We start from the raw sequence: 72,089 nt of genomic DNA, 5'->3' as shown, positions 1-72,089 counted from the left end.
ATCCTGGTTAGCAGATTCCAGAGAGAGAATCTTTTTCTGTAAGCCTTCATTGCTATCTTTTAAAGCCTGTATCAGTCCCAATAATGATTCATCTTTGTTCTTAAAACAGTGTTTCAACACTGTGTGAATTATTATGATGAATGTCAAAATGGTATAGCACAGATATGCTTTAGGAATGTCATATATTTCCAGGAAGATGTCATTCATCATACAGGCAAAAAGGTTTTTAAATTCTTGTGAGGTAATGTTGTCGGCCATATTACATGAATTACTCAAAATTTGTTAGTCAATTTTAAGGTGTAAAATTATCAAGTACCTTTACTTGAAACAATATGCTTACCTTTCATGGGTTTTGGGGCGTGTAGTAGCACTTTTCAGCCATTAGGTGGCATTGGTACAGCTCCAAAACAGGGCCTGCTGGGGATCTTGGCTGGAGTCGGAGAAGGTGGAAATGGCAATGGCAGAGATGGCGGAAATCGAAGCTAGCACTCCCCTGCCTCTTTCGCTGGTCTGGGGCTAAGCTAGGGAATTGAGATCAGACAAGCTGCCCCCTTTTTTGGGAATGGAACCGTGTAGGTGTTCCCTGATTATATGGAACTTTGCAGGCAGGTTTAGGTACCCGCCAGCTAGGGAGCAGAGGACGGGAGCCGCCCAGGCCTTTGGAGTTTGCCCCACATTGGGCGCCAGATATTGGAGAAATTATTTTGGCCACTCTACGTAGTTAAAAGGATATTTATTTAATGGCGTAACTCACAAATTAAGTAATAGGTAGGTCGCAGGGTCTGGGGAAGGTGTATCGCAATTCAGCGGTGTTCTCTGGAGCTCTGCACAGTCCACCTTCACCGTTCAGCATCCAGGCACAGAGAGAGTGCACAGAGAGAGCGCTGGCCATCCAGGTCTCCAGGCACCTCCCCTCGCCCCACCTCATAGGCATGACAGTTGCCAGAGTCTCAACGAAGGTTGGAACTTCCAGATCCAAGCTGGAATGGCTACCCACTACAGCTGGGACTGACCTACTCTGGTGATGGAATAGCCAAACACCCTAATAGTTGTGCCAGAAACCCCATCCAAGGACTGAAGAATCTGGATGCCGAGATCTACGGCTAGGCCCCAGGTGGAGCGCTGGGAGTCTAATTAGTGAGAAAGAGGAGGGTTTATATGAGCAAGAATTGTTGAAACCAAGGTTGGATAAAGCACAGGGACAAATAGTCAAACGAATGGAAACACATGAACTATGAACCAAAGGCTGAGGAGCCCCCAACTGGATCAGGCCCTCTGAATAGATGAGACAGTTGATTGGCTTGATCTGTTTGGGAGGCATCTAGGCAGTGGTACCAGGTCCTGGGCTCATTGCATGAGTTAGCTGTTTGAAACCTGGGACTTAGGCAGGGATGCTTGGCTCAATCTGGGAGGAGGGGACTGGACTTGCCTGGACTGAGTCTACCAGGCTGTTCTGCATCCTCGGGGGAGGCTTTTCCCTGGAGGAGGTGGGAATGAGGGGTGGGCTGGGCAGAAGGGGAAGCAGGCAGGAAGGGGGAGAACAAGGGAATCTGTGGCTGTTATGCAGAACTGAAAGGTATTGTAAAATAAAATAAAAGGAAAAAAAGACAAAAAAAGAAGTAGTTGTAGCTGAAACTCATGAATTTTCCCTGGCTTTTAAGCCATCTTGCTTAAAAGATATAAACCTTCCTCTTTTTCACTAATTAGACTCCCAGCGCTCCACCTGGGGCCTAGCCGTAGATCTCGGCATCCAGATTCCTCAGTCCTTGGATGGGGTTTCTGGCACAACTATTAGGGTGTTTGGCTATCCCATCACCAGAGTAGTGATTAATCATGATACACACACAAACACACACACACACACACACACACACACACACACACACACATATATATATACATATATATATATATATCGCTTTCTGCTTTCCTCAATTTTCTGACATTTGCTCCAATTTAAGGATTATGAGAACATAAAATTTCCAGGATTACATGCATCTGCTTAAATATCTATTAGAGGTTTTGAATTTCTGGGCAAACCTTTATTGATATTGATTCTTGATTCTTAAAGTGTGGCTCCTGGACTAGTATCAGCATACCCAGGAGTGAAGCCTAAAATCCCATCAAAGAACTACTGTATTTGAATGTAAATTTTAGCAGAAACACCAGGTTATTGCTATGGAATTAAAGTTGCTGTAGAGCAATTAAGAGATGTAGGAGATTTTATGAAGCAGAACTAATACTGTTTGTGTGTGTGTGTGTGTGTGTGTGTGTGTGTGTGTGTATCTGTGTGTGTTTATATGTGTATGCATACCCAACATTAGCTGTTTGCACAATGAATAAGCAGAAAATTCGAGAGCTGCTCAGCCGAGAGAACTTGATGTCCCAGCAGTTCCAATGTGGCATTGAAATCCTGGAAGCTTTCTGGAGAGTTGCTGCTATCAATTCCACACTGAAGAACTAAAGAAATTGAGTGTCATATAAGCAGAGGATCACAGCAACAAATCTAACCTAAGGAGCTCTCATTCAAAAGGAATGAAAAGTAGGTGATACATTTTGATTTTTATTTAGAACTCCTTATTTTTACCTTTTAATTATTGTTTGAGAATTACATACATTGGGTTTTGATCAAACCTATGCCCCACTCCCTCTGCCCCAACTCACTCCTTTCATACTCTTTTCTGTCCCATCCCTACCTTAGCCCATCCTGCCATATCACTTTTCCCAATTTCATGTGCTCTCTTTTTGTCCTTATATAATTTATGTTTCTTATACTACAATAATAATTAAATTAAAGAGGGATCTGGATTTGAGAGTGAGAGGAGGAAAGGAGGGGAAATGTAATATAGTACACATATATGAAATTAAAATAATAAATATGAAAAATGAACATGTTTTTTCAAATAATTTTATCTACAGAGTTTAAGTATAACATTTTCTATATGTAATCGTCTTATAGAGTTATTAAGTAGTTTTAAAAACAACGTGTAAGATTAAGTTCATATTTAGTATTCAAAAACTGCCTAAGAAATTTGCATGTATGACATATGCAAATTATGCACAATATGTGTGCATCCATGTGATATAGATGTCTCATTGTATTGACTTGTAGAAATAATGTAGAAACTCCATAGAAAATAAAACATAGCAATACTTTTTACAAATATTTAGAAATGAAACTGATGTAGATGAATTGTTAGAAGGCCTTATTAATAAAAACAAACCCGGAGCCAGGTATTGGGGTAAATGCTGAACTGATCAGAGAAACAGAACAGGCCACAGGCCTTGCCAATTCCTCAGCTGAACTTGTTTCCTCAAACTGGAAGCCTCTGTGTCCTCATCTGAATGAATCTCAGCTGAACTGCTGTTCAAAAGCCTAAAAGCTTAACAAAAGCCTAAAAGCTTCCTGGTTTTCATGCCTTATATACCTTTCTCCTTCTTGCTATCACTTCCTGGGATTAAAGGCATGTGTCACGATGCCTGGCTGTTTCCAGTGTGACTTTGAATTCACAGGGATCCAGATAGATCTCTGCCTCCAGAATGCTAGGATTAAAGGTATGTGTGCCACCATTTTCTGGCCTCTATACCTAGTGGCTGTTCTGTTCTCTGACCCCAGATAAGTTTATTAGGGTGCACAATATATTGGGCAACACAATATCACCACAGTAGTTCAAATAAGTCATCCTATCTTATACAATATGATAATTAACTTATGCAATATTATCATTCCTAACTTTCAGTTGATTTAAAAAATAATTATACAAAACATATATTAATGTCATATTTATTTTTGATATATATTGTTTGCATCCAAAAAAACTAGTTTCCTAAAATATATTCTTCATTTCTACTTTTTCTATTTTCTTTAATTGAAATAAATTTTTTCATGTAATATATTTAGATTAATGTTTCTGCTCCCCCAACTCTGCAATCCCCCCACCTCTCCTTCCATTCAAATTCATACCTTTTCTGTCTCTCCTTAAAAAACATGCATCTAAGAGATAATAATAAAACAAAATAATGTAAAACAAAAGCGAACAAATCAGAACAGGACAAAACAAACAAAAGAATCAAAGAAAAAGCACAAGAAACACATATAGAAGCTGAGACACCCACATTTACACACACAGGATTTCCATAAAAACACAAAATTGGAAGCCATAATGTATACACAAAGATGCCATTGAGTTTGTTTTGTGTTGGCCATCTACTGCTGGGCATGGGGCATGCCCTTAAGAGGCTTAGGGGATTTGTATACCCATTAAGACTTCCTTGAAGAAAACTAATTGTTATTTGTGGACTGTTATCAATTGGAGACTGCTTCTGGGTTAGGTATGGGGTTTTGTGTCCACTTTGTTCAACACCAGTACCCTGTATGTCACAGACTCCTGTATGCCCTACGCATGCTGCCACAGTCTCTGTGAGATCACTTGAGCAACAGTCCTGCAGTGTTTAGTCCTTGTTTCCTTGATGTTTTCCAGATCCACTTGCTCTTATAATCTTTGTACCTGAACCCAGAGAGGAGAGATTTGATGGAGACATCCCATTTAGGGCTGAGTGCTGTGAGGTCACTCATTCTCTGTCCAGCAGGGGATCTCTGCATTTGCTCCCATTTACTGCTTGCTCTTTTTTTAAACACACTGAGTTCATTTAGTGCTGCCAGTGATACATGGGTGTAGGACTATCTGTTGGAGCATGGGCAGGGTGTCAAGGATGACATCCAAAGAAAACTAATTCTCACCCACACCCAGCAGCCATCTGTTAAAAGTAGCTCCTCAGCTAGAGATAAAACTGCTTGTGCCCCTCTTTTGGCTGGCTTATGCAGATCTTGTACTTGAAGTCAGATGTACAATGAATTGGACCTTTTATTTATCTGAGCCAATTGTTGGAAGGTGCAGCCCAAATTAAGGGTGACCTTTTCCTTCCCATCCACTGCCGAACAGCTCAGTCTTCTCTAAAAATGCCTCCTCAGTTACAATACAAGTAGTTTTCTCTTGGCCAAGACACCTCTTATTCAGTCAAACTTCCAAGCAAGACCAACATCACAGAAGTTATTTTTTGTATTTGATGTTTAATAGCTGGGTAAGGGAAATAAAAAAAGATAATGGAATCTATAAATAGATAACACTGTTTTGAATGGTTATCCAAAAAGTAAAAAATGACCAGTCTTTAAAATAATCTCTCTTCCCTCCATTGTGTGTGATAGTGAAAGATCCACACCATAGTGGCTATTTTATGAGTGCTATTTTCTAAAATAACTGTTCTTCCCATATCTCATCATCAGTGGCTATTATGCACTTGAAATTTATTTAGTCCAGATAGAAATCTAGTATAGGCACAATGATAGACACAATGGTCATTATATCTATATCTATATCTATCTATCTATATCTATCTATCTATATCTCTATCTCTATATCATATCTATATCTATATCTATATATATATCTGTATATCTATATATCTATCTATCTATCTATCTATCTATCTATATATATATATATATATATCCAGAGTTTTCCTGGCTGGCCCATGGTCAGGACAAATCTCTCTCACCCACCAGTCCCACAGCTGCTAAGTCCCAACCAAGTAAACACACAGAGACTTATATTACTTATGAACTGTATGGCCATGGCAGGCTTCTTGATAACTATTCTTATATCTTAAATCAACCCATTTCTATTAATCTATAAGTTGCCACATGGCTCATGGCTTATCAGTATCTTAACATCTTCTCATGGTGGCGGTTGACAGCTTCTTGCTTGCACAGCCTTCCTGTTCCCAGAATTCTCTTTTCTGCTTGTCCTGCCTATACATCCTGCCTGGCTACTGGCCAATCAGCATTTTATTTATACAGAGCAATATCCACAGCATTTGTTTCTATTTATGACATGTTTTAATATGATAACATGCTTGATATATTGGTCTAAATAAACCATATTTTTATAAACCCTACCTACTACTTTTATATTTTGTAATGTGGCTATTAGAAACTTTAAAATTGGACTTTATATTGTATCCAGAAGTACTGTTCTATGTAACCAAGAGTATAACTCATATCTGAATTTCCAGTAGTATGCACATTGCCTGGCATATAACATGGACATTGCTAAATACTGCATTATTAAATGGAGGCTATCAAAACTTTCTAAGTGTGGACCAGAGAACTGATTAGTCATTAAGAGCATTTGCTGCTCTTTCAGAGGACCTGAGTTCAGTTCCAAGAATCTGCATGGTAGTACACAATCCTCTTTAAGCTTAATTACAGGAGATCCAATACTTTCTTCTGGCCTCTATGGACAGCCACATACACTGGTCATGCATGCAGGTAAATATTTATATGCACACAAAATAAAATAAATAAATTTAAAACAATGTCTTCTAAGTGAACCAAGCTCATTTCTACTATTTTCTCTAAATGATTAGAGTGTTTAATATTTGTATAACCTTGCATGTGACTAAACACAATTTTAGACATCTTAGAAATAGTTTTATATTGTTCTTTATGTCATGCCTGTATATATGACCACAACTTTTGTGAATCATATTGTGTTCAATGTGAGATTAAGGTCCTTTCAAATTCAATTATTTGTTTTTATCCATTTGTATTTTGGTGAGCTTTGTCACTTAGTTTTATTATTTTTTAAAATTACTGTTAAGGTAAGTAAAATTGAGGCTAGAGAAATGATTCAGTCATTAACAGCACTGTTTGCTCATTCAGATAACCAAGTTTCAGTTCCCAGAAAACACATGGCAGCTCACTGTCAACTCTACCTTGTTTCAAGAGATACCACAGCTTTTTCTTGTCTCCATGGGTACCAGACATGCATGTGGTACACAGACATATATAAGGGCAAAATGCCTATACACATAAAACAAAAATAAGTATTTTAAAAAATTAGAAAAATCCTGATGATTTGAACCAACACCTTTTGTTTTTGAGTTGTTCTTTTTTCCTAAAATATATGCTTCTATGTTTCTTATATTCTGAGTTATCTCTTGCCAAGTTATTATTTTGGTTTTAGTTTTCATTGTATTGCTTTGCTTCCCAGTTACATAGATTAGTTCAAAAGTAAAAGATGAAATGGGTTCAGTAATGGCTATACAATGCTAAATTCTTCCCATAACCCTTCTTGCAGGTAAGTCAGAGCTGTAGTCAGAGCTTGGTAGAAAGTATTTAAATAGACTTGATGATCAATACATAGGTCTCAAGGTTTCCTCATTTCTCATTCTCTTCCTAAAATGTGAAAGAGCTACAGTTTGATTTCCACATTTGACATATAGTAATTTAAACATCAAAGAGGTTTTCAGCAATGGGTTTCACACTTCTTAAGAAAAAAAATGGTTTCCCATGGAATTGCTAGCAACAAGTAAAAGGACTGAATCAAAATAATCCAGATCAACTTGAAGATCAGGGTTTTTAAGATTTTATTTATATCAATATATTTCTTCAGAAAACAGTGATTCAATTTATTTGCACGGTTCAGAGACTAGAATTCTATAACCTGTTTTTAAATCTTTTCCAAAATTCTAACAATAGTGGAAGCCATATCTACTTATTCACACTGGATCACCATGCCAAACTGATCTTTGGAATAGAAAGAATAAACTTTTTTTCTCATGCACTGTGTTCAACTGTCAGGTGGAGGCCTCATCAAAGATTTTATTGGTTACCTAATTTCAGGGTGGAGGCAGTTACTTTTGTCAGTTGGCTTGACAACACAATGCATAAGTCTTTATATTTAGATTCATTCTTTCCCTTTGTAACATTTATACAATCAAAGATGCATATACATACATCTAGTGCATGTCTATAACATGCAGACGATCCCAAAGAGCACAATTGAATATAGTTTAAAGTAGACATTAATTCCTGGTAGAAGCACCATCTTCACTGTGAGTACTTTGATTGCAGCCAATGTTGTTTTCACTCAGATTACTACAAATGCCTCTTAACTAAAGTTCCTGTTTCAGTGCTTGCTATCCAATAGTGTATTCTTCCTCAGAGTAGAAATCAAAGTTCTATCTTTCATCAATCATTAGTTGCTTGTAATTCTTTGCCTGGGGTTGAGACCCCATAAGACTCCCCCCTTCTACATTAACATGTCTATTGGTGTTACCATTGTCCAGGTCTTGTTTAGACTGTCATCTTGTTCAGGTATCATGTTTGTATGTTCCCCATCATTTCATATTTTCACAGAAAAATTCATATGATTTTTTACAGTCTTTTTCCCCTCTTACAAGATATTCCCTGAGTCTTAGATACAGAAGTTGTGTTATAGCTGTAACCATTGTGGTTGAGGTTCAGTCTCTGATCTCTGCGTTTTGACCATTTGTGGTTTGCTTTAATGGTCTCTATTTGCACAGGGATGAGCCCTCTAACTCCAATTATCCAATGCCAAGAGACCAGTCATGAAATAATATACACATAAGCAACAATAGTTGAAATAAGCAGGTTGAATTTATATATTTAAACACATGTGTATATATATATATATATATGTGTTCATCTCTCTGTGTGTGTCTATATGTGCAACAATAATAGTCAGAGAAGAATTTGAGAGAGAATGGAGGACATGGGAGGGGTTAGAAGGAGAGAAGGAAGGTTGGAAATAATGTAATTAGATTTTAATCAAAATTTCTTTTGAGAAAGAAAACAAGTGACCTGCATAACCTGCTCTGGAACCTCAGTTTTCAATGTTCTTTATCATTCATTTTTTAAGGGCTTTGAATCTTTCTTTCCTTTCTAAAATGCCATCATAATCATGTTATAGTTCTTGCACTAAACTATTACTTCTGTTTACATTTGTCCTCCATATGTCTCTGTCATTTAATTCCTTAGTTACTTTAGGTTTCCAGTCAATCGCCATTTTATTATTTAGTCATTTTCTAAATATCCTATACAAAATAGAAACACTGATTCAGTAGCCCCTAACCCCCTCTGAGTTATATTAGTTTTTCTAACAATTTATAATTATTTTCCATACTGTATAATTTATTTATTAATTATTACATTCATTTCTAGTAGAATTTAAAATCAATGGACACTGGTATTCTTGACTGCTATGCCTCAGACCTCTAAAAATAGGTACTCAACAAATATTTAATCACTGTATCCATAATGGATGAATGCATATATTTAAAAACTTAATTTAATGCATTATATTATCATTGAAGAACCAGTGAAACTAAATCAAGATGAAAAATAACAATAGCAGGACCAATGGCATTTAGAAGACCTCAGAATCAGGAACAAGCTTGAAGACGTTTTACCTATAGAGTTCTTCTTTCAATTGATATAGGACATACTGAGAACCAGAAATCAAGGCAAAAATCACAGGGTAAAAAAGAGAGAGACCTGATAATCTGAGTGATGAGGAGTTATAAAAGGAAGTTTGTGGTGGTATTGTGTTCCCCAAAATATTGTGTACCCTAATAAACTTATCTGGGCTCAGAGAACAGAAAAGCCATTAGATACTTAGCATAGGCAGTGGTAGAACACGCCTATAATCCTAGCATTCCAGAGGCAGAACTCCATCTGTTCAAAGATAGAGCCAAGCATAGTGACTCACACCTTTAATCCCAGAAAGAGAGCCTTTAATCCCTCAGAGTGGTGGTAGAAAGCAGAAAGGTATATAAGACATGAGAACCAGAAACTAGAGGCATTTGGCTGGTTAAGCTTCCAGGCTTTCTAGCAGCAGTTCAGCTAAGATCCATTTGGAAGAGGACTCAGAAGCTTCCAGTCTGAGGAAACAAGATCAGCTGAGAAGTTGGCCAAGTGAGGAAGCTGTGGCTCGTTCTGCTTCTCTGATCTTCCAGTGTTCACCCCAATAACTGGCCTCAGGTTTGATTTTATTAATAAGACCTTCTAAGTTTCATACTACAGAAGTTACTATACCAAACCTGAAGAGGGTGTCATGAGGGGCTAGAAACTGAGTTAATCACCGCAAATGGCTTAGTAATTCTGAAATGAGGGGCCAGAGAGAATGTCTGGATCTTTAGGGAATAATGTTTCAATGCACAAACTACTGGCATTTGGGATTCAAAATCTAATTTTTAATATGATATCTAAGTGAATAAATCTTTCTAAGCCAGTAAGTATCTTAAGAATCCCATTCTTCCCATCCTACCCCTGACTTCACTTCTGGACCAGAGGTGAGTATCCGGGTCCAACCCGGACCCCATCCCTGGGCACCAGCCACTCCGGGAAGACCCGCCCAACTCGACCCCAGGTTCTGGCCACCGGGCAGGTCCCCTTCTAGCCCCACCGGGAGGGATCCCCTTTTCCAAGCCCCCCAGAAGCCACTGCAATCTCTGCGCCCTGCCCCCACGCCCATCTGCCCAAGACCCCAACCACTTCCTGCGACTTAGAGACCGGCCCCCAGCTCCCATCCTGCCCCTGACTTCCCCTCTGGACCAGAGTTGGACAAGAGAACTCCCTTTTGGACAAGAGAGAGAGTCTTCCTGAATCTGTCAGCTCTTTCTGAAACAAGTACACTGATAAGACCAAGAAGGAACCACAAGGAGATGGGCAGACATAAAGGCAGAAGTACATACAACAAAATGAAGAGCAATAAAGCATCACCAGAACCTAGTCCGCTCCAACATCTAGACCTGAACACCAAAAATTGGAAGAAGCAGAAGAAAGTAGCCTCATGAGTAACTTCATGAAGAAGGTAGAGGCTTGTGTAGAGGAAAAGACAAGAAAATTGGAAGAATGCTGTAAACAACTAGAGGAAAGGGCAGACATATTAGAAGAAAACAATGAAGCCCTGCAAGAAAACAATAAAGTCCTGGAAGAAAACAATAAAGCACTGAAAGAAAATCATGAAAAAGCAATGAAACAAACAAAAGATACAGTCCAAGAACTGAAAAGGGAAATTGAAAAAATAAAGAAGACACAAACAGAGGGAATGCTGGAAATAGAAAACCTGAGTAAAAGATCAGGAACTTCAGATGCAAGTATAACCAACAGAATGCAAGAGATGGAAGAGAGGATTTCTGACATTGAAGATACAGTAGAAGAAATAGTTTCATCAGTCGAAGGAAACACTAAAGTCAACAAAGTCATGAACCAAAATGTCCAAGAAATTTGGGACACCATGAAAAGACCAAACCTACGAATTATAGGGATAGAAGAAGGTGAAGAATACCAACTCAAAGGCACAGAAAATATATTAAACAAAATTATAGAAAAAAACTTTCCCAACTTAAAGAAGGAAATGCCTATGAAGATATAAGAAGCCTATAGAACACCAAACAGACTAGACCCCCAAAAAAGTCCCCTTGACACATAATAATTAAACAACTAAATGTACAGAATAAAGAAAGAATATTAAGAGCAGCAAAGGAAAAAGGCCAAGTGACCTATAAAGGTAAACCCATCAGAATAACACCCGATTTCTCAATGGAGACTTTGAAAGCCAGAAGGACCTGGACAGATGTAATGCAGACACTAAGAGACCATGGATGTCAGCCCAGACTAATATACCCAGCAAAATTTTCAATTATCATAGACGGAAGGAACAAGACATTCGAAGACAAAGCCAGATTTAAACAATACCTATCCACAAAAACTGCCCTACAGAAAGCACTAGAAGGAAAATTCCAACCGAAGGAAGTCAGATACACACTCGAAAACACAGGCAATAGATAAAGCCACAACAGTAAACACCAAAGAAGGGAAGTACACACACACTACGACCAAAAATAACAGGGATGAAGAATCACTGGTCATTAATATCCCTTAATATCAACGGAGTTAATTCACCTATAAAAAGACATAGACTTACAGAATGGATACGAAAGCAGGACCCATCTTTCTGCTGCATACAAGAAACACATCTCAAATTCAAAGACAGACACTACCTAAGAATAAAAGGCTGGGAAAAGACTTTCCAATCAAATGGTCTTAAGAAAGAAGCAGGGGTAGCCATCCTGATATCCAACAAAATAGACTTCAAACTAAAATCAATCAAAAGAGATCAAGAAGGACATTACATACTCATCACAGGAAAGATTCACCAAGATGAAGTTTCAATTCTGAACATTTATGCCCAAACACAAGGGCACCCACATATGTAAAAGAAACATTACGAAAGCTTAAACCACATATAAAACCCCACACATTAATAATGGGAGATCTCAACACCCCACTTTCACCACTGGACAGATATCCCAAATCGAAACTTAACAGAGAAATAAAGGACTTAACTGATGTCATGACCCAATTGGACCTAATAGATATCTACAGAACATTCCATCCTAACAAGAAAGAATATACCTTCTTCTCAGCACCCCATGGAACTTTCTCTAAAATCGACCACATACTTGGCCACAAAGCAAATCTCAACAGATACAAAACAATTGGAATAACCTCCTGTGTTCTATCAAACCACCATGGTTTAAAGTTGGATTTCAACAACAACAAAAACTACAGAAAACCTACAATCTCATGGAAACTGAATAATGCTCAACTGAATCACCAATGTGTTAAGAAGTAATAAAGAAAGAAATTAAAGACTTCCTAGAGATCAATGAAAATGAAGACACCACATACCCAAACTTATGGGACACTATAAAAGCAGTGTTAAGAGGGAAATTCATAGCACTAAATGCCCACATAAAGAAGTTGGAGAAATCCCACACTAGTGACTTAACAGCACACCTGAAAGCTCTAGAACAAGAAGAAACAAAGTCTCCCAGGAAGAATAGACGCCAGGAAATTATCAAAGTGAGAGGTGAAATTAATAAATTAGAAACTAAGAGAATAATACAAAAAATTAATGAAACAAAGAGTTGGTTCTTTGAGAAAATCAACAAAATAGACAAGCTCTTATCCAAACTAACCAAAAGACAGAGAGAATCCAAATCAACAAAATCAGAAATAAAAAGGGGGACATAACAACAGATATTGAGGAAATCCAGAGAATTATAAGGTCATATTTCAAAAACCTCTACTCCACAAAACTGGAAAACCTAAAAGAAATGGACATTTTTCTGGATAGGTAACACATACCTAAGTTAAATCAAGACCAGATAAACTATTTAAATAGCCCAATAACCCCTAAGGAAATAGAAACAGTCATTAAAAGTCTCCTAACAAAAAAAAGCCAGGACCAGATTGTTTCAGCACAGAATTCTACCAGATCTTCAAAGAAGAGTTAATACCAATACTCTCTAAATTGTTCCACATAATAGAAACAGAAGGAACATTACCAAACTCCTTCTATGAGGCTACAATTACCCTGATTCCTAAACTAAACAAGGATGCAACAAAGAAAGAGATCTACAGACCGGTCTCCCTCATGAACATTGATGCAAAAATACTCAATAAAATACTGGCAAACAGACTCCAAGAACACATCAGAACAATTATCCACCATGATCAAGTAGGCTTCATCCCAGGGATGCAAGGGTGGTTCAACATAGGAAAGTCCATCAATGAAATACACCATATAAAGAAACTCAAAGAAAAAAAAAACACATGATCATCTCACTAGATGCAGAAAAGGCATTTGACAAAATCCAACACCCCTTCATGATAAAAGTCGTGGAGCGATCAGGAATACAGGGAACATACCTAAACATAATAAAGGCAATATATAGCAAGCCAACAGCCAACATCAAATTAAATGGAGAGAAACTCAAAGCAATTCCACTAAAATCAGGAACGAGGCAAGGCTGTCCACTCTCCCCATACTTATTCAATATAGTACTTGAAGTTCTAGCCAGAGCAATAAGACAACATAAGGAGATTAAGGGGATACAAATTGGAAAGGAAGAAGTCAAGCTTTCCCTATTTGCAGATGACATGATAGTATACTTGAGTGACCCCAAAGATTCCACCCAGGAATTGATAAAGCTTATAAACACCTTCAGCAACATAGCAGGATACAAGATCAACTCAAAAAAATCAGTAGCCCTCCTATATACAATGGACAAAGAAGCTGAGAAGGCAATTAGAGACACATCACCCTTTACAATAGCCAAAAATGACATAAAATACCTTGGGGTAACACTAACCAAGCAAGTGAAGGACCTATATGACAAGAACTTTAAGTCCCTGAAAAAAGAAATTGAAGAAGATGTCAGAAAATGGAAAGCTCTCCCATGCTCATGGATAGGCAGGGTTAACATAGTAAAAATGGCAATCTTACCAAAAGCAATTTACAGATTCAATGCAATCCCCATCAAAATACCAACACAATTCTTCACAGACCTGGAAAGAATAATACTCAACTTCATATGGAAAAACAAAAAACCCAGGATAGCTAAAAGAAACCTGTACAATAAAACAACTTCTGGAGGCATCACAATCCCTGACTTCAAGCTCTACTATAGAGCTACGGTAATAAAAACAGCTTGGTATTGGCATAAAAACCGACATGTGGACCAATGGAATCAAATTGACAACCCTGACATTAACCCACACACCTATGGACATATAATTTTTGACAAAGAAGCCAAAAGTGTACAATGGAAAAAAGAAAGCATCTTCAACAAATGGTGCTGGCATAACTGGATATCAACATGTAGAAGGCTTCAAATAGATCCATATCTGTCACCATGCACAAAACTTAAGTCCAAGTAGATCAAGGACCTCAACATAAATCCAGCTACTCTGAACCTGCTAGAAGAGAAAGTAGGAAGTAGTCTTGAGCGCATTGGCATAGGAGATCACTTCCTAAATATAACACCAGTAGCGCAGACACTGAGACAAACAATCAATCAATGGGACCTCTTGAAACTGAGAAGCTTGTGTAGAGCAAAGGATATGGTCAATCAGGCAAAGCGACACCCTACAGAATGGGAAAAGATCTTCACCAACCCCACATGTGACAGAGGACTGGTATCCAGAATATATAAGGAACTCAAGAAATTAGACGCCGGGCGTTGGTGGCACACGCCTTTAATCCCAGCACTTGGGAGGCAGAGCCAGAGAATTCTCAACAGAGGAAACCCAAATGGCTGAAAGACATTTAAGGAATTGCTCAACATCCCTAATCATCAGGGAAATGCAAATCAAAACAACTCTGAGATACCACCTTACACCTGTCAGAATGGCTAAGATCAAAAACACTGAAGACACTTTATGCTGGAGAGGATGTGGAGCTAGAGGAACTCTCCTCCACTGCTGGTGGGAATGCAAGCTTGTACAACCACTTTGGAAATCAATATGGCGCTTTCTTAGAAAATTGGGAATCAATCTCCCCCAAGATCCAGCTATACCACTTTTGGGCATATACCCAAGAAATGCTCAATCATACCACAAGAGCACTTGCTCAGCTATGTTCATATCAGCATTGTTTGTAATAGCCAAATCCTGGAAACAACCTAGATGCCCTTCAACTGAAGAATGGATAAATAAATTGTGGCACATATACACAATGGAATACTACTCAGCAGAGAAAAACAATGACATCATACGGTTTGCAGACAAATGGATCGATCTAGAAAAAAATCATCCTGAGTGAGGTGACCCAGACTCAGAAAGACAAATATGGTATGTACTCACTCATAGGAAGATGCTAGATGTGGAACAAGGATGACTGGACTGCTACTCACATCACCAGTGAGGCTACCTGGAAAACGGGACCCCAAAAAAAGACACGGAGAAATGGATGAGATCTACACGAACAGCCTGGTCATGAGAGGGAACAATGAAGAGCGACGATCGAGGGAAAGGGAGTGGGAGATCCTAGCTGGATCAAGAAAAGAGAGGGAGAACAACAAATAGGAGACCATGGTAAATGAAGACCACATGAGAAGGGGAGGAAGCAGAGAGCTAGGGAGGCCCACGGAGATCCACAAAGATACTCCCACAAAAGACTGCTGGCAATGGTCGAGAGACGGCAGGAACTGACCTACTGTGGTGATGGGATGGCCAGACACCCTGTTAGTTGTGCCATAAACCCCATCCAAGGAAGGTCTGAGGAATCTGGATGCAGACATCCATGGCTGGGCCCCGGGTGGAGCACTGGGAGTCTAATTAGTGAGAAAGAAGAGGGTTTATATGAGCGAGAATTGTTGAAGCCAAGGTTGGATAAAGCACAGGGACAAATAACCAAATGAATGGAAGCACAGGATCTATGAACCAAAGGCTGAGGGGCCCCCAACTGGATCAGGCCCCTGAACGGGTGAGACAGTCATCTGGCTTGATCTGTTTGGGAGGCAGCTGTGCGTTGGTGCCGGGTCCTGGGCTCGTTGCATGAGTTGGCTGTTTGAATCCTGGGACTTATGCAGGGACGCTTGCCTCAGTCTGGGAGGGGGGGACTGCTACTGGCTGGACTGAGTCTACCAGGTCGACCCCGGTCCTTGGGGGAGACCTTGATCTGGAGGAGGTGGGAATGGGGGGTGAGCTGAGGGGAGGGGGAGGGGGGCGAGAGGGGGAAGAACAGGGGAATCTGTGGCTATTATGTTGAGCTGAATAGTGTTGTAAAATAAATTTAAAAAAAAAAGAAAAGAAAAGAAATCTGAAACTAGACCAAAAAAAAAAAAAAAAAAGAATCCCATTCTTAGGTTGTTTTTTTTATATATTTAGGAATAGCTACACACACACACACACACACACACACACAAAGAGAGAGAGCGAGAGGGAAGAGAGAGAGAGAGAGAGAGAGAGAGAGAGAGAGAGAGAGAGAGAGAGAGAGAGAGAGAGATGATTGAAGAGAAATAAGCTATGAATTTGAAAGAGTGTGAAGGTTTGGAGAGAAGGGATGTGAAAAGGGAAGAGGAAAATTATGCAACTGTGTGATGATCTCAAAAATAGAAATAAAAGAAGATAATAAAGTTAATATTTCCTTGTTTATTAAAAACAGATTATGTTATCATGCAATATATTCTGATTACAGTTTCTCCTCCCTCTGCTTCTCCCAATTCCTTCTCACAACCCCTCCCATAAGGATACATTCCCTTTATATCTATCATTAGAAAGGAATCAGCTTCTAAGAACTTCTTACCTCTTCTATACCTTTTAGAAGTGGCTACACAAATTTACACTTCTACCAGCAATGGAGGGGTGGTCTCCTTGCTCCACATCATTGCCAACATGAGCTGTCACTTCTGTTTTTGATCTTAACTATTCTGACAGATGTAATATGGAATCTCAAATTAGTTTTGATTTGCATTTCTCTAATGGCTAAGGATGATGAATATTTAAGTGTTCCTCAGCCATTTGAGAATCCTCTTTGAGAACTCCCTGTTTAGGTCTGTATCTCATTTTTTAACTGGATAAGGTTCAGTGTATCCAGTTTTATGTAGAGATTGTTGATACATTTGTACTTGGGTTTTATGCACTGTGATGAATGTGGATCTATTTTTACTCCTCTACATGCAGTCAACCAATTTGGCCAGCACCATTTGTTGATCATCATGTCTGTTTTTATGCCAATATCATTCTGTTTTTATTACTATATATCAGTAATGTGGCTTGAAATCAGGCTGTCGAACCTCTAGTGGTTCTTTTATTTTTCATGATTATTTTACTACTTATCCTTGTTTTTTTTCCATATGAAGCTGAGAGCTGTTCTTTAGTGATTTGTGAAGAATAGTGTCAAAATTTTGATGGAATTACATTGAATCTGTAGACTGCTTTTGGTTGGATGCCCATTTGTACTATGATGATTATGCCTATCCATGAGCATGGGACATCTTTTTATCTCCTGGTATATTTTTCAATTTCTTTCTTCAGATACATCAAGTTTTAGCACACAAATATTTCACTTGCTTGGTTAGAGTTACCTCAATATATTTTATATTATTTGAGGCTATTGTGAAATTTGTTTACCTGATTTCTTTCACAGTCTGTCATTTGTATATAGGAGGGCTTCTGCATTTTGTGAGGTAAATGTGTATCCAACTATTTTGCTCAACATGTTTATCAGTTGTGGGAGTTCCTGGTGGAATATTTAGGGTCACTTGTGAATACTGTCAGATCATCTGCAAATAAAGACACTTTGATTTCTTCCTTTCTAATTTTTACCCTCTTGATGACATTTTGTTGTCTTATTGCTTTATCTAAAGGCTACTATATTAAATGTAGAACAATATGTTTAACCATACTACCTGGTGTATTGGAAAGCAAATATTCATTGTCATTATGAATTTAGTTTACCTTGAGTAGGTTTAAAAATTTTGCTAGAATTAAAAGTCCTCAAAGACATGTTTTTAGAGCCAGCAATATTTTTATGCTCTGAGCTTTGTTATTTAATTATGTGTATCTTTTGAGCCTCTGCAATGTGGTTAGTCTAAACCAGTAAATCTCAACATTCCTAATGCTGTGATCCTTTAATACAGTTCGTCATGCTGTAGTGACTCTCAACCATAAAATATTTTTGTTTTTACTTAAACGATAACTTTGCTACTGTTATGAATTCATAATGTAAATATTTTTGGGGCAGAGTTTTCCCACAGGGGTTGTGCCTACAGGTTGAGAATTGCTGGTCTAAACTGAGGAGGTGGTATAAATATAAGATACACAAAAGACCTCAATAAATTTATTTCATCCTTCTTCCAGTTTCTAGCAACACCTTCCTCAATTTCTTCTGAGTCTTTTCTTCAACATTCCCAATGGCCAGAATTCTACTATAATACACACTAAAGATAGTTTAAACTTTCCTTTAATTTCAGTCTACATTGTTCCTAACAATTTATATTGTTTAGTTAAAAAGCTATCCCCACAGTTTGTGCATGTATTATAAGCAAACACAATAGTGTACCCTATTTCTAAATAACAAAATCTGTGTTAGTTTTCTGTTGATAACCAACATGAATCACAAAAAGCACGGCAGAGAAAAAAGCACAAATATGTTTACAGAGTCTGTAGTTCATATGTGAAAATATGCATTTGGTGTGTTCTCTGATCCTGGTTTGAACAAGTTCAAATAAAGTATTTACCTGGGATTATAATTCCTCTTCTTTCAAGCTCTCTGTGGTTACTGGAAGATTCCACTTCTGAACAGTTGTAGGACACAGGAGCCTAGTTTTGTTGGCTGTCAGCTGGTGATAACTCAGCTTCTACAAGCCACTTTCACATACTAGCTTCTGTACTTTGCTCAACAAAGTTATCTACACCCTCAAAATCAATGAGGGTATTCAGTTCTATTCTGCTATAGTGGAATATACATTTTACATGATAATCTCAGAAGTGACTGTCCCATAGCTACTGTATATATCCTCAGGTCTTACCCACTTAATTGATGAGAATTCTATAGGATTTGTGGAACAGAAGTGAAGCAATCTAATTTTCAGGACTGTCTTACAAATCTAGAACCCCAAATAAAGTGAACAATTTCTTGTAAAGAACAAATATATACAATAGGATTGACTTTATATCCTAATAAAATTCATTCTTGACACCAATTCTCCATCTCCTGACCTCATGTTTCAGCTATCTTCTTGAAATAATTATATGAAAAATATCCACAATATTATTTGTAAATAAAATAATTACACTACATAATTCCTAGGTTGCAATGATAGTAAAAACATACACAAGTGCACTTATTCCTAAGAAATGCTGCTTGGAATATCCAATCATCATATTTTATAGTTTCATTGCATGTGTTTTACAAGAAAAATATCTGCCTTGAAATGTATGTATATTTTCAGAGAAAGGTAATTATGAGAAGTGGCTCAGATTTGGTTTCTTATTTTCTTTATCCTGTTAACATGTGGTTCTTTTGCTGTTTTGTTGTCATTTTTATTGAAAATAGATTTTCCCTCATACAATACATCCCAACCACAGTTTCCCCTCCCTCCACTCCCTTAATTCCCCCTGCCCTTTCCTCTTCCCCAGATCTACTTCCAACATATGGTGTCTATTACAAATAAACATAAAAGATTTTCTTTGCCAATTGTGTAAAGGCATAATAAACATAATTTTTTTTTTGTAAATAAAAATGCTCATTTTTTTCTACTGCAAAAAGCTGCTTCTCTGATCAGGGTTGGTCCATGCTCTGAACTATGGTTATAACACTAGTCATATTGTTATGGAGCGCTCAAACCTAAATGAAATGTCTTCATCAAACCCCTTCCCTCAAGGATCAGGGATCTTTTCTGTAAAGGAGGTAGAAAGATTGTAAGAGCCAGAAATGATGAATATTTCAAGGAAAGAGCATCTTCCAGAGACAATAGGAATGATACACATTCAAACTCACAGTAACTGTGAGCAAGCACACAATACTTGCACAGGTGCAAACCAGACAAAATTCAGCTCTGAAAAGTGAATGTGAACATAAATTCCTATCCCTAATCAAGAAGCTATTTGCAATTTATATCTGCTGGAATGGAAAAATCAGTTTTCCCCAGTGGAGTATTATGGTGATATTTTATTTGTGCTGAAATGTAGTGATATTCTATTTGTATGTTAATAAATAAAGTTTGCCTGGAGATCAGAGGAAACAGCAAGCCATTAACACAAGTCAGGCAGTGGTAGCACATGCCCTTAATCAGATCACTTGGCAGGCAGGTTCTCTGTGTGTTCAAGGACTCACTAGGGAACAAACAAGCATGGTGACACATGCCTGTAATCCCAGCACCAACCATAGAGATCTGGAGGTTTGTACAGACAGGCAGTGACAAGGAAGTGAGATAGCTGGTCTAAGAGACAATTTGTTGTCAGAACAGTAAACGAATAATGGCACAGGTAGACAGGAAGTAGCTCACTTTTGGTAGCTGCAGAGCTGGAGAGGTACAGTTGGTGTCTATCACCATTTCCCTGATCTCTAAGGCTTTCACCCCTATATTTGGCTCCATGTTTTTTTTTTTATTTTATAAGACCATTTAGAAATTTGTCTACAGAGTATAATTGCTCTTCCTATCTATCTATCTATCTATCTATCTATCTATCTATCTATCTATCTATCTATCTATCTATCTATCTGTCTGTCTTTCTATCTATTTGTAGCTGGAAGGTTTCTCTGGTCCTGCCTTCTCTCTCTCTCTCTCTCTCTCTCTCTCTCTCTCTCTCTCTCTCTCTCTCTCTCTCTCTCTCCTTTTTTGTTTTGTTTTACTCTTTTTTTAGAGAATTAAACAATATAAAGTTGGATGGGTAGGTCGGGATGTAGGGAGGATCTGGGAAGAGTAGAGTTAGGGAAAATAATATCAAATATTCTGTATAAAAACTTAAATAAAAAGTTTTTAATACACTTTATCAATTAAATTTATTCTTTGAAAATTGCATATATGTATATAATACATGTTAATGACTCACATCTGACCATCTCTTAGTTCTCTCTCATCTCTACTGAAACCCTCTTCTCTATAAATCCCTTTTCCATAGTTATGTGTTATATTTTGTTTTGTTATCAACTGAATTTAACCAAGAATATGCTCATGCCTGTAACTTTGGAACATGGTAGGCTCCTGCAACTAGAGCATGGTGGGTTCACCTGTGAGCACATAACTGAGGACGACAGTCCTTATCCCAGAATCCATCAGTACACAATAGTACATCAGGGAGGGGAAGGCTTCTGTATATGGAAAAATTCTAAGGAAGATTTCAAAATTCTCAGATATATGTCAGATAAAATGTAAGAAGGTATTTCATTTTTTTCTACTTGTATTTTTTGTTAATACATGGTAGAGTTTTAGAGAAAAATCCAGGGGATTTTGAGAAAAATGTGTATTATTTAGTGGCAAGTTCTGTAGATGTTTGTTATTTTATTTATAATATTATTTAATTCCAATGTTTTTCTGTTTATTATTTTCTGTATGATGAGTAGGATATTAAAAATGAGGTATTGAAGTCACCCACTATCACTGTTTAAGAAATGATATATATGACATTAGATCTAATACTATTTCTTTTTGTGAAATGGACTTGCTGTGTTGTTATGTGTTTAAAATTGCAGTATCCTCTGGATGTGTTTTTCTTTAATGAGTGAGACTTATCCTTCATTATTTCTTATGACTAGTTTTGGTTTGAAATCTATTTTGTTAGATATTAGAATAGCTACACTTGCTTGTTACTTAGTTCCACTTACTTGGGATTTCCTTCTTCCAGTTACCCTAAAGTCATATCTATTGTTGATAGTGACATATGATTCACGGAAATAGCAAAAAGACAAATCATATTTCTCTAATCAAATATATTAATCTGTCTTTTCACTGGGGAATTAAGACAATCAAGAATCAGAGTTATTGAAAAATTTGTATGATTTCCTATAGTTTGCTTATTTTGCACTCTTTTGACTAACTATTCTGATATTATTTTTGCACTCTGATCACTTGGGTGTATTTATATTCTTTATCAATCTAAAGTATTTCTTCCAGTATCCTCTGTAGAGCTGAACTAGTGGCTATAAATTCTAATATTCTGTTTTTATCATTGAAACTTTTTAATGTTCCTTCATTTTAAATAGTTAGCTTGTGGTTTTTCAGAGCTTATGATATATTTTTCCAATCCCCTCTGGATTTAAAAGTTTTTATCAGTTATTCTGATGGGCCTACCACTATATGGGACTTCCTCTGTTTCTTTTGCAACTTTTGATGTCCTTTCTTTGTTCTGTGTTTTCAGTGTTTTGCCTATAATGTGTCACAAGGAGTTAATTTTCTGTCCCTGTCTGTTTGATATTCTGTGTATCCTTTGTACTTAGTTGGATATCTGTATATTTGAGGATTCTTCTTCTATTATTTTATTGAAATTATTTTCTTTATAATTAACTTGATATTATCCTCCCTATCCTGTGCTAGTATTTCATAAAACTTTTCTTTTTAAGGACTCTAATGTGATCTCATGTTCCATTTATATTTTTTATATTTATGATTGACCTTTACTGAATTACCCTCTTCTAGCTTCCACTCACCAACAAATACTTGTTCTGGAACTCCTGGCAGTAAAGCAACATTCCCTCAACTACTTCAAACTCCTATCTCAGTTCCACAGTATCCATAGTGTGTTCTGACGCTCCTTACATATCAAATATCTTTTATTAAAAGTTCATCTATGTATGACAGAAATATGTATGTATGTATTTATGTATGTATGTATGTATGTATGTATGTATGTATGTATGTATGTATACCACACACCTTTGCACCTGTAAAGGACAGAAAAGGGCATAAGACATCATTGAACTTGCTGTAGAATAATCTCTATGTACATTATAAAGATTTGTCACTCAGATTGATTTAATAAATGGCTGACTGGCCAGTAGCTAGATGGGAAGAAGTTAGACAGGAGAGCCAAACTGAAAGAACTCTGGGAAGAAGAGAGGTGAGGGCATGGAGAGTTGTGAGCCAGATGCAGAGGAAGCAGGAAATCAATATGCTGTGCTGAAAAATGATACTGCCATTTGGTAGAACATATATAAGAAATATGGGTTAATTTAAGATGTAAGAGCTAGTTAATAACAAGCCTAACCTATGAACCAAGCATTTATAATTAATAATAAGTCTCTGTGGTTATTTGGGAGCCAGTGGTCCCCACATAAAACTCTGACAACAGGAACTAGAATTATATATGGTTGTGAGCCACTTGCTGATGGTTCTGGAAACTGAATCCATGTGCTCTGCAAGAGCAGCCAGTGTTCTTCATCCCTGAGCCATCTCAGTCCCATATCAAACTTTTAATACATGTGCTTAACTTCCATGTCATTGAGCTTAGCCTCAAATTTCAGTTTCATTCCTAATCAAATTATCAGAGATCTTTTACTGTAATTTAAAACTCCTGGGGTTTTTATTTAGAGCCTTCTATATGATGACACAAATTAACAAAGCCAATGGGAATTTCATCCATCTCCTGCCTGCTACAATCAATCAAACAATTTCTACTAGCTGAAAAAGAATGTTGACTTTGTTAACCTGAATTAAACCTCTCTGAGTAACAGTTCCCTTATTAAGAAAGAGATTTTATGATGATTAAAAATGATATATGCAAAGTTGCTAATTGCAGATCTGCCTTTCAGTATGCAATCAATAAATTGTAAGTAACTATTTTTGTTTAGTTTATAATCTAGATTCTGTACTAGGGTGGTATATACTATATAAAACTGCCGCAGTTCACATAAGTAACAGATATCCAAATTTAAAAAAGGGCATAACCAGAAACTGATGAGCAGTAGCCCTATACAAATGTTTGCAAATATGTTTTAAGATGTTTGAAGCATATATTATTATAAAATATATGATAGTATGTCACAGAAAATGTATGCAATTTGAGTAGGGTACCAACGGAATAAATCTAAAGAGGGACTTATTTTCAGATACTACTTCTGCATTTGTACAATATTGAGAATGGAAGTTTCCTTTAATTTTATGTCCTGGATACTTTACTCAACTTACCCACATCCAGGCCCTGTGTCCATTCTGACTGTATTAACTATGGTAAAAGGAGAAAGTAAAGGTAGAGAGATTTTGGTGTATGATATGAAAATGCCCAAGAAATCAGATTGGCCTAGAAGAGAATTTGCTTGTATATTGTTACTTTTCTCTTGCTGAGATAAAATACCAGAACCAATATAACACAAATTGCTAAATGGTCTTATTAATTAAAAAAAATCAGAGCCATATATTGGGATGAAAACTGAGAGATCAGAGGAATAGAACAATCCTAGTCACAAGTTCTTACCACTAGGAAATCCTCAGCCCAAGAGAGAGCTACTTCCTGTATACTCACTCCTATGTACCTTTCTGTGCCCTGCCATCTTAGTTCCTCTCTCTGCCCAGCTACATCACTTCCTCTTTCTGCCCAGCTCTATCACTTCCTGTCTGTCTGTACAGACCTTCAGACTGTGGATAACTATTGCTGGGAATAAAGGCATGTGCCACCACACTTGGCTGTTCCCAGTGTGGCCTTGAACTCACAGAGATCCACATGAATCTCTGCCTCCTGAATGCTAGGATTAAAGTAGTTTGCTACCACTGCCTGACCTTATTTAATATAGTGGCTGGCTTTTTCCTCTGATCCCCAGGCAAACTTTATTTGTTAGAGCACAAATAGAGTATCACCACAAACCAAAAAAACTTTAAGAAAGAAAGAGCTTACTTTAACATATGGTTCCAGTGGCATAGAGTCCATCAAGGCAAGGAAAACATGACATGGTAGCAGGAGCTGGAAGCTGCCTGGTCACAACTTCATCCCCAGTTGGGAAGGATTAGGAGATGTGGCCTTGTTGGGAAATGTGTCACTGTGGTCAGGCTTTGAGGTTTCAAAAGCCAACACTATTCCGAGTTATCTCCTTCTGCCTCACGGTTGTCTCTCAAGATGTAAGATCTCAGTACTGCTCCAGCATCATGCCTGCCTGCCTGCTACCATGCTACCTGCCATGATGGTCATGGACTCTAACCCTTTGAAACTATAAGCTCCAAATTACACACTTTATTTTATAAATTGTTTTGGTCATGATGTTTTCTCATGCCAATAGAAAAATAAATAAGACAACTCTGCAAACATCAACTAGGTACCAAGTGTCCAAATATATGTGCTTTGAGAGACATTTCTGTTAAATAAGCATGTCTTGTTTAAGTTGTTAGTAATTTAAGGTCACAAGGGGATGGAGTATGGCTCAGTTTCAGGTGTTTGTTGTTTAAGTCTAAAGATCTACATTCAGATTCCTAATGCCCATGTAAAATGTCAGACACATATCGATATGCACCTGTAATCCAGGACTAGAGGTGCAAAGATAAGAGAATTCCCAGGACTTCTTGGTCAGCCAGTTTAGCTACATTGGTAAAGTTCATGGTTAGTGAGAGTTTTTGTCTCAAAAAATAAGGTGCAGAGTAATTGAAAAGCACAACTTATATCAACCTCTGGCCTCCAAATGCAGATGCACATATGTGTGCATACTTCCATAGGCACACATTTACACACAGAGACATACAGGAATATAAATCACACACACATAAAAGCAGGGTCACATAAAAAGGGGAGCCAGGAAAAGATTAAGATACAAGCTCCAATCATATTGGCTCACTTACTTACGTTATAACCTTATTTTAGTAACATACAACAGAGTGTTCCCTTATAAAAAGAATACTTGGGACAAGGGAAGCAGGTTTAAGCCTTGTGTTTCAGTTGGCTCTTACATAAAGTATATAAAAGCATTATCCTGAAAAAGGTTAATAATTAAAGATATTAAAAGGAACACAGTTCTTCTGAGACCAAGCTATGAGAGTCGGTTTATATTTTGTAAAAAGCTTTCAGATTCCATATATATATATATACCTTCCAACTCAGGTAAGTGGCCACCTAGGTATTATCACTCCATTTTGCAGAGAAAGATGCTCAAGGGAGAGAGGCTGGTACTCAGGGACGTACTTTGACATGCCTTTATTCCTTGAATCATTATTTGTACAATACAGTATACAAGATACTTAGTCCATCAGTTTTTCCTTTACACTGAAGTAAAATCAGGTACAAAGCACCCAGAGACACATCTAGAATATGTCATCCACAGACATTATGCCCTTTTCCTTTGTGGATTCAATGTTTTACTGATTCCTGTGCTCTCTGGCCCTGATTTTGTCAGGAGCATTTTCCTGGACAACTTCCCCTCTGAGTGCAGGGGTCAGCCTCTCCAGCTGGAAGATACATAACAAAGAAAGCTTGTTTGTTCATCAAACAAATCCTTTTACACAGCTAAATCTGAAGGGGCTGAGAATGGTGCAGAGCTTCAAGGGAAAAAAGGAGGTAGGCCTTCATTTTCATTGGAAATAAATCAATGCATGAATCAGAGCAATGCAGCTCAGGGACCAGAGTGGCAAGCATTTTTAGAACTGCCAATTTAAAAATATGTTCCCTCCTGCCTTAAGGCTCTCTCAATGGACAGATTTTAAAATAGAAACAAGTAACTTTAATTAGGCTGTAATTAGCCCCACAAGTTTGGTGAGCTAGGAGAGTTTATTTTAGAAAAAAATATAACAGACGGAGGATTTTCCAAGTGCCACAACTTTAATTACAATCCCAAACACCTCAAGCATGCTTACTGGGCCAATTAAATCAGCAGGGCAATGGCAAAGCTAATGTGCTGCCTTAGACCTAAGATATGATGATGCTCTCTATTTGAGTTTGCTTCTAAAGTAATTTGAAAAACAGATAACTTACAATGCTTACTTAAACAGAAGCAGGAGGCCTTTGAACTGGGGGTAATGCACAATTAACCAGGATCTCAAAGTTGTAAATTTTCTACATCAATGATGCTTACCTGCAACATGAACATATCTTCCTTTGCATGTGTGCTGCATCTCCTATGATATATAATCCCTTAGGTGTTTTCTTTCCAGCAGGCCCCCATGTAACTTTAGTAGGAAATTCAAATAATTGTCCAGTCCCTGGAAATGGATAAGAAAGACATATTGCCCTCAATAAACTTCAGGCATTCTCTGAAGTGTCAATGGGGCCAGCCCATAGTGGATTTCCTGACCTTAAGGAGACAGAAAGCAGTTCATACAAATAGAGAATTCCTCTGCATTTCCTTCTCAAAAATTGCATTTTCATTCACATGGGAAAAACTAGAACATTTGTAGCTAATGAGTGGCTGGTGGTCACTGTCCACATTCACAGATCTTGTGAATAGCTTTTGAGTGCTGTGCTCTAACTTAGGAAAGTATTCTGGGTTCCTTCTTTGGTGTCTTCATAGTTATGTTGAGAATTAGGCACTGCAGCCAGTTAATGTTCTCATTTCAAATGACTAATCTGGAGGATATAATGTAGCAATCAATGTGTGTGGGTGTCTCTGTATGTACCTGCTCCTGAATGCCAAACTCATTGAATGACTCCTTTTATTTTCCAGGGCATCCTTCATTGATCTAAATCTGGTGCTCTGTATAATTCATCCCTTCATTTAACAGTGAATTAAGTGCCAAACATGTGGAATATTCTGCTCATCATACACACACTAATGAACAATTCTCTCAAGAAGAATGTTCCTTACAAAACAGATGACTGTTAAAGGTACAGCAGCAGAGGTTTAATGACATTTTTCCTTTTATATGACATTGCCTTTAGGTTAATTTACTTGGTAACTATTCTAAAACAAACAAATAAAGATGTGAATAACCACAAACTTTCCTTTTCTGCATTCAAAAGAACCCCATACTTTAATTAGATCCCTACCGGAACATAATCTGTCTATATTTTCTTTTTTTTTCCTTTTGTGGACATTCAGGTGCCTCCCTTCCCTTCTTTCTTTATTCCTCTGTTACTTAGTTTTCTTTTTCTTCCTTTCTCTTCCTTCCTTCCTTTCTTTCTCTTTTGACAACTTGTTACATGAGAACTGTATTTCTATCATTTCCACCCTTCTTTCTCTCCAACTCCTCTCATTTCCACATTCTCCTGGCAAATTCATGACCTCTTCTTTCTTTATCATTATTACATATATTCAACCCACTGAGTCTATTTAATATTGCTCAGATACTAAGAATTCAATGGCATGACATTCAAAGAAGTCTCATTTTCTCTGAAATCATTCCTTATAATGTCTTCCATTTTTTTATTCTATCTCCACTGATTTCTCTGAAGATATACTCTGTATCACAAAATCTAAGTTTTTAAAACATCATTTTTTTAAAGACAAGGGTCTTTTAAATAGTGTTAGTGTATTTATACTCCCTCTTTATTTACATTTCTTGGTTTGATGGCTTAAATTCCTATATTACATTCCAAAGACAGATTCTAGAGGAGTGATTTTTTTTTTTTTTTTTTTTTTTGTCCTTGAGTATCACCCAGTATTTTCTATTCTTACATTTGAAACATAGCTATGTGGTAAATACTACTAATAGTCTGTTAGTGTCTGTTTTCTATTCTACCATAATCATAAAGGATTTAACTGGTTACAGTACTAGCTAGAGTCAGGATCTCATGTAAGTATATTTTGCCAATGGAATATAAGAAGCACTATAATGTGATTGCTTTTTTAAAATATCCAGAAGATGCAGCTCACATGAACAATCTGTCCTCTTCTTTCCCATTACTTCTTGAAGCTTGACACCTAGAATATGAATTTGATCATCTTACAGAATACAATCATAGTTCTAACCAGGCAAAAAATTAAATAGAAAATGCTAGGTCTCTGAATATCATATACTTTGAACATTTAAAGCCACTGATATTTGGTGGGTTTTGACACAATTAAGTCAAATTCAAGGTTAAACCACTTGGGTGTAGAAACCTGTAGTAAAGCCACTTTCATTAAGGACACAACAGCATCATTTCATTTCACTGATTACTATATCTGGTGTAGTGCATATTAAAAGCAATTTTTGTCCTTTGTCTGGAACCTATTTTCTTTTTCTCTGGGAGCTCCAAGGAATTTAGGTTTCTCAAATTCACTATTTTCCTTCCTTTTGATTTGTCCTTTCAATTTAACAATTCATCATTCAAATTAATAAAGTTTAGGCACTTTCAATAGAACAATGCTCATTTAATTCTCCTGATACTTGTCTTTTCTATATTTCTTAAAAGTGTGCATTTTCTACTAATTACAATATTAGAAACTGAATTTCTTACTTCTTCTCTAATTTGTCTTTTTGTTTTTTTTTTCTAGGATTCAATCTTACTACTCAATTCAAACATGACAATTATAATGCAATTTCAAAAAAACTCTGTCCGTAGCCATGAGTTTTCCTGTGTCCTGCCTAGCTAGCTCAGTCGGTAGAGGATGAGACTCTTAATCTCAGTGTCATGTGATTGTGCCCCATATTGGGCACCATTTGTAGACAGAACTTTTCCTGTGTCTTGCCCAGCTCCCATGGCCCTGTGTTCCCATAGCTGTTCAAACCCAAGTAAACACACAGAGGCACATCACCCATCACTCTTTAATTAAAGTGTCCTCTTCTTATATAAATAGCCACTTTCTACTTGAATCACTGTTAGTTTTCTGTAAATGTGTAGTAATTCCCAAACTTAAACAACAAACATTTATTAGCCTCAGTATTTGTGGGCAAAGCCTCCAAATACATACCTAGTAGGGTGGTTCTGGATCTAAACCTCACAAAAATATGCAATCGGGATATAGGCCAGAGTTGCAGTTATCTCAAGGCTTCCCATAAGAGATCAGTTTATAGCCTCACACATATGACTACCATGTGGATTTACATGGATTTATACTTGCTTCTAAGCCCATTAATGTGACTTCTGACAGACCTTGGCTATTCTCCATATGGATATTTTTTTATGAAAACATGAATGGTGTTTTTCTTTTTCTTTAGAATATAAATTAATTTTGGACATATCTTTAAATCTACCAAATTCCCTAAAATCTTAACTTGATTTTTTAGGCTGCTTTTTGGTTCCCAAAGTGCTAGTTTATTCTAGAGGCAGCTCTCTTCTCATTTTTATCTTTCTTGTTCATACTGCTGGTTTTGTTTAAATGTCTAGAAATGCTTAGTTGTTCATTTAAATGGAGTAGTAAGAAAACAAGAGGGTTGAGAAAGCTTGCATGTAGAAGATACTGAAAACTGATAGACTTTATGGTGGATAATCAATGAAATATTTGTTTCCTAAAAATTTAAAAGTCCTTATGCTGAGACAAAATCTCTAAGCTACCACACATACTTCCTCCCACATCATTAAATCAAACATTTGGAAATGCCTCTCCAACCAACTGGAAAAAGCTATCTACAGAATGTAAAAACATAAAAAAGAGTGAAGGGATTAGTTTGTTTATTCCTAAGTTTTCAAGTACTATTGCTATTGTCACCTCTTCTGTAGCACAATGTCTTTTTATCTAATTTCCCTAGAATGCCTTAGTTTCCTTCCTGTTGATCAGATAAACACAATTACCAAAAGCAACTTAAAGATAAAAGGACCTTTTTATTTCATCTTACAAATTACAGTCCATCACTGAGAGACATTAAAGCAGGAATTCAAAGCAGGGGCTTGAAGCAAAACCCATGGAGAAACTTATTGACTGTCCCTTTAGCTTCCTTTTGCTCAGCTAGTCTTCTTGTACAATCCAGGACCACCTGTCCAGAGGTAGCATGGCTCACAGAAAACCCTCCCACATCAACAAACAATTGATCCTTCACAGAAATGGCCAGAGGTCAGTCTATGCTGGGAAATCCCCCAATTGAAGCTCCCTACTCATGCACTTACTTGGTGTTTAGTCAGTGATAAAAACTAACTAGTATTGCAGATTCTATAGAAAGAATTCACTATTATAAGAGTCTGGGTTATTTTACTAATGAGTTATGTATTCTTTGCAAATACTATTCCTATACTGCTTTCATCTACAAAATAAAATACATAAATTATATGGTGTCTAAGATTTCCAAAATCAATGGCAATCCAGTTTGTCCCAGAATTTTACATTTTCTTTTACATATAGCTCATATATTTTGAAAAACAAAGAATCTGATGTATGTTTAAAAGTTGAACTTGAAGTTAAAATGCTGGGAACAACCTTCCACAATTAATGGTTCTGTAAGATTTCCTAATGGTACATATCTCAAGAATGCTCTTATAGTTATAACTTTTGTGAGGAATGTTTATAAAAGTAGAGAGTATCTTTTTTATTACAAGAGAGTGGAGAATTATGGTCATTGAGAAAGCAGTTTCTTTATTTGTGTGTATCACTTGGACATCTGAGCTTCAAAATATTATAGGAGACACAGTTATGGATAATCTGCATTAATGATACCAAGCATTTTTTTCTGATAATATACATTTTGGATGATATTTTTAGCTCATAATCAAACATACTGTTGGAATTGTAAAGTTTGTGGAGATATCCTTGGTCCTTTAAATTATGTGAAAATAAAATTTACCCAAATATTTTAAAATTTTTCTCTGTTGGTATGCTCTGCCTTTATTTTATTGTTTAAATTTTATCAGCATTATGATTTTACAGAGTAATGCATCTATGACATTTAAACACTTTCATACAGTGTAACCCTTGTGTTACCCATAGTTGTCCCTCCTATCTTTCCTTTACATTCCTCCTTTTATTTTCATGTCCCTTCCTATCCTATCTTCTATATACAGAGAACACACATGAGACTTGTCTTTGTGAAACTGGCTAATTTAACGAATTAACATCTCCAATTCTACTTAAAAACAATATAATTCTGTCCTTCCTTATATTAGAATTGAATGCCATTGTGTGCAGGTACATGCGCATGTATGTATGTGTGCGTATACAGTATTTTCTTTATCCTTACATGCATTCATGTACTGTTGCACACATATAATTGGCACATAAAGAGACAGACACATAGACCAAAGTAATATAGTTTAAGAGTAAAGAATGTATTCAAAATGAAGAATAAAACATAATCTGGAGAAAAACAGGCTTTTGATATTAAGAGCTATTGAGGTCCAGCACTGAATAACTCTTTCAGGGTCTGGGAATGAATCTATATCCAGCTGGCAATGTAATCTTAAGAATATCAAAACAAGCCGGGCGGTGGTGGCGCACGCCTTTAATACCAGCACTCAGGAGGCAGAGCCAGGCGGATCTCTGTGAGTTCGAGGCCAGCCTGGGCTACCAAGTTAGCTCCAGGAAAGGCGCAAAGCTACGCAGAGAAACCCTGTCTCGAAACCCCCCCCAAAAAAAAAAAAAAAAAAAAAAAAAAAGAATATCAAAACAATCTTCTGTATGCTGTGGTCTTTCCATCTATTCACTTTGTTGTTCTAAGTTAATTCTAAATCTACAGCTTCTTTTCAACTCTCTCCTACATTTCTCTGCTATTCTTTGTTCTATCTTAGTTCTACCTTGAGTCTCTGAAGTCTCCAGTTTTTACACATACAATCAGCAATTTTCTTCCAAAGCAAGGTCACAATTTGTGAATTCTTTAAGGGTCATAAAATCAGATAAGAGTTTATACCAGGCAGTGACTGTCAGGCTTTATTTATGACTCAAGTAGGGGGTGATTTGTAAAATTCTGAGTGAATTTTTAAAGGGAACAGAGTCAAAATGAGAGGGAGAAAGACCTTAAATCAAATAGTGAAACCTAAGAAGGGAAAAAGGGGAATCCGTATATAACACTGAATTCCTAAGTATGGTTAGATAACAAGCTGATTAACAAACAAGCTGATTAACAAAGGAGTTAAGAATTTGCTAGTGTGAGGTTAGCTTGGGGCAGCACTTTCTTATCTGCTGGCGAGGTGAGCCCAGGGCACACTTGTTCTCTATCTATCTAAAGACTGTGAATCAACAATTTCAGACATGTTGCAGTTCTATGTCCTTGGGTGACTGAGAATGTCTCAAAAGAGATACTTTTGCCTGGACACTTAACATTGACCAAATGCCTGCCAATAAAAATAATTGCAGGAAGGTAGATCTCTAAGATTACTTTGGAGAAAGGAACAAAGACCTGGTTGTGGAAAACAGGTTTTCACTGTGTGACTATTTTTCACACATAGCTGGGGGATATCATCAAAATACTCCAAATGTATAGGAAGTTGTGCCCAATAAACAATCAATCACACTGTTAGATGTTCTTAGGAAAAGAATCAAATGGGAAGGCTGCAATAGCATACAAGAATTTCACTGCAGGAAACAGTTAATACATTTAAAAGTCAATATCACCAAAACTCCTTGAGTTTTGGCTTCAACCTCCACCAGAGACATTGGTTGTAATGGGTCAGCCTTGTCAGTGCCACCTGAGTTCCTACTTCATATTTCTGCAGTTCACAGCATTTTCACAAATAATTGATTCTGGGAAATTTGATGTTTACATATTCATTAATACTTAATATCTGCCTCTTATCCCATAAAACTCATTCAAATGGGCCAAAGACCTTGATGTAATTTCTGAGATTCTAAAACTGCTAGAGAAAAGTATACAGAAAGTGCGTGAAGATAGGCTCATGGGCAATGGCTTCCTAGAAGGTTCTCAATAGCTTAGAAAATAATAGGAAGATTTCTTAAATAAGATTGCATCAAATTAAAAAGCATCTTCACAGCAAAGGAAATACTTTGGTGATATATTGTCCCCCAATATTGTGCATCCTAATAAAGTTTATCTGAGGATCAGAGGAAAAAGCCAGCAACGATAGTCTACATATAGGTCAGGCAATGGTAATACACACATTTAATCCTATCACTCAGGAGGCAGAGATCCATCTGGATCTTTGTGAGTTCAAGGCCACACTCGGATAAGAGCCAGGTGTGGTGGTACATACCTTTAATCCCAGCACTAACCATAAATGTCTGGAGGTCTGTACAGACAGTAGTTCTCTTTGGAGACTGAGGACTGGTAAGGTGAGTTTGGCATGACTTTTCCTATTCCTCTGATCTCTCAGGTTTTAACCCCAATATTTGGCTCTGGGTTTTTTTATTAATAAGACCATTTAGCAATTTGCCTTACAAAACACTCAGGAGAATGGAGAGATAGTTTGCAAAGGGGACAAAAATCTCTCATTAAAGATTATTATTCATAATGATTAAGTAATGTATTAATTAAATGATTTATTAAATAAATAATTACAGAATTCAAAATGCTAAATACTTAAAAGAACAATTAATTCAGTCAATACATTTGTAAATAAACTGAATACATATTTAAAATGAAGAAAAATAAATATGAGAAAAATGTTTACCATCTATAGTTATTAAGGAAATGCAAATTAAAACTACATTGAAATTCCATTTCACTCCAGGCTGAATGACTGCTATCCAGAGAACAGAAAAACAGCAAATGTTAGCAAGGATGCAGTGGGGGAAAGGAACACTTATACACTGCTTGTAGAAATAGAAATTTGTAATAGTCTCTAAAAAATCAGTATTATGATCCTCAAATAATATTAAACTAACTTCATTTTAAACTAATATTCATATCATGATTGTATTTTATGAGTGAAGTATGCTACACTTTAAAATAAATAGAAGAAAGTGGGGTCAATGGAGAATCAGAGACATATACAATGGTATATATTTAACATAGTTAAAATGAACTGCTTAAAAATAATAATAGAGATGCTGAGATGTAACTATTGACATAAAGTATTTTAAAAACTCAGGAAAAATATCCTTGTTTATGGATATTTCATTACACAGAAATTAATTTGGTCTAAAATCTACAAAGGATCCTTTGTATAAGTTCTTTCATTGTCTCTGTGATCACAGAACCAGACAAAAGCAATTTAAGGGAGTAAATATTTATTTGTGTCTGTGTCATATTTTCATTATGGCAGAGAATGCATGATGCAGATATTCAGGTAATGGTATCAGAAGCATGTGATAGAGGTAGTTCATGTTACTCTGCAGCATGATATAGAAAGTGAAAAATAATCATAACCTTCAAGGCCTGTGACAAATGACATATCTAGACCCATCCTCTTGAATAGTACCATTTCTTAAATTAGTGCCTGGGTTTGAAGACCAACCATTTAAAACATGAGGCTGTTTCAAGCCATAATACAGTTTGTAGAATTAACCAACCATCTTATTAAATAAGAAACACAGAACCAATACAAAGAATAAAGCCAAGAGGTCAGAGCTAAGAGCAAAAAACTTTACCCTTCTCGCGGTGGTCCTACCTCTCTGACAGAGACCTACTTCCTATGTGTCTGTCTTTATAAAGACTTTCTGTTCTGCCTTCTCATTGGTTGTAGCCAAACCACATGACTGCCTCGTCACTGCCTGTGTGTACAGACCTCCAGGTCTTCTATGGTTGTTATTGAGATTAAAGGCATGTGTCTCCATGCTGGCTGTATCCTTGAACACACAGAGATCTACCTAGCTCTGCCTACAAAGTGCTGGGATTGCTAATACCTACCAGCTTCTGCGATGGCTTGCTAATAGCTCTGACCCCTGGACAACTTTATTTATTAACATACAAATCACATTTTAGTACAAATAAAATATCACCATAACAGTTGAAGGATATTTTTAAACTAAATGAAGACAAAAATCAGACTAAATCTTGTGACATGAACCTCTGTGTTTTTCCCCAACCAGAAATATTAGAAAAGCTCAGATTTTATTAATTCACTAACTTTGAGTTCACTATCTTCTTATGGTGACTGTATCTGAACCCCTAAATCATGGGTAAATTATTTTACCTCAATGAAACATAGTTCCATAAAAGTTTTGTATATTGCTCTTATTTTTATTCTTTCTCACATGGAAATGTTTATATAATACTAATATGCTCTTTGACTTTGTTGTTATCTGGTTTAAAGAGCCATGCCCCTTTGTCTAATACTTTGTCTCTTCTAACCCATGGCCACCCATCTAACGAATGGCACTCTTCCTCAAATTGAAGATACTAAGGCAGCATTAGTTTTGTAAGAGTCTTACTCCAAAGATAGAAAATAACAGAAGACAGCACATATTAGTTATACATATGGAATATGTGAGAGCTTTGAATATCATTTGTCAACTCTGGAAGTTATATAAAGAATATACCATTCTTTTGTTCATTCATTCAGAAGACATTTTACTGAGGTGCATACTGTGTAAATAGGGCCTCAAAATGAAATATTTCTTAGCTGAATTGATTAATTTATTTTCTTAACATGACAGAGAATGCATTCAAAGGTATCAATGCCTTGTCAAACTGAAGAAACCCAGAAATTAGTGGTTTCGAATTTTTATGATTATTTATATTTTAGATATTTCATATAGAGAGATTTCAAAAAGAGCTTTTAATGTGGTAAATAAAATTATTATAATCCTGAGATTGTATAATGAAAATAATCCTGGAGAGGAAGATAGAAGAATTGGTACAGGTCTTGGCACTAATATCAACTGACTGTAATATCTTGGCTATGTCACTATCTTCCTGGATTTCATATTTCCCAGCTATATGTAGTTGGAAGATTTCCTATATCCTGGCCTGCCAGCAGTCAGGACATCTCTCCCACTCACATCACCCAAGTAAACACGCAGAGGCTTATATTAATTATAACTGCATGGCCATGGCTCAAGCCATTTGCTAGCTAGCTCTTATATCTTAAATTAGCCCATAACTAATAATCTATGTATCGCCACATTTTCCGTGGCTTTACCTGAATCTCATTACATGTTGCTCCTTGGGTAGCTGGCTGGCATAGCTTCACTCAGCCTTCCTCTTCCCATAATTCTCCTAGTCTTCTTATTCCACCTATACTTCCTTCCTGGCTACTGGCCAATCAGCATTTTATTAATCAAGCAATCAGAGCAACACACATTCTCAGCATACAGAACATCCCACAGCACGACCCTTTTCTGTCTAATCAAAAAGGAAGGTTTTAACTTTAACATATTAAAATTACATATAATAAAAACAGCTTTCTACTTCATGTCTCATGTGGGCTGAGATATAGTAACACCAAGGTACACAGAGACGCCTTGGCATACAGACTTGAACTACTCTATGGCAGGTTCATGGCATGCAGGCTTGACCTGCAGCATGGTGGATTCCCCTGATGGTACACAGTGATGTCTCCAAGCCACACAGTGCAATGCATCGTGACAGATATAGCTTTTGCTAATACAGACAACAAAAAAGAAAAGAAAGAAAAGGTTTTTGGGCTACACACTGCTGGATGGAAGCATAGACCCATTGCCTCCCAGAGTTGGCAGAGAGCATAATTGCCCCAGAGCTGGTGATAAATGTTGTTCTTCCATGTTGGAAAACTGAGGTGGGCAGAGCCAGCAGCCAAAGCTACCATTTCAGTCCTAGTAATGCTGCAGTTTAAAGCAAAGCAATAGTTTCACAATAAGACAGATTCAGATAGACTAAGACTTTAAATGACTTACAATGTGTATAAAAATGTACATAGGCTTGGAATAGAGAATAAAATAAATATAGAAAGTTACATAAAGAAGTAGTTTTAAAAAATAAAGTCTTTAAAGAGAAAATAAAAGCAATATAAAAATAAGCATGTAAAGAGGGATATTACACAGTGAATATCGATTGTGTTGTCTTTGGGATTTTTAACTGCAGAGAGATATTTGATTGTAAAGGCTGCCGAGTTAAATCAATATGTATATTTTAAAGATACCTTGACTTCAAAATTTGGATTTAAGAATATGTTGCTTTGGAAAGGAGGCTCTGCTTTTGTTTCCACAGGAAGCAAGAGACTGTGGATTTGTACCAGGTTAAGATGGATCAGATTTTATCAAGCCAGACCTCCTGAACCTAAAGAGATGGTACCTATTAACAAAGGTTATAGCTGATCTTTCCAGGACTTGACCATTATCTCAAATTTTCTCAGGATCCCCATAAGACTACCAGTGCCCCCTATTAGCAGGGAGTAGCCTAGAAAACTACACCCACTTCTCCCAAAATGGAATATGGATGCTTGTCTTTCTTTAGGTTGTTGGTTACAAATTGTTATTGGTCATAGTCAATCTCTTTCTGAAAGAAGAAAGTGGGATATGGTGTAAATATATAGGATATAGATATGATAGGTAAAAGGGTAGATTGTTGAACCTAGTTTTAAAAAACAACTTGTTTAAAATGTTTTACATTGATATAGATTTTAGTTTATTGATACAAATTTAAAGTTAATTCTGCTATACTTTATATATATTTCTACTCTCCTTCAAGGTATTATGTTTATGTAACTCATTTAAATTTTAATGGGTAATTAAGAAATACAGATTAATAATTAGTCTTCTATGATAGTCAAACTTATAGTCATGTTTTTTTCTAGGTATATATAGACATAATTCAGTTAGTAGGTAATCTTCAAACACTTCAAAGACCTACAAAATATGGCATTTAGAATGTTTTAAAAACTTAGACTTTACTGAACTATGAGACACATCTGCTCCTGGCAGCACTGATTTATTTCAGAGACGAGGATGGGGGTCAAAGATACTCGATATGGAGTTTATCTTCTTCTTGGCAAAAATAGCCTTATGGGTAAGAAATTGTTCTTGCCTGGACTGCTTGACAAAATGTGGTATCGACTAGACATGCAGGACCCATACGAAGGCAAGGCAAAATGATCCTCCAAGTTTCTGCTTTGCTGAAGAAACTGCCAGACACAGGAAGAAGTGACTCTAGGCCTGTGAGCTGAAGATGGATGCCCCAACTTTACAGAGGAACTTTGGATTACTGTCCAGGCTGCCAGCTGTCTCTGTCATTACCAGAATTTTGGAAGTTGCTTACAATGCATTTCGTGTTTACTTAGCTAATATTTTTTCCTTCTGAGGTCTTTGATGCACTTGAAGACTAGATAGTTACAATTTTCCTTGTTTATAATAAAATATAAATTACATATAAAATTTTAGACTTACAAATATAGGATAGATAAAACATTTTTTTTAATTTTGCCAAATACAATTAGACTAGATATTATAACTGTAATTCTTGCTTGATAACTGTTTTGTTATATATAATTTTACTATGTTAAAGCTAAAATTTTCCTTTTTAATTAAACAGAAAAGGGTAAATGCTGTGGAATAATGCTTTCTTTCATACACTGGTTTAATAAAAAGCTGATTGGCCAGTAGCCAGACAGGAAGTATAGGCAGGATAAGCAAACAAGGAGAATTCTGGGAAGAAGACTGAGTCAGGAGACACCAGCCCGTTGTCCAGGGAGCAGCATGTAATGCACACAGGTAAAGCCATGGAGCATGTGGTGACATATAAATTAACAGAAATGGTCTGAGTTTAAGTGTAAGAGCTAGTCAGTAGTAAGCCTGTGCTAATAGCTGAGCAGTTTTAATTAATATAAGCCTCTGTGTGTTTACTTCAATCTGAGTGGCTGCAGATCGGGTGGGACACAGGAAAATTTCAGCTACAGCTCTAAGTATTAGTAAATAATCTCAATTACTTATTTAAACAAAGGACACAGAGCACATTAACTTTAAAAACTCTGCCTTATTAGAAGATAAGGTTTTCTTTTATTCCAGTTAAATCAGAATTTGGCCATGATGTGTCAAACACATTTTCCCTAAGAAATATTTTTTTTCTGTCATTAGACTTTTGAGATTTAAATGGCTCACAAAAGTCAAGAAACTAGGCAAAACCTAGAGAAAATACTGCTAACCATTTAAAGCATTCTAGAGCATTAAACTCAGAATAGACAGGGAAAGGGGAATATCAAACATATTCTGACAAAGCCAGCTTAACTCCTAAGGGGAATGAAGAAAGGAAACATTTGTGGGTAAAGTCTAGTGATATAAATAATAAAGAGGGAATATAAGGAGGGTAGTTTGAGTAAGGAGAGGGCTAGAGAGGAAAACAGAGTAGGTGGTGAAGGAAGGGATAACTAACACTAAGAAAATTTTAAAAAGCCATATGGAAACCTAGTATTTTATAAGCTTCCCAAATACACACACACACACACACACACACACACACACACACACACACACACACACACACTCTCCAATTGGAGCTACTCTATTGAGGTCATAATACTCCTCCTAGAAGCCATATAAAAATCCCAGTGTCGGGTATGGAATCCCTCCATCAAGGTGCTTGTCACTGGTGTCCTGGAGACGACACAAAACAATGTAAGGTACCCTATTTCTTTTGGTTGCCCAAAGAACTTGATTATAAGACCCTGTTACTGAAGATACCTCACAACTTGGTCATAGGACATAGAAAAGTCAAGTTGGTACTGGTGATGGCTTTTCTTGCCTCATGGCTAACTTTCACAGCACTGGAAGTTGCTATACTGGCTACTGGGGGAAAATGCTATCAAAAATCCTAATCAGCTCTGAACTTTGTAAACTATAATCACAACCAATATGATAATATATGCCCATAGATACAATAGTGAACAAGAAGTTGAGATAAAGAGGGAAGGTGAAGGGTGAATGTGAGAGGAGTTAGGGTTAGAAATTGAGATGAACAGGACCAAAATATATTGTATACATGTATGAAATTATTAACGAATTAATAAAATATCATATTGAAAAAATACAAGCCTTATAGTAGAGAGTAAAAAAAAAAAAAACATCACTGCAGAGTTGTGAGGTTAGTCAAAATTTTATTGCAAAGCACCTGCCCAAATTTGGATAGGGAAAAGTTGAAGCAAACAAAACAAGAATGAAATAGTCTAATTGTATGCAATATGAAATGGTTAAATCAAGCTAATAAAGACATTCATCACCTTATTTACTTTTCATTTTATGCTGATATACTTTAAATGTATTCTTTTAGTTATTTTAATATATACAAAAGCATATTATTGTGTATAGTTCACCTGTTATACATTGTGTACACACACATACATATATATGTATTTACTACTATGCAAACCACAAATGTATAGTTTTGATGTATAAACTAATATAATATTAATTAAAATTTTGAAATATAAATTCCCACACCCAAACAGATATATAAACACACAGATAAAGAATTTATGATAAATGTATTCTCTCTTTTCACAACTTGTGAACATCCATTGAACCCTAAAGGCCTAGTTTGAATTCAATTTCCCTTCTGTGATTTTCTCTAACTGTCCCAGACAGAATTAATTACATTTCATTTGTGTCACTCAAGCATTTTCACATATCCCCATTACAGCCCTGATCACATGAGCGCATAGTCATTTATACATACTTTCTCTTTTCTTTCTTTTCTCTGATGTTATGAGTTTCTAAGGAAGTGTTTCATTTTAGATTTCCCCTTACTGAGATTTGTGCCTTGTAAGGACCCTAAGTTCTGGGTAACTGACTTGCAGTTTGACCCTAGGCAAGGATTATATACTGATTTACAAAGTTCTAAGAACTTTCCATGACAATTAATTCTTATTCAGCTTTAGTAAGAAATGAATGTTCTGTTTGTACATGACTAGTTATAGCCAAGAAGTTTATTGCCCTGCTAGAAATAGTTTCAAACTGACACCATTTACTCAGGTAATCATGTGTTTCATATAAGTCTCTGGGAGGTCAGGTACACACAGATCAGCCCTTAGGCATTGGGAACTTCAGTGTCTTCCTTATGCTGACCTGAACTAAAGTAAAGCACTACCTCAAGTAGATACTTGAGAGGAAGTATCTACCTTTCCTCTTGGATTGCCTACCCACTTCTCTTGTTAACAGATGAAAGAATGACTTTAAAATACAGCTTTAAGATTAACTCTGGATAGTCTATAAAAGAAGAACCAAGAAACACTCAGACACAAGAGTAGATGCTATGTGGTTCAAAACTTTCTGGCTGTACTGTTCAACATGATATACCACCTTACTGAGCACATGTTGCCCCTACACAAAAAAAACAAATAAATTTCTGCATCTCTGTGATCATTACAGAGTGTTTATTCCAATAGACCATGAGTATCTTAGTCCATTTAAGCTTCATAAGAAAATAACTTCAACCTGTAGCTTCACAACAACTACTTAATTTAACTCATTTCTGGAGGCTGAGAGGCACATGGCTAAGAAACAAGAAGATATTACAATGTAGAAACCATCATCTTGCTTTTCTGATGGTTAAGCACTAATGGTATTCTTTGATGGTAAGATCCTGTAAGGAAAAGGAAGCTATCTGATGACTATTCTTACAAATGCATGAAACAAGTCACTGTAAGGCCTGCCTAGGCAAGTTAGTGAGACCTTGCTTCAAAATAAAGACTGAAAAGGGGGGTGGTGAAAGAGGGCTTTCCTAACATACATGAAACCCTAGTTTTAAGGCCAGTATGAAAAAATGAATGGAATAAATGATGAGTGTTCCAGAATTATAGTTTAATTGTGAGGTCTAACTACAAATGCCATGATATATTAGGGATTATAATCATAACATAATAATTGAGGATATATAAAGCATTAAGACTATAATAACAGAGAAGATAAATGTGATAGCTATTTACAAAGACTTATCTGGCAAACTCTACCATGATCAATGAATACTCCAAAGACTATGTAATAAGTTCATTTGTAGTGAGGACTTTAAAACACAAAGGGACATTCAGACTTTTGTGATTTTCTTTATGAATCCCCACCCCTTTACTTAGTGTCTGGTTATGAGGAGTAGTTGTCATTCATTCCTGTAACCCCAAACACACTACATAATTTAATAAAGCTATTTCCTTAGGTAAATCTCTCTGTTGATGGATTACTTTAATAGCCAGCCTTTCGTAGTTTAGCTTTTTTATAAATACAGTGTAATTTCAGTTCCTAAGGTTTGCCTCAGAGAAGCTTATAAACAACAAACATTTCTTATATTTCAAGGGTGGAGATAGCTAGTCCATGACTAAGGTACTGCCAAATTTGGTGTTCTGTTCTTTTATTCTTTCATAAGAAGTATTAATCTTTTATTCTTGGAGAATCCCATATATTTCCACAGCGAAATAGATATATACACTGCCTTCAATTATCCCCTTTATTCCTTCAATACCACCACTCATCTTTTATTTAAGCAACTAATTACAATAGTTCTGCCCATATGTTTAGTAGTGCTGGGCTATCCCCTGGAGCAAGGAAACCTACCAGTGGCCATATCCTGAGAGCAAGGAAAAAAGAATGTTCCTCTGTGGTCTCTGCTTTAGTTCCTGACTTCAGTTTCCTGTCTTGAGTTTGCAATATACATGCTGCTTGTCTAACAAAATTTGACTTGGGACTTTACTTTCTTGTTGTGAAATTATTGATAACAATATGAAATTTCTACAGAGACCCACAGCCAGACATTAGTGAGAGAAAGACAGAGAATACAGAGTCAGAGACCCTGGAACACACAGCTCTAAATGGAATGTCTCCATCAAACCCCTTCCTTCAGAGCTCAGGGAACCCCACAAAAAAGAGGCAGAAAGAATATAAGAGCGAGAGGGGATGAAGGACACCAGGAGAACATGTCTCTGTAAATCACCTGAGCAAAGCTTATGTGAACTCAGAGACTAAAGAAACAAGCACAAGGCCTGTGTTGGTCTGCACAAGGTATTCTCTGTATATATTACAGCTATTAGCTTAGTGTTTTTATGGGACTCCTGACTGTGAGAACAAATGGGTCCCTAATTTTGTGCTTACTCTTAGGAATCTTTTCCTTCTGTTGGTTGCCTCATCCAACTTTGATGCAATGGTATTTATTTTATCTTTTTATATTTTATTTTGTCATGTTTGGTTGTTATCTCTTAGAAGCATGTTCTTTTCTGATGAGAGACAGAAAGGGAGTGGATACAGATGGGAGAGGAGGGAGGAGGAACAGGAAGGAGTACAGGGAGGGTAAACTGTAATCAAGACATATTATATGAGAAAAGGATCTATTTTCATTAAAAGGGAAAATATTAAAACACCAAAAGAAGTAATGAAAAAACAGAAAGGTATCTGAACTTGAGCCTGAGAGAAAGCTAAGAAAGAATGATTCTCTATGGTCTCTGTTTAAGTTCCTGATTACAGTTTTTTATCTTGAGTTCTTGCTCTCTTTTTCCTCAATCATGGAATGTAACATATAAGGTAGAATGAATTCTTTTCTCTTAAATCAATCAATCAATCAATCAATCAATCAACCAATTAATAAATAGATTTCCCGAGATTCCAGGGTAACTTAAAGGAATGAGGTGTTAAATGTACCCAAAGATACAAGCTTGAAGACAAGAATAATCCTAGCCATTTTCTGCACAATAACTGAAACTGTAAGTAGTTCAAGGTAGAATAGCCAAGTAAATTGTGACTTAATCTGTACAAAGTACTAAAATACTATAAGCCAATGAAAAATAACCTGCTTCTACAGGAAATGAATTAGATGAATCTCATAAATATAAAAAATGATTATATGTTTATTGATTCTGTTTATATTAAATTCAAGATTATTATTAAATTTTTGAAATCCATCTCAGACTAGTGTCTATCTCTAACAGAACAGATTGTAGGGGATGGAGATAAAGCAGCACTTGAGTTTGACCCCAAAAAGGAACAAAACAACTTTAGAAGTGATTACAGGGTTCTGTATCTTTATCTGGGTAGTAATATTCCACCACTCTATTTTGTCAATGTTCATTGAGGGGTTTTGTAGAGAGTTCAGTGGTAGAGCACTTGACTAGAATGTGCACGGTCCTGGACATGGTCCCCATGACTTAAAATGTCACTGGGTATACACAAAAGCTATGTGGGCTTTATTGTATGCAACTTCCAGAACAGTAAATTTTGGAAAATATATTGAATCCCAATGAATCATGAGTTAACGTATCAGAGAGTACTTAGGGTAGCCTGATTGAAGTCAAAGTGCAGAGAGTCTTGTCGATGTAGCATACAAGGGTGAATTTCATAGGTCCAGCTATTCCTCTTTACTGTTCAGATAAGGAAACTGACTTAAAAGGAGAGTATATGCCTCAAAGTAAGGAAATTAAAGTCAGAAGGAACAGGAATCCACCACAACTGACTACTTTAGAAACCCATTATACATAAAATGAACAAATCACTGTTATTGTTATCATGACCTAAAAGAAGGAAAAATGGAAGCAAAGAAGATTAAGTCAGGAGGTTTGCCTATCGTGTTTTCATGCTTTGGCTGAACTTCACTCTCTTAATTCCATTTACACCGTATTAAGGCTTCATTGATTCAATATTTACTAATTGGGAATTGATGACAATTTAGTAGTTACCTGTAACTCAGCAAAGCCTTTCTTTAAAGATCTTGTAAATTAGCAGTAGAAAGACAATTATAAATGGTACTCTTGCAATTCTTAAAAGAAGCAGAACTTAAGCAACACTAATCACCTTAGAAATGCTTTTAAAAGTTCTAATCATCCTTTAAAGACAGGAATGTGGCTTGCACTGACACATCAGAAACAATTAACAACTATTCTACCTCTAATCATCAGAAATTGAATCCTATCTCTACTGAAGCATTTTCCTTGTTATTTTTAAATTGTTTGTTCAAATCTTGATTTTCTAAAACAGATTATAATTTCTTAGAATCCCTTGCTCTGGCTAATGAATGTGGAGTAATTATTAATGATTAGCTCTGAGAGTTTGCCTGGAAGTAGAGGGCAATGTGAAAGGAAATTGAGATAACAGGTGATGATAGAATTTAAATCTGTGTCTAAAATCACAGTATTTACACGCAGTGGCATACAGCAGAGTCAGAAATAACAAGTAGTTCTTTATGGCTAGAGTGTGGGGCAAGGAAGAATAGAGAAGGATAGAGTTTTGTAAAGTTAAAGTAGTCTAAGACCAGAACACAAAGATCCCTCTAAGAAGTACTGATAGGACTTTATTGTTTAGCAAGTGAAAATTTACTGAGGCACTTTGAAGTAGGGAAGTGAGATTTTATTCTGCTTAAAATGTTACCATTCACTGCCGTATACATTGTGATTTCAGGAGAAGCATAGCAGGTACAGGGAGACCAGCAAAGTTAAGTGAGAGTCTGTAGCTAGAATTTTCCTGCCTGGCCCCCAGTCAGGACAAATCTCTCTCACCCAACAGTCCCATAGCCGCTCAGACCCAACCAAGTAATCACAGAGACTTATATTGCTTACAAACTGTATGGCCGTGTCAGGCTTCTTGCTAACTGTTCTTATATCTTAAATTAACCCATTTCTATTAATATATAAGTTGCCACATGGCTTGTGGCTTACTGGTATCTTAACATCTTCTCATGGCAGCAACTGGCAGCATCTCTCTGACTCAGCCTTCCAATTCCCAGAATTCTCTACTCTCCTTGTCCCACCCATATTTCCTGCTTGGCTAGTGGCCAATCAGTGTTTTATTTATTAACCATTTAGAGCAACACATTTAACATACAGAACATTGCACAGCACTTCCCCTTTTCTTTTTTTTTTCAAAAAGGAAGGTTTTAACTTTCACATAGTAAAATTACAGATAACAAAACAATTATCAAGCAAGAATTACAGTTAATATATAGTCTATTTATAATAACTAGTCTATTTGTAGTTGGCAAAATTAAAGAAGATACCCTATCTTATATTTGTGAGTCTAAGGTTTCATATCTAACTTATCTTTTATCATACCTGAGGAAAATTATAACTAGTCTTCAAATACATCAAAAGCTTACCTGAGAAATGGGAGAAGGATACAAGCAACTTTTGGGAGTCTTGCAGGGTAGACAAAGACCTAATATTCCTTTGTAAAGTTGGGGCATCGGTTTTCAGCCCACAGGCCTAGAGTCTCTCAGTCACTTTTCTCTGTGTCCTATAGAATGTCTGGTAGTTTTCTCTGCAAAGCATGAACCTAAAGGACCATTTTGTCAAGCTAAGTTCAGTGGTCACCTTCCTATGGGTCCTGCATGTCCAGTCGATCAAGCAGTCCAGACAAGAACAGTTTCTAGCCCAAATGGCTATTTTTGCCAAGAAGACTATAAATTCCATATAGAGTGTCTTTGATGCCCATCCTCCTCTCTGAAGTAAATCAGTGCTGCCAGGAGCTGACATGTCTCATTGTCCAGAAATTCTAAATTTTTAAAACATTTTAAATGCCATATTCTGTAGGTCTTTGAAGTGTTTGAAGATTACCTACCTAATTGAATTTTACCTATGCATACCTAGAAAACAACATGACTATAAGTTTGACTATCATAGAAGACTAATTATAAATCTGTATTTCTTAATTATCCATTACAATCTAAATGACTTACATAAACATAATACTTCAAATGAGAATAAAAATATATATAGTATAACAAAATTAAGTTTAAACTTGTATCAATAAACTAAAATCCATGGCAATGTAAAACATTTTAAACAAGTTGTTACTCTTTAAAAGTAGGTTCAATAATCTATCTTTTTATCCTATCATTGTCTATACTATACCCTTTTTTCTTTAGAAAGAGATTGCATTTATAAAAATATTGGTTTTTCTCTCTCCCATACCAGAGGGCTCTTCTGATATGGGATACAAGAATCTTTCAATCTTTTTTTTTCAATATACTTGGGTTTAGAGGAGTGACCCAATTCCATCTCCAAAGCCAACTTGGTATATTTGGGAATTTGGACTTAGCTTGTCTTACTACTTCCTGCTGGAGGAGGGCACTGTATCTTATGGGGACACAAAGAAAATTTTAGAATTATCAAGTAGTCTGTGAGGCTGTATTGTCTGAGCCAGTTGCCTTGAAACCATTTTGGATGTTGAATTATCTGGACCATGGTGTCATCAGTGACCTTTCAAGGGGTCTTAGCTGGTCAAATCTGATGTATCTTAATCTGGAACAAATCCATAGCCTCTGGCTTTCTGTGGAAAAAAAGCAGAGCCTCCTTTCCAAAGCAACATATCCTTACATCCACATTTTGAAGTCAATGTACCTTTAAAATATACATATTTATTTAATTCAACAGCTTTTACATCAAATGTTTTTCTGCAGTTAAAAATCCCAAAGACAACACAATCCAGATTCTCTGTGTAATATCCATCTTTATGTGGCTTATTTTTTATACTACCTTTACTGTTTCTTTAAAAACTTTACTTTTAAGCCGGGCGGTGGTGGCACACGCCTTTAATCCCAGCACTCAGGAGGCAGAGCCAGGCGGAGCTCTGTGAGTTCGAGTCCAGCCTGGGCTACCAAGTGGGTCCCAGGAAAGGCACAAAGCTATGCAGAGAAACCCTGTCTCGAAAAACCAAAAAAAAAAAAAAAAAAAAAAAAACTGTCTGTTTCTTTATATAACTGTATATATTCCTTTTTCTCTCACTTCCAAGCCTATGTACATTTTTACACACGTTGTAAAACATTTAAAGTCTTGTTCCATCTGAATATACCTTATAGTGAATCTATTGCTTTGAATTGCAGCATTCTAAGTCTGAAATAGCAGCTGTGGCTGATGACTCTGTCCTCATCAGCTTCTCAACATGGTGGTGGTACAGTTTACCACCAGGTCTGGGTCTGGAGCCATGTGTACCATCAACTATCAGAAGCAGGTCAATCAAAGCAGCATGTAGCCCAGAAACCATTTTTGTTTGTTTGTTTGTTTTTGTTTGTTTGTTTTAACTAGGAAAGACTAAATCCACCACGCACCATGTTGTACCATGTTTACAGAAACCTCTGTGTAACTTGGTAGGAATAGGTCAATCCCATGTGTCATAACCTGCCATCGAGTAGCTCAAGCCTGCATGATGGGGTGTCTAGCCGCTTGTAATAGACATGAAGCAGGAACCTGGTTTTGGCTCTGTTTAGAATTGCTTATTAAATGTGCTTAGTTTTAAGGTGGAAACTCGAGCCATTGGGCACCATTTGTAGATGTAACAGTCTTTTTTAAATAAGAAACATACAGCCAATTGCAGAATTAAAAGCCCAAGAGGTCAGAGCAATAGCTAAGAGCTAAGAACCCTTTCTTATACTTCACTGCCAGTGCTGTCTTTCCCCTCAGCAAGAGACCTAAATCCTGTGTGTCTGTCCTTTTATTGACTTTCTGTTCTGCCTTCTCATTGGTTGTAAACCCAACCACATGACTTCTTTGTCACTGCCTGTCTATACAGACCTCCAGGTCTCTATGGTTGGTATTGAGATTAAAGGCGTGTGTCTTCAGGCTGGCTGTGTCCTTGAACACAGTGAGATCTGCCTGTCATGTAATCTGGATTAAAGGCGTGTGCCATCATCACTGGCTTCTGCTATGCCTTGCTCTTAGCTCTGACCCCCAGGCAACTTTATTTATTAACATACAAATAAAATCACATTTCAGTACAAATAAAATATCACCATAAAAGTTTGAATTAGAGTACAAGAAATGGAGATGAGAAGCAGGAAGGCAGATTCCAGGGACAGTTTAGGAGGTGCAACAAATAGGGCTAGGTTTATGGTCTGTGAGATTTTATTTTTTGTGTGTATATGAATAGCACCTCCTCACATTGCACATGTATAGGACAAATATTAATTAAATAAAATATTTTATCTTAAATGATGAGCATTTATTGTTTCTATGGACTCACTATATAGTTTCAATCCCTTTAATCCAAGAGAAGAGCCCAGTTCCATGAGACATACCCAAGGTCAGATCCTAACCTTTACATCCTTAGGGGAGATCAAATACTAGACTCTCAGTATTTCTCCTTCTCATGGCCAATCAAACTAGATTCAGTCCCTTTGTGGTTTTTGTTGGATACATAAAGATTCCCTCAAGGGGATTGAATGATATTGAAGACAGAGAAGACACACAAGTTGAAAATGTGTGATATATGTAAAGGCAGTATTTATCAGCCTTCCCATCCAACCAACCCACAAATATATGTTCAGTGTCAACCTGTATTAATTACTGTGCTGTATGTTAAAGAACTATATTGAGCGATTCTCAACTCCTAGGTACACTGACTTTGCTCTAGCTTTCTTTCTCTTCCCACATTTCTGTCACAAAATTCTCAACAAATTTTGTGTCCAACCCCTTTCTAAGACATACTTTGCACAATTAATGGCCTTTATTTCTGGAAAAACTCATAACATTACACCTCACAAATACTGGGGATAGAAAGTCTTAAGTAAGAGATGGTATAGTATGGGGAAAATCACAGAATGAAAAGGAAGGCTAGTCCAGAGGAATGGAATATGAAAAGCCATATGTACTTCTGCTAGCTCACAGCCTAACTTAAAAAAAAAAGTAAATATTAAAACACATGCAAAGTAAAAGAGTAGGGGAAAAGGAAAAAATACTGAAGATTAAAGGATTCAGTAGAAATGTTGTGGGTTAAACAAAAGTAAGGCTGTATGAAAAAGACTTATGGAAACACAGTAGTTAGCAAGCTACAAAGTACAAAGTACAATTTTAAAAAGAAAAATTAGTTTGGATATAATTATCCTGCATAAGTGAAAAATGTTACTCTCAGAAGTGACATGAACAAAAGTTACACAAGGCATGTGATACATTCATTCATCTTATTTGTCAAAGATCCCCCAGAAGTCTTCCAAGATAACACAGGTTATTTCCATTGCCCTTGGTTACTAACAATAACTACAAGGTAAGATCCTATTGCTAAAAACAACACATACTTTGGATAGAAGGCATAGAGAAATCAATCTTAAATTGACCACAAAACTTCCTCTATGATGGCCAGCTTTCATAGTACCCAGATTTGCTATAAAGGCTGCTGAGAGAGAAAAGACACTAGTCTTCTTATCCAGATCTAAATGCTGAATGTTTTAGTACTGACTTGTCAGGCAAGATACAACTATTGATGCAATAAGAAGACTATTGTGGAGTAGTATAACTCATTGCTTACTTACTGAGTTTGAGGTCTTCTCCACAAGAGCATATTTCATGCTTGATATCACAACCCTGTCAAAAGCCCATAGCTGCAGAGGTAATAGGCTTAGAAAAGAACCTGCTGTTGTTATTTTGTTAAATGCTTATGCTGTCAAATTGCTTGATGCCAATAGTTCTTGGTCAAAGATGCTTCTTTCTGATGTGGGCAATAGCCAATGGAGAGATGCAAAACATTCAAAGTGCTGAGAAAAATAGACAGAGTGCTCAGCTTTAAGTTAACCTCACCATTGTAGCAACTGAAAGATGGGGAAGACTGCTATAAAATGCTATCTTTATACATTTGGTGACTATCATAATCATGAACTCACTGCAGCTATAGTTATCTGAACAAGGCCTGCAGAAGGTCATGCTAGACAAATTCCTGGCATGATCCTGGATATCCTGGAAGATTATCTCCAGGCCCCAACATGTACTGGAGATTTATTGGAGAAGATAGTCACTGAGGGAGGAAAAATAATTCTTTTTTGATGATGAAGCTATTATGGCTTTTTCATGCTTCATTAGATGACCCAACACTCATACCAATATGGAAAGCACTAACTGGACACAAGTAATCTTAGTACATGGGAGGTAGAGGCAGAAAGAACACAACTTTGAAGACAATCTGTGCTACAGAGTAAGATACCATATCAATAGACATAGGCAAAAATTTAAATAGAAGGAATAATAATCTATGAGATATTACCTATAAATACACTCTGGGACTTATTCCATGTATAAAAACTAAGTCTCTGAAGATGCTATCTTCTTTAGAGTTTTCTGGAAAGAACTGAGAAATTTGTGTGTCTTTCTAGTGGTCCAGTGATATATTTATTTCTTCATACAAGATGAAGATTCTAACTTGACCTGGAAGTCAACAGTGTTCTCTGAAAAGTTGTGACATTTCAAAAAATTGAAAGAAACTATCCAAGTCAAAGCTGAATTCCAGAGTGTATAGATAGCATTGATTAGTACTGACTGGTAGTACCCAGTATTGGGTCCCTGCCAGGCCCTTTCATTTTGTCCATGTTGCTAAATTATTAAGATGCAAAAATTAATCCCAATCTATGAATAATACTCAACCTCAAATTTCACTACTTTGCCATAAAATGAAACCTGACAAAGAAACCTTAATGTGAAATTTGGAAGAACTATAAAAAAAACATGGGATTACAAAAAATGAGACATCTTTCTAGACTATCTAGGTCAGAAAGTTCTTCAGAGAAAATGGATGAATAGAATGTAAATAGGTGATTGAGTAATAAATAGGTGATAGAAAGATACTTAGATACATGCAAGATAGGTAGATAAATAGACAGACAGGCAGACAGATAGACAGATGGATAGATAGATAGATAGATAATATACAACAATCTGAGTGATGATTCAGTTGGTAGAGTGCTTACCAACATGAGGACCTGAATTCAGATTTTCAGCACCCACCAAAAAAATCTACATGTGTGATGGTGTTTGCCTACAACCCAGCACAGTGGAAGTGAGCAGATCCAGTTCATTGGCCATCTTGTCTGACCAATCAACGATCAAGAGGTTTAGTGTAAAGACTGTCTCAAAATATGAGGTAGAGAGTAAAAGAGACAGATATCTAATACCAATCTCTGGCCTCCACATATATGCACACACTATACATGTGAATCTTCATACACATATCCATTCATGTATACACATGTATACACACATGTATACACCTATATTATATTTATGACATGTACATATGTGCTTTATATAATATGTGAAAGCATTGGGGCACAGATAGATAGTATGTAAACTGTTGAAAGAGAAAGAAATACAATTTTAAGAATATTATGGAGATGTCTCGTATGACTATGGAGGTTGAAAAGTGCCAGGATATGCTGTTTTCAAGCTGAAGATCCAGGAGATACCCAACGTTAGTTCAAATTTATTACCCAATATATGAAACACAGGAACTGAAAGTATAAGTGCCATTTCTAATTTAAATCTGAAGTCAGAAGTCCAGTATCTCAGCTCTAAGGCACTGAAGCAGAGTGAGTTATCACTTACTCAGCCTTTTATCCTATTAGCCTTCAGTGTATTGAATGGTGTACTGTGACAACAGTGATGGCTGTCTACTCAGTTCACTAATCCAAATGTTAACTCATTTAGAAGCACTCTCATATGCATGAGTGAGCACATAAGCACACACACATGACATGTACACACACACACACACACACACACACACACACACACACACTGACACTTGAACAAATATATGGTAATCCCTAACTTTAACTATCACATAGAACTTCATATTCTTTCAGTTCTAACATAGATCATTGTATTTCTAAGCACCCTCAACTAAAGATTGGCTGTTATTTCATGGAATTTGATTTTAAAAGACATACAAATATCTTTGGCAAATTCTTGTTTCAGCACATATACTGGGATTGAAAGCATGTACAGGGAGCACAAGACCAAGTATCCAGCTAGGAAACATCCTTTACAAGGCACAAATTAACAGTATTTATTATTCATCTAACACTTTCAATATGCTAACCATATTTTAGCTAATCATCTTAATAATCTTCAAATAATATTACTTTTTATCATTTTTATTATTTTTCCTCATTTAATATGGGATAAACCTGATGCACATTAAGTGACATGAACTTTCCCCATATTACATAACAGCTAAATAACAGAGCTATAATTTTCTTCTTGGTTTGGATAACCTAAGAGCCCTCTAAGACACTATAATTAATGTCCTAAAAGAAAATTTACTAACAAAAATTGTAGTCAATAAAACTCATGAATTTATGAAGAAAAGGCAAGTCAAATGAAGATAATAGGATATGAAGGGAGTCAAATGTCTTCCCATGGTTCTGTAACTGGATCAATAATGGAAAGAAGTCCTAGATACTCAGAAAATTTCTATTAAGTTAGTTTGTATTGTGGCTGATGCAGTTAGGTAACTCTGCTTATAAGAATATAAAACAGTCTCATTGCTTAAATGACCAAGAAAAGATGAACATGGTAGCGGGGGTGATAAAAATTGTATCCAAGGTAAGTGCTCTCAATGTCCAGGTTACATGACCATGATATATACAGCAACTTTCTCATGTACTTGGAGATTTGGTTGGGATAAGCTCCTTGCATTTTATTCATATTGTACCATAAAACTGCCCATTTTGTAAGAAAAATATGCATTCTTTAGTGCCAGAAAGGACAAGCCTGTTAGCATAGAAAGAAAATAATGTCAAGATCCAAACAGAATAAAATTCTTGAAAGTGTCCAGTACCTTTGTACCACAAAACAATGCTTAAAAATACATGCTAAAAACTACTTCCAACAAAGATTTTACTTTCTTCAAGAAGGTTATGAAATAATAATATAACCCTTCTTCCTTTCTTCCACAAAGCCCAATCATAAAAACATATACCATAGAATATTGGCATTTTAGTACCAAGTTTATTTGTGTTTCGATATCCCAAAAGGTAGCACTTGCTCATAGTCAAGTGATAGGACAACTCTGGCCAACCATGTATTTTAAAAGCAAGAACTTTATTAGAAATATGTTCCATAAAGAACATGAATTTAGTTAGAACTATAATATGCTGCTTCATGAGATGTCAGCATAATAGTATTCTACTGCTTCTACTGCTGGTATTTGCCATGCTAACCATGAAGTATTTTTCATTACACACACAGAAATAGGCCAGGGAGGTTGACTTAACCTGCTCTATAATCAGCCAATTAGTAGCAGAACCATTACATACAATCTTCAATTTTTGTGCTTTTTACACAGTACCAGAAACAACTACCTCAAAAAGAAAAACCATGACAATGTCGCTTGATTTTTTCTCTCTTAATGAAAAATTAAATTGCTCTGCCAGTAGTAGTTCGGTTTCTTTTGACATCAGCAACACAGTATAGCAAAGGGAAATAATATGTTCTCGATAACCATAACATTAAGTCAGACTGGGAAGAAGTAAACAAGTCTCTGAGAAGCCTGTTTCATTTAGGAACTGATTCAACTAGTTTTGGATAAAATGAAAATTTATTAATAGAATTAGAATTGAATAAGGAAAACATCAGAGCTGGAGGAATGGTTCAGTGGTAGAACACTTGACTAGTATATGCAAGGCCTTGTGTTCAATTCTCAATAAGACAAAAACAAATAAAAAAATGAGGAAGACATTTAGAATGGTTGCTGCTGCCCTAATCTCTTTCAAAGCATCAATGACAACATAAACACTTCCTAATTCGTTCCCATTTGATCAAGATTAGACAACTAAACAAATAATTTCAAACACAAGCCCAATTAGGCAATTGGAATTACAAAACTATTTACTATCCAGTTACTGTTGTATTAAGATCATTCTAAATATGTAGCTATAGACCCTGTTCAGCAGGGGAATTTGGCAGAAAACCCTAAGTTTCTTAACAGTCATCTGCAGATGACTACCATAAAAGAAAAAATCTGTCCTTATACCCATTTTCTCACCAAATTAGATACCTGTACATCCAAACTATAGAAAGATCAAAGCATCAAGGCTAAAGTCAGTATACCTCCTGTTTAACAGAACAACACAGTGTTCCCTCTCCTCAACAACTTGTCATGGAATTACAATTATCACTCACTCAGTGCATGGTAATCCCTATTTCCCAGGACTGGGTTTCTTTCTCTTCCATAGTGTTCTGTCCTAATCTAACTGGTATCCCATGAACTGATGCGTATGTGATGCACTAATTCCTGTTCATTAATGCAATCCTATAGTATCTCTCTGAGTGGTTCTTAACAAGCCTCTGATCTATAACTTTCTAGAGACTACAGACATCCTAAATATTCATTTTTTTACTTCCAGTTTTCTTGCTGCTGTGTAATCTGTGCCTAACATAATACAAGTTACCTAATCTTGAATACTTCAGTGCCAAATATTAAGTGACTGACCTTCATATGATATCTGAACTATGTCATTTCTTTGACCTTAGTCCTTTTATAAAGGACACATCTAATAAGTTACATATTCCTTATCCTTTCACACATGCCTGGTTAATTGCTCTTTAAACAAATTCATGGGACTAGACAGATAGATTAATGCTTCAGAACACTTACTGCTCTTCTGGAGAATCTGAGTTTGGTTCCCAGAATCCATGTCAGGCAGCTTACAACCTCTTGTAATTCCAGTTCTAAATGGATTCAACATCTTCTGGACTCAGTTGTCACTCTCATACATGTGGTATACACATGGACAACACACATATACCTAAAAAATCTAAAAACAAATCTCTAAAGTTATTATTATATTTACTTTTTGGAGGGGTGGGCAGAAGACATCTTGAGGCAGTTAGTTCTCTCCTTCCACTATGTGGATGATGGGGATGGAACTCAGGTTGTCAACCTTTGTGGAAAATGTCTTTTAACACTGCACCATATTACTCTCAGGGAAGTTTTTATTTTTTAAAATAGTATTATATATTAATGGAGTCTTTGAACACTCCATACATGTATGCAGTTTATCATGATCACATCCACCTCCTATCTATTCCAACTGCCTTTATCCTTACCAATGTACCTTCCTTCCAACTTCATGTCATTTATATATATATATATATATATATATATATATATATATATATATATATACACCTTTCTGCCCAATTATTGCTCATTTGTATCCTGACTTGCTTCTTAGGTATAATAAAATCAAAGAAGTAAAGTGTGTAGCATGGAATAAAAGATTTTTCACACTGGAAACAGTTCAATTACTATTACATTCAAGCAAGACATTATTATATATGGTTCAACTGAGGTACAAGAAAGTGTAACAAAAAAAAGATGCCACTATAATTAAGGCACAATGACCAAGGCAACTTATAGAAGAAAGTGCTTATTGGGGGTTTACAGTTACAGAGGCTAGACCTGAATATGGTTCCACTCTATGACCATCATGGTGGAGAACATGCTAGAAGGCAGGCAGGCAGGCATGATACTGGAGCAGTAGCTGAGAGATCACATCTTGAGACGACATCCATAAAGCAGAGAGATAGCTAACTAGGAGTGGTGTGGACTTTTGATACCTTGAAGACAGCCCCCAGTGACACACCTCCAACAAGGCCACCCTTATCCTTATCAAACAGTCCCACTACCTGAGGACCAAACATTCAAATATAAGGACCTATGAAGGCCATATTCATTCAAACCACAACATCTATCCTGTGGTATGTGGAATAAGCTGAGGAAATTTTCTGACTGAAGCAGTACCACTCATATTTGCTGAACAGAATGGATTTGAATCTCAAAGCTGGAACACTTGGAATATTTTGTTCATGTCAGTTCCTTTAGTAATGAACCCTGATGATATTGGTACATGAGAATACTATGTAGATAAGATAACTAGAAAGAAGAGAGTAAGGCAAAGGGCCTGTCTTTTATAAATTGTTCTCTCTGAAACAGTGAAGTAAAACATCAGGTGATAGTGCATAGCAGATTAATCCAGTCCTAATTCCAGTATGGTTAGTGGAAGATTTCATGAAATCCCATCCTTAGCTGAGAAAATATTACTGATGAATGATTGCTGGAAAAGGAAGTGTCAGTTTTCTTCAGTGATGTGGTCTCAAACATTGCCTATGCTCCTTTAGATGGTCTTGTATCCACAAGCATACAGAAAACTCTAAGTGAACTCAGTGTGTTTTCAAATTAAAAAATAAATAAATAAAATGTGAAATTTGGAGGAGAAAGTGTTGAGAGGATAGAAGATGTAGTGGACATCTTTAAAACACATTGTATGCATGTATTAAGTGATAAAAATGTTCAAAAATAAGCAAAAGTTGTAAAAATGTAAATAATTTTTTAAAAAATATGCTGCTGGGTGAAAACAAATTCTAGAGTCAAATGGTCATATGTCATAATAAATAATCTGATTTAGGAAAACAATGTATGGAATTTATTCACTAATTTAAGGGAGAACTTACAAATGTACAGTGATACTTCCTATCCCTGGTCAGATATATTTTTCAATAGACCCTGTTTATTTATCATTTGTTAAGGTGCCATGTATCTATGTTCTGTTTTTATATAGGGTATGCACATGTAAATTACATATGTGTGTGTATACACACAATTTTTGTCACTTAATAAAAGACAAGTGATCTACAGAGACTAAGCCTGATGCTACATGTTATTAATACAATGTCTAATTGAATTGATAGACATATAGCTTCAAAGAAAATTTTGTCATAAGGAAATCATGAAAATATTGATCATAAATGAAGGCCTTCATTAGAAAATCAAACAGTAAATATATTATAACAATTAAAAGAAGCAGAACTCTTTTAAAATTCAGATACAATTTTCTAATGTTAATTTCATTGTAATTGTATGAGTGTTTTGCCTGCATGTACATCTGTGTACCATGTGTGTTCCTGATGCTCACAAACGCCAGAGGAAGACATAGTTCCCTTGAAACTGAAATTAAAGACACCTGTGCAGCACCATATAGGTGCTGGGAATTGAACCTGAGTCCCCTAGAAAAGCAGCCAGTTCTCTTTCCCAATGAGCTATTTATCCAGTCCCTCAAATGTAAATTTATTATCTTAGAGAAATATTGCTAAGGAAACATTGTACAATACTTTCTAATACTGAGTGAGACCCTGATTAGCTGTTGTAAAAAAAAGCAGGTTGAAAGTTACTATGCATGGGTTTTTATCTTGACTTGGGAAAGAGACTTTAACTTTCTTAATTATTTTTCTCATCTTCTGGTCAAAGGTAAAAAGGTTATGATGAAAATAATAAAAAAAAATACAGGGGATTTTGCCTAGATTAAGTGAAATAATAAATATGCATACCTCATAATGTTTAGTATGACTCTCACTTAAAGTTAGACATCATGAAGACAGTAATGACATCTACCCAAAGCCAAACTAAAGTATCAAAATTCTTTTTCAGGTAAGTCTTCAATAACACTGGAAGGATAATAGGCACTTTGGACCAACATGCCATCAAACAGTAAGGTGGCAGGATACACGATTAACTCATAAAAATCAGCAGCCCTCCTATATACAAATGATAAATGGGCTGAGAAAGAAATCAGAGAAATATCGCCCTTTACAATAGTCACAAATAATATAAAATACCTTTGGGTAACTCTAAGCAAGTGAAAGACCTGTATGAGAAGAACTTAAAGTCTCTGAAGAAAGAAATCAAAGAAGATATCAGAAAATGGAAAGATCTCCCATGTTCATGGATAAGTAGAATTAACATAGTAATGGGTATCTCACCGAAAGCAATCTACAGATTCAGTGCAATCCCCATCAAAATCCCAACACAATTCTTCACAGACTTGGAAAGAACAATATTTAACTTCATATGGAAAAACAAAAAACCAAGATAGCTAAAAGAATCCTGTATAATAAAGCAAACTCTGGAGGCATCATGATCTCTTACCTCAAGTTCCAATATAGAGCTATAGTAATAAAAAACAGCTTGATAGTGACATAAAAACTGAAATGTGGATCATTGGAATTGAATTGAAGATGCTGGCATTAATCTGCACACCAATGAATATTTGATTTTTGACAAAGAAGCCAGAACTGTACAATGAAAGAAAGAAAGCATCTTCAACAAATGGTGCTGGCATAACTGGATGTCAACATGTAGAAGATTGCAAGTAGATCCACATCTATCAGCATGCACAAAATTCATATCCAAGTTGATCAAAGACCTCAACATAAATACAGTTACACTGTACTTGATAAAAGATAAAGTGAGACGCAGTCTTGAATGCATTGGCACAAGAGAACACTTCCTAAGTATAACACCAGTAGCACAGACACTGAGAGCAACAATTAATAAATGGGACATGCTGAAACTGAGATGCTTTTATAGGGCAAAGGACACAGTCAATAAGACAAAATGACAGCCTACAGAATGGGAAAAGACCTTCACCAACCCCATATCTGACAGAGGGCTGATTTCCAAAATATATAAAGAATTAAAAAAAAAAACCTAGACATCAAAATATTGAACAATCCAATTTAAAAAATGGGCTACAAAGATTAGCGGAGAATTCTCAACAGAAGAAGCTCAAATGGCTGAAATGCATTTAAGGAACTGTTCAACATCCTTAGTCAGCAGGGAAATGCAAATCAAAATGACTCTGAGATACCACCTTACACCTGTCAGAATGGCTAAGATCAAAAACACTTGAAGACAGCTTATGTTGGAGAGGATGTGGAGCAAGGGGAACACTCCTTCACTGTTGGTGGGTATGCAAAGTTGTACAGCCATTTTGGAAATCAGTATGGCAGTTTCTCGGAAAATTGGGAATCAATCTACCTCAGGACCCAGCTATACCACTCTTGGGAATATACCCAAGGAATGCTCAATCTTACCACAAGGACACCTGCTCAACTATGCCCATAACAGCATTATTCATAATAGCCAGAACCTGGAAAAAAACCTAGTTGCCCCTCAACCAAAGAAGGGATAAAGAAATTGTGGCACATATACACAATGGAGTACTACTCAGCAGTAAAAAAAAATGATATCATGAAATTTGCAGGCAAATGGATAGAACTAGATAACATCATCCTGAGTGAGGTAACCCAGACTCACAAAGACAAACATGGTATGTACTCACTCATAAGTGGATACTAGATGTAAGGCAAAGTATAACCAGACTACAACCCACAACTCCAGAGAAGCTAGCTAACAAGGAGGACCCTAAGAGGGACACATAGATACCCCAGTGAAGGTGAAATAGATGAGATCTACATGAGCAAACTAGGAGTGAGTGGGGGTAATGGAGAACAAAGAATGGTGGATGAGAACATAAGGAAATGGGAGGTTTGTGCTGGAACAGGGACAGAGTTGGAGAGCAAGGAAAGAGATCCTGTGATTAATGAAGACATCATGGGAATAGGAAGAGGCAGGGTACTTGGGAATTTCCCAAGAATCTAAAAAGATGACCCAACCTTGGACTAATGGCAATGGTCCAGAAGGTGCCTGGACTGGTCTACTCTGGTAACCAGATTAGTGAATACCATAACTGTCATCATAGAACCTTCATCCAATTACTGATGGAAGCAGATGCAGAGATCCATGGCTAGGCATGAGGCCAAGCTCTGGGAATCCAACGGATAAAAGAGAGGAGGGATTCTGTGGGCAGGGGACATCGAGATCATGATGGGAAAACATGCAGAGACGACCAGCCATACAAGTGGAAACCCATGAACTGTAGACCAACAGCTGTGGAGCCCCCATCGAACTGGACTAGGCCCTCTGGATACATGACACAGTTGTTTAACTTGAACTCTTTGGGGGGTCACCAGGTAGAGGGATTGAGATCCATCCCTGGTGCATGGGTGAGCTTTTTGGAGACCAATGCCTAGGGTGTGACACCTTGCACAGCCTTGTTGCAGTGCGGAGGGGCTTGGACTTGCCTCAGCTGAGTATGCCAGGCTCTGCTGACTCCCCATTGGAGACCTTGACTTGCGGGAGGTGGAAATGGGGAGTGGGTTTGGGGGGGAGGCTGGGAGGAAGGAAGAGAGAGGATCTCTGGTTGGTATGTAAAGTGAATAGAAAAAATTCTTAATAATAAAAGAAACAAAAAAAGAAATCCTATCTTGAAAAACAAAAAGCAAAACAAAACAAAAAATAATTACTGGATGTGGAAAACAGAGGAATAAGATGGAATTAGAGTAAGAAAAAGAAAGAAAACTTTGACACAATTGTTAACTTTGAAGATAGCTCAAAGGGCCATAATTCAGGGAATACATGTAACCTATAGAAGCTATTAGGATGCTACGTGGAAACTTCTATCTTGAGAATTTTCAGAGAGACTATGGCCCTGACAACACCTTGGTTTTAGTTCAATAAGGCTGTAAAATAGTAAGTTTCCATTTTCATGCTACCAGTAATGTGTTTTAGCATTAATTAGAAACTAAAACGCTGATGAGTGTGGTGGCATATGTCTTTAATCCCAGCACTCGGGAGAGGCAGGCAGATCTCTGTGAGTTTGAGGCCAGCCTGGTCTACACGCGAGTTTCAGGACAACTAAGGCTGTTACAAAGAGAAACCCTGTCTCAAATAAACAAATAAAAAAATGAAACTAAAACACCTACCTACATTTTCCAACATTACAGTGAAGAAGCTGCTAATTATCTATAAAGCAGGGCTAGCTTAAAAGTTACATGGATATATTCAGTGTTAAGCCATGACTGATTAGGGCTAGTGCAAGATCTCAGAGTTCAACTGAGGCAGGAATACAGCACATAGTCTACAATATGCTCAGACTCCAAGAAGATAATTTGATTTTTCAATCAACTTTGCATTTATCAGGAGTTTTCAGAGTACATATGCTTTCATGAAGGCAAGAAGATGTTTTGAAGACTTCCAAGCTAAGATTTATTTGGGGGGATTGATTCTCAGCTAGCCTATGCTAAATTGAGCAGATAGGTTTCTATGCTCCACAGGAGCAGTTTAATAAGACAGGTTCAATGACCAGAAAGTTGTGCATTTCTGTGGTACACATGGGGAGGGTTCAGCTAAACTCTGCACATTTCTACACCAGTGAGAGATAAAAGATGTTATGGAGGCAAAGAAAAAAATCTTTACTTAGAATAATATTAAAGAAAAAAGTCAAAATAGAAAATGTGCCTAAAAGGAAATTAAAGCAATGAATTGAAACAAATAAGAGCAGGATTTAACAAGCCAATTTACAATCTACTAATCATTCATTCATGCCACTATGGGATTTGGAGGCTGATTACACAAAAATACTCCTAAGCTTTCTTGGATATAAGATTTCCAAAATAATTAGGTTTGTATTGACATAAATCTTATTTTCTTGGTAGATATTTCAATGACTGAAAACATTCTTTATCAGGGAGAGAAAAAATTAGTCTGAGGAGGATTGTAAAGGGGGCTGCATGGCTCACTGCACTAAAGCTTTCCAGAGAAATGGGACCTGTGCATTGCTCTCTGTCTATACCAGCTGAACAGGTGGCAGAATGACATACTTGATTTCCACAGGGAAAGCAGAAACTGACTTTTCCCTCTTTGTCAGCTGTAGGTGAGGATTAGCCATCAGCACATCTAACAGTACCTTGTGGTATCATAGAAATAGTTAAGTTTTGTAGCAGGAAATCCAAACAGAGCATAATGTCCATACTAGGACATCTGGGACCTTCACAGTGCACAAAGTTATTGGTATTTTAGGTCAGTTACCCACTCCCATATCTAGGACAGTCCCACTTGAGCAACACCACTGCCTACAGTGTCTGTATCTAAGGGAATTTAAATGTGCCTGAGATAAAAGTTTAGGTGATAGCAACTGTAACATAAGCTGGAGAGACCTCACATGTCATGAAAAAGAGGAAATAGAATAGAGTCAAGTAATTTGATGTTTACTGAACTAGCTGATCTTAAAGTTGAATGTGAGGTAATCTAGCCCCTGAAAAGATGGTTGCTAGATCACCAGTGTTGTGGTCACATGAGAGGTCCATTAAATTATGAACCCCAGAGGCCTCCCCAGAGCTTCTGAATGCATGATTACATCTTACCAAGATACTTAGATCATTTGCATGTGCACTAACGCTGGAGAAAAGCTGTAAATATCTATTCTTCTTCTGGTATAGACTGGGAAAATGAAGACCAGGAAAGGATTTCATAATTATACAAGGATATCTTTTTAAACCCAGGAACAAAGCTAAGACTTCATGATCTCTAGATTGGCAATGTTCTTTTATATTACTCTTGTTTTTCTCCATATTTTTCTTTAATATTACATAATTATTATTACTCTAAGATGTATTAGACACAGATTACCTTGGTAAGTGAAATATTTTATAACCAATTTTCCTAATGATTCAGCAATTCATCACCATTTACCTCTGCACTATGTATAAACACCTGCCTCCTTATGAGAACCAGCTTCAGTTGTGCATCATTCTGCCAATTCCAAGCCAAGATACTTTGGTAAATTACTTAACCTCTCTGTATCAAGCCTTCTTAACATTTGGTTTGAGGAAAGGAGTCTGTAAAATTGTAGATGCACAGCACTTAGCAAATTGTTTATACTGAAGTTAACAAACTTGCTCTCATGATTAATACAAGAGAAGTAGGCTGCCCTGTGACATTCAGAGAATAGTATATCCTGGGACAGCCTTTGTGTTTAATGCTACTCAACATTAAGGCCATTTCCCTTACCTTTATAATCTCTAGCTTTGTTCTGGATTAATGAGGTCACCACATTAGGACTTGGGCCACAGTTTCCTTGATCTTCAGAGTGTGAGTCTCAATATAAACAAAGCAAGAAGATCTTCATTTGGAAATCACATCTACTTCCCAGGTACCCAAATCACAGCTTTTCTCTTCTTGACTACAAAGATTAACATCCGCCCGTTTTTTTTCTTAAAGGGAATAATACGAAAAACAAAAATTAGAGGTATAAAGACACAAGGAATCTTTAAACTCTAAAATCTTAGAATAATAAACATGAGAAGGCCTTTTAAGAATCATCTGCTTCAACTGACTTATTTTATCAATTAGGAAACAGAAACTAAGAGAATGAATGTAGAATATCCAAGATCACAGGTATAAGTGACAGGGGCACATAATGGTAAAGGTATCAATAAAAATTGCAACAAATTTAGTACCTTCTTGTTCACAAGAAGCTTTATAAATATCTTCACAATTTTTGAGACATGTGTTATCGTTTTCCCAGATTGTAAATAAAGAATTTAACACAGAGAGGGATAAAATAACTAACTTAAGACAGCACTGCTAGGAAATGTCACGGTTGGTATTGAAATGCAGGCTTGACAACCTAAAGCCTGTGATCTTTGATTCAGAACTCCATTCCCTGCCTACATACTTTGCTTGCTGACCTAGAGACTCATGTTGCAGAAATATGGAAATTAGAGCTAGTGAAGGCCCTTTCTACAAAACTTCACTAGTTAGTCTTTTATTTACATTTACAACTCCAATTTTTAATTGCCAAGTTCCCTGAAAACTTAATGCATCTACTAAGACTCAAGTGTAGAGTATTATTTCTTAGTTGCTTGTGTTAATACTTGGTCAAGTCTAATAGTAGTTGGCTCCTAACATACTGCTTGAATTACAAGTATTCATCTCTAAGGCATCTAAGTGCCAAAAGTTCTATAGTTGTGATAAACTAGTTATAGCCCACAGTCTACCACAAAAGAGCTACAAAGTCACACTCTGCAGCTTCCTTTGATAATGCAGATAATCAATGTGTACCCTAGAGTACATGTCAAACTAATTGTCACTCTACTGCCATGAGATCTCATATGAATTGTTTTCTTCTTTGAGCCTAAATTGTTTGACCTCTTGTACTCTCTTGCCCAATCTAGTGTATACAACAAGCGTTTCATCTGAGCCACAGTTGATCTGCCAAAGTCTGTAGCACACTAGGTTATCAATGTTCATTGATTTTTCACTCTCTTTTAGTCACTGTATAAATGCCCTCACCTCATGGACTATTTCATATTCATTTCTGCATTCTTGGGATCTACATGGTGATCAGCATATAACTGTACTAGACAATGAGCCAAAAGTTCTCTTATGCTTTGTAAATTTTCAAATAGTATTTTATCTCAAATAAACAGAAAAGAACAACTAACTTTTCTAGTAGCAAGGCCAAATTTGTTGTGATTATTTTTGTAAGTAAACAGTACCCATTACTTAACATGAGAAACTATCTTAGTGGGGGATCTTTGTATCAGAAAGATGGAAAGTTTTGGGAATTTAGACCAGGGTGAGATCAATGCATCAGGATCAAAATTAGTGAGCCCTCACCATTTTCCTAATCATAATTTCTCCCATTTTATTTCCTTTGTTAATAAAATGGGGATAGTTAGACAGAGAATAACACAATGATATTTTCTGGAAACATTTAGTGAAATCTACTATTCTTGTTTCTAGTGATTCCCAAGTTCTCCAGTATTTTAAGGGCCAGACAATTGTAGTGAAATATGAGGATTCAGCTAGACTCTCCTGAATCTTGAAATTACACATTCTACATGTTACTTTTCATTCAATCAGCTACTTAGGCACACTGAGGATTCTACTTTTGTCTTTATCTCTATGTTCAGGTACATGGAATTCAAAGATAGACAAGATAAGATTTGTACTCCTGATGGGTTCAGTCAGTGGGAGGCACAGAAATTCTGATATAGAAAATAAATGATTATTATACACAGTTACTGATTGTTATGAAATGAGAACTGACTGTTCTGCGGGGTGAGTGAGAGGCAGTGATTAGTCTCACCTTCAGGGGTGGAGCTTCAAGGGGCAATCAGAAAAGAGGAGGAAGAAGAAACAGAATGAAGATCTGAAAGCAGAGATGAGAACTGAGCAATGACTAAAAGCATTTTACTACCAACTTCTCAAGTGGAGGAAATAGATATCAAAATTTCTTGTAGAAGAGTCACCTGCCATGGAAGGATGAGAAGACAGAGCATGCAGGTAATAAGAAAAAACTTTGCTATGATCACATGAACTATGAACCAAAGGCTGAGGGGCCCCCAACTGGATCAGGCCCTCTGAATAGGTGAGACAGTTGATTGGCTTAATCTGTTTGGGAGGCATCTAGGCAGTGGTACTGGGTCCTGTGCTCATTGCATGAGTTGGCTGTCTGAAACCTGGGGCTTATGCAGGGACGCTTGGCTCAGTCTGGGAGGAGGGGACTGGACCTGCCTGGACTGAGTCTACCAGGTCGATCTGAGTCCTCGGGGAGGCTTTGCCCTGGTGGAGGTGGGAATGGGGGATGGGCTTGGGGAAGGGAGGGGGGCAGGAGGGGAGAGAACAAGGGAATCCGTGGCTGATGTGTAGAACTGAATGGTATTGTAAAATAAAATAAAAGGAAAAAAAAGAAAATCAAGAGGCTGGGGAAGGCAAGGTAGTCCACAGACAAAGGTCACTATCAAACCAAATTTTCACTGTAAAAGAGAGTACAGACATGAAAGAGAAGTGGGAAAATGAGCCATAAATGCAGGAGAGGCTAAATAAAGTTGCCAGAAATTGTGACAGAGAGCAGAGAAAATGGAACAGCTGCTTATAAATTCTTTTTTTTTTTTTTTTTTTTTTTTGGTTTTTCGAGACAGGGTTTCTTTGTGTAGCTTTGAGCCTTTTCCTGGAACTCACTTGGTAGCCCAGGCTGGCCTCGAACTCACAGAGATCCTCCTGGCTCTGATAAATTCTTGAAATGAAAATTTTGGAGGTGTCTGGGCTATTTAGGGAATTAATATAAAACAAAAGTGGTGTTCCCGCTATAAAAAAAAAAAATAATACCAATTGAATTGCAACTACAAACTAGCCACTGTATAGGGCAATCGAGTAGGTGACCTAGAAATAAAAATAAAAATAAAACAGTACATGAACAAGTTCCATGTACAGTGTGTGTCCTACACAGTAATTGACAAATTTGTAACTCTCTTGTGTACATTTACTCAACCATGGTTTCTATCTACTAGAATACAAACCACCTTCCTAGATGGAGTACCTAGGAAATATGTATATACTCACTTGAAGTTAAGTGTTTTGGTTTTCTATTGTTATATAAAAAATAACCACAACACAGTGCTTTTATTTCAGTTTATGTAAGTTTAAAAAAAACTTGGCCCAATTTATATAGATAAGTTGCTACTGGTTTGATCAGTTAGCAATCATGGTAGTAGCAATGGTTATGATATCATTGGAAGCTAAACTTGGATGTGGTATGTTGTTGACAGAATTCATCTTCTAGATACTATAGTAAAAAAGGTCCCATTACTTTCCCGGCTGTTGTCCAAAGGTGATCATGATGCAGACACTAATTAGCTCTTAAAAGACACCAGCACTATCTTTGCTCATGATTCTTGGCCCTCTAGCTACTTTGCAGCCTCTTTCTTCAAGGTCAGTCCTAGAAGGAATTTTTTCTGGAAAAGCTTAAAGGAAGCTCAAGTCCTCTTTTAAAGGACTTCATCTAAGTCTGATTAATTCCTAACAACCTGGATTAATCTCCCCTTTTATCAAGTTTAAACTAATTATTGACCATAATTTGATATGTAAAATCCCTTTATCTTGCCATAAACTATAAGTTAGATGTTAGCCAGTGGTCCTACCTAGCTTCTTCTAAATTATCAATCAACTTATTTTTATTGAAACTTAAAGGTCTCCATACCTCTATCATAAATTACACATTACTGACTCTCCCTCTCTAACATTTATAAAAACATCAGCAACAACAAAATAATAAGGAAGTGATACTATGATTAAGTTGGCAGTAAACTTTTGGAAGTTTGCAAAAGAAAGAAAAAGAGGCTTTAAAAATGTCCTTTCCTCCTCCTCCTCCTTCTCCACCATGACCACCACCACCACTTCTCTACCCTTCTCTTTCTCTTTTGGTTATTTTAAGAAAACAAACTTGCCTTGTGCCTTTGAAGAAAACACAACAAGAACAGTATATTTCTATTTTCATATCCCAATTTCATGAGGGGCCATGGGAAAGAAGAATATCTGCCAATAGTTGCTTACATTTTCTGAAAAATGTTTATCAAGTCTATGTATGCACATAGAGATTTCATCTTGACCCAGTCAGAATGTTTAAGCTCAAGAAATCAAAGTAAAAACAAATGCTGATAAGTATATGTAGAAAGGAGAATCTTAACTACTGTTAGTGAGTTACAAACTAGTATAGCCCTTATGTAAATGGAGCATGGAGAATTCCTAAAAAGATAAAAAATTAAATCTACCATATGACCCAGCTATAACACTCCTTGGTGGGTGCCCAAAGGACTGCACATCCTACTCCACAGACACTTGTTCATCCATGTTCTTTGCTGCTCCACCCACAATAGCTAAGAAATAGAAACAGCTTAAATATCCTTTAGCTGATTAATTAATAATGAAAATATGGTACATATATACTATGGAATACTATTTAGCCATAAAGAATGAAATCACAAAATTTGCAGGTAAATGAATGGAACAAGAAAATATTATGCTGAGTTGAGATAACCCAGACCCAGAAAGACAAATGCAGCAGGTTTTCTCTTATTTGTGGATCCTATCTTCAAAACTTTAGATAAGTGTATATAACTGGAATGACTGTGGATACCAGGAAAGTGAAAAGGGCCCATTGAAAGGATGATAATCAGTGCTGGTGGTGGTGCTGTTTACTGCATGGAAAAGTCATGAGCCACGGCCACAACTACCAGAGTTACAGAGAGCTTTATTGGTAGGAAGGAGGGGATAGGAGAGAGGAGAGCCAGGCCTGGAAAGAGAGAATGATGGTGGGGTGGGGGAAGAAGGGAGCAGAGCAGAGCATGGAGCAGAGAGCAGAGAGAGAGGATGGGGTCCACATCTGGCCTTTTAAGGTGCAGATAGCATGATCACACCACACATATGTAGTCACCAGTGCCCCCTGATGATATAAGATGCAAGGCCCCGTGCTGCACATGTGCAGGAGTTAGGGCATTATCCTAACATTCCAATCTTTTTGCTTATTATAAAAAAGTGAGTGAATACGAATAGGGGCATCGTTTCTCCTGGAAAAACTGCTTCCAGCTGACTTTGTGGGCATTGGTTGGCTCTTAGGGGAGTAGGGAAGGGGGGCCTTCCGAGGTAGACAGGTATCCTGGGGTGGTGGCCTGTTCTGCTACCCTGGAGCTGTCCATCCCTCTTGGCTTGGCACTCTGGCTACTTTTGTGTCTGACAAGATGCTGGTGAGACAGAAAAAACCTGAAGTAGATCTGACCTGTCCAGATGGATTTAAGCTTGTTTCCGGAGCTTGGGAAGAATTTTGAACATGTTAAGAAGCAGCCATGAGAAAATTAGTGACCATTGTAGTGTTTAGTATTCTGCTTAGTTTTTTTTTTTTTTTTCCTGAGAAAAGTTTTATTAGAGGTAGATTACTTAAGGCACCTGTTTCCTTTACTAGTTTAGCATCCAGGAGACACAAGTGATCAATTGTTGAGAGTATTTAACAGTAATAGATGGTTATATTAAAGTCTATTTGTAAAGCCCAGACGCTTTTGGGTCTGGGGGTATAAATACATTTTAGTGGTTACAGTTTCTTACTTGATGATCCCTGAACTCCATTTCTGTGGTGGTCCAAAGCAACCATTAGCTGAACAGTTAATTAGAAGAGGGAATTGGGAAGAGAAAATCTTGTGGAATGAGAACTTATTTCTTTGGAATTAAGGACAAGGCAGAGATCAGGGCCCTGTCTATGTGCATGAGGAGCAGAAACACTTCTGACAGGTCTGGAGTGAGGCACATGGAGGGAGCAATGAAATGAAAACTCCTATCTCAGCTGGAAAATCTTTTTCCATTAAGTAAACCTGCTAGTGCAATTAAGTCTGGGGAGGGGGATAAGGCTGTCCTCCCTACCCTGATAATAGAGAAAAGAGGAGAAGTGAGACTCCAAAATTCCCAGGACTGGATTAGTGGCTCTAGTGTCCAGAAGGAAAGAAATGGATTGCTTCCATGCTGCATTCTGGGTTCCCTGTGAATGAGCCTGTGGCTAAGCCTAGAGGTCTGCTGGAGGTCTTTGTCTGTCCCCCTGCCCCTTGGTGCCTGGGTGCAGTCAGCTGACTGGTTATCTTTCTAGGTGGCACTCTGAACAAGGCTCAACTGATGGCCTGGCAGGGCTTGCACTAGTCCATGTGGCCTTTCCCCCCCATATTTAAAACAGGGACCCAATGGTTTTCGTGAACCAGTGTGTGCCAGCACTTGGTAATTCTGTTCTCCCGCTTTTTTCATTTCTCCCCTGGTACAACTTAAATGCCACAGCTGAAACTTCTGCCTATGGGGTCAGGAGCCTTGCTCTCAAGATGCTTAAGTTTTAGTCCTATGTCAGGGAGGTCTGGGGGACAAGAGACAGATTTTACTCTGTGTATTAAATTTTCTTTTTTTTCCCTTGATGTCTTCTGGCTTGGGGACAGCTTTAGGAAAACTTGTCAAAAGGCAGGATATAAAATGATCTCTGGCTAAAGAGCCATCCTGATTACTGTAAACTTATTTGCATGGATTCTAGTCTGCTTTCAGACAAGTCTGTGCTTCTCAGGGAAGCTTGAGAATGAGTGGGTGGAGTTAAGGTGAATTAAAGTGAGAGACATGGTTGGGCAGAAACAGCCCAAACAATACTGAAGAGTGGAGAGCAGAAGTCATACAGACAGTAGTGGTTGCACATGTCAAAGAAAGAATCAGAAATAGAGAAGGAGAAAGGTTCAGAGCTTCGGTAGAAAGCTTGGGGATAAGGTAACTCTTATTTGCCCATTCACTGGCAGAACTTAAATAATTCCTGTAAAATATCAGGGCTGAAATGGCCAAATTTACTGGTATCTGCCCCTAAGGCCCATGACTACAGCGCAGAGAGAGAAAAATAAATAATTAAAATAATAAATGAGATCCCAGGCTCCTATTTCAAGCATCCTTGAGAATAGGCAGTCTATGTACCAGCATTAACAGCACAAATTACCCAAACTGTCATCACGATAAGGGTAAGTGCTGGTGTATGTACCTGGAGGACCCTCAGGGGCCAGGACAGTATTGTATACTTCATCAAGATAGAATGTGTCATGGTACACAGCTGAGGATCCCCTGGGGGGCCTGGCGCAAGGAATATAGCTCAGGCTGCAGCCACGGGAAATGATTCGGCACTCACCAATCTTGGCAACACCTGTGGTGGGGGAGATAGGTGCAAGCACAGTCCAGATGCTGTACCACAGTAGCAGCAGTGATATGAAAAAAGTATAACGGGCAGTCACAGGTCCTCGGTATAGGTTTCTGACAATGCTCAGGCCCAGACACCAAGTGAGTGGAATCTCCTATCTGAGTCCACAGCACCAATGAAAGGATGATAATCTGTGCTGGTGGCAGCACTGGTTACTGCATGGAAAAGTCATGAGCCACGGCCACAACTACCAGAGCTACGAGAACTTTATTGGGAGGAAGGAGGGGATATGAGAGAGGAGAGCAGGGCCTGGAGAGAGAGAAAGATGGTGGGGTGGGGGAAGAAGGGAGCAGAGCAGAGAGCAGGGAGCAGAGAGCAGAGGGCAGAGAGAGAGGGTGGGGTCTGCATCCAGCTTTTTAAGGCACAGATTGTGTGATCAGGCTGCACATACGTAGTTGTCAGCACCCCCTAATGATGTA

This window comes from Peromyscus leucopus, chromosome X (assembly GCF_004664715.2).
Source record: "Peromyscus leucopus breed LL Stock chromosome X, UCI_PerLeu_2.1, whole genome shotgun sequence".
NCBI lineage: Eukaryota > Metazoa > Chordata > Mammalia > Rodentia > Cricetidae > Peromyscus > Peromyscus leucopus.
Note: the sequence above shows the minus strand (reverse complement) of the source record.